Source organism: Cyprinodon tularosa, unplaced genomic scaffold (assembly GCF_016077235.1).
Source record: "Cyprinodon tularosa strain WSP-4 unplaced genomic scaffold, ASM1607723v1 ctg1164, whole genome shotgun sequence".
Classification (NCBI taxonomy): Eukaryota; Metazoa; Chordata; class Actinopteri; order Cyprinodontiformes; family Cyprinodontidae; genus Cyprinodon; species Cyprinodon tularosa.
The window spans coordinates 56,871-122,965 of NW_024037964.1; the positions used below are offsets into that span (position 1 = coordinate 56,871).

Sequence of the window (66,095 nt, forward strand, 5' to 3'; positions counted from 1 at the left end):
TCTGTTTGTTCTTGCAACAGCAATCCACAGCTATATTATGAAGATAGGACAGTATTCTGCTGGGTCTTTACCTCTGTTTTGTGACCCTGGTAATTGTGAGCACAAGCTGTACTGATCTGACACTGATCTGAGGAGCCTACCTGTTCAATTGGCCTGCCTCAAATAGCAAGTGCCTTTGTTAAATATATTTTGCCATACTCATTTGAGGGGCTTGTTGTAATTCTGTTGTGTACACCAGGATTTCTTTGTATTTTGGCCTTTTACACGAAAAATGTTCAGAATATATGTGTAAACGAAGTTGCACAAATAAATGTTTACCTGCTGTTGTTCTAAATGTGGTCATTTGTTAACTGCCCTTCTGTAAATTCTTGCAAAGAACACATTATATTGAGTAGATTCTACATAAAAAATATATGGCAACAAAGTGACAATCAATAACATTAAATAGATTTTAAGTAATGTGGTACCAATTATAAGTTCATTTGAACAATTAAGTTATGTAAAAATAAATAACAATTTCAGTTTAAATGTGTTGAATTAAGTAACATTGTTCCAGGTTATGAGTTGATGTAGCTTATTTTATTTATTTAATCTAAATCATTTGTATCCAGATATTTAGACAGATAGAATCATTTTCACGCATATAATTATTAAATATAAATCAATATTATCCAGATATTTAGTAAATAGAAATCTATTTCATCCACATAATTATTAAATATTATTTAATTCCACATAATAAATTAGTAAATCTAAATCACTTTTTCACAAATATTTGGTATATCTAAATCACTTTCTTTCGGATACATAGTAAATATTAATCAATTTTCCCTGTATAGTTGATTTGGATTTACTCAACATTTGCCATATTATAAGTAAATCCAAAGTATTTCAACCAATGATTTCATTATTTTGTATTTAAAACTTTTGTTTAAATTTGTTTAATTAAATCAATGGTTTTTAATCAAAGTTGAAGTAATTAAAATCTATTCAATTATATTAAGTGTCACTTTGTTGCCTTAATTTTTTTAAGTAGACAATGGTCAAAATTTTCTGAGTGCAGAAGGTGGAGAAAGAGAGCAGAGTTTTGGTTCCCCTCAGTGCTGCTCCTGATGTTAGAAACCTTTAACTGGACTCTGCTCCAGATATCTGAGCAGCTTACTGAGGAATCCAGCTACTATTCTTTGTTTTCTCACTAAATGAGCTCAGAGATTAAAAAGTTTGATTTGAAAAGATTAAAAATAATCAAGGATCCACATTAAACACTGTAAAACATGAAACAGTTACCTCACAGCAAACTAAGGGGTTATTGCTCAGCAAAGTTTGTTGTTGATGATCTAACTTTGATGAATGAAACCCTTTGGCATGAAAACGCCCCTAAACTCAAGAGATGAAGCAAAGATGTTTTGACATTGTGCTCTTTTCTTTGATTTTTCTCCTTCTAAATAACATCAGAGTCATTAAAACATTACAAACTCCCCTTGTAACTATATTCCCATGTGGTTATATTTGCTGTTCATACTACAAACAGCTATAGAGACCTGGTAGACTCAGCCTTATTCTGCTGCAGCCTAAACCTCTGACTCTATTTACCTTCAATGATTAAAGAAGATAGATCCCTGAATATAGAAACACTCACTGCTTACATTTTAACTTGGCTTTTGGGAAATATTTCTTTACATTTGTTTCTATTTACTCATTACTGTATTTTCCTTTATTCTAAAATATTTGTTTTATTACTTAATAGTTCAATATTTTCTTTTTTTATTGTTAAATAACATTGTTTATTTTATTAACTTCATCCGTATCGCTGTGTAAAACACTTTTAGTCAAATTTGGAGAACAAGTTGTGTAACATAGTTTCCCTCTCTGCCTCTCCGTAATGATGGTTAGATGATAATAAATAATCCATCCATGTTTTCCTGCTTATTCTGTCAGGGTCCCGGTGGGGCCGGTGCCTATCTCCAGCAGTCTATGGGCCAAAGGCAGGTTCACCCTGGACAGGTCACTAGTCTGTCACAGGGATAATAAAAAGGATTACCCAAAATATAAACTCAACATAAAGCAAAAGTAGGGTTACTTGGTAAAAAGGAAAATCAATAAGAAAGTTATTAAAAATAGAAATATTACTTAAAATAATAAAAACCTGAATTCAGTAAAGGAATGAGGAAAGTGTTCAGGGATGTTATCAGCAGTAACGGGATTGGTTAGCAACCCTCTGTTTATTGTTCATTTCCTGCCGCCATGTTCTCCCTTCCTTAATCCTCTAGAGGAATTGTGTCCAGTAGGAAGGTCTAGCAGCTGCCATTTACTCTAGAAGATCTTCTGCAGTCCATGGACTTGGCTGTCTGATGGTGTCTGTTGATGCATGCAGGCTGGATCAGACACACAAGGTCTTTGTTTCCGTTGCCTGGCCAGAGAAAGTGCAGCTTGTGTCGATGAGGTCCTGAGGCCTAATCCAGCTGACAGAACTGATGCAGATGTGGAGTAAATACTGTAATGATACACAGTATACTGGACTGTCAGCCATACTGGGCTGTCAGATTATTTCTACTGTAGAAATGTAGAGTCAGGAAAAACAAATTATACTAGTAAGCACTGAGTTTTATATACCTAGAAATGTTAACTTTGTTTTTTTACTTCCTGAAATTCCTTTTCTGCTGAAAAAATGTAATTTAGTACCTCTATTAATACAGTTCCCACTAGGAATTAGATTTTACCAGGAAGAATCATATTTTAGTGATCTAGAAATGGAACAACAGAGGAGAGGGCTTCTAATAAATGTCAAAACGGCCTGCCATATTAGACTTCATATAAACTTATGCAGCAATCTTCTTCTTTGCCATCACCTCTCCTTTGCAGCTCTAGTGCTGTTGCTCTGTCTTTTTTTTATTCCAATTTGCGTTTTTCTTTTCTTCATTAAAATCTCTAGTTCCACTGGGGTGGAATTGGCACTTCCTGTTGTCATGGTGACTTGTCGAATCTGGGCTTCACTGATGTCTTTTGATACATTTTACCACGTGTTCAACTCTGAAAACTCAAGAGTTTCCAACCTTAGGTTACATCAATTCAGGGTTGAGGATTGGAGACTGAGTTTGTTCAACCCGATTATTGAAACAGACCCTGTGACTGACAACACTGAAACAGAACTGAGTGAGGAAGAGGATGAAGATGAACAGAAGTTGGAGGTTGGTCAAAATGAGAAAAAACAGAAAAAGTGAGGATTGTGTTCTCAAAGACCACCTGCTGGAGGAGAAGAGAAAACTGAATGAAGAGCTGTTTGGGAAGAAGATGGAAGAGCAATTTCTAGAAATGATGTGATGGTCAAATATTACACAGATCTTCCATGTTTTCCAGTTCTTATGTGACACTGTGCTGAGCTCTGACCTATATGTGCCCCAGTATTGTTGGAAAAGTCTTATGGCCATTTTGTTTATTCGTTTTACCTGGAAAGCATTGAACCTTGCTTTCCATACATTAATAAATGAACAACGGAAATATTCTTCTGCTTTTCTAATTAGTCTTCAAGTATTACACAGATATGCAGTAGTAATAAAACTGAACATTGAACACAGAGGAATAAATATAAGTGAATACCTATCATTTGGCAGGGGTGCAAAATAAATGCAATCACATGTAAACAAAAACAAGCACTATTGTACAAAACACTGGAGAATGCAGCTCAACTTGAATTTAGTCAAAAAAAGTCAAATGCCACAGTGATTGAAAACAAATCTCATAGAGGTATGTTGTGAATGAGGTAAAATGTGGAGTTGTAACTATAAAAACATGGATTAGAGTAGAGCTGCAACACCTGTGTAGGGCTCAGTGGTACAGCAATGAGCAGACTACGTGGCCAGAAGAAGAGATGATGACCTGTGGTTCAAGCTAAGGTTCATTTAGGGGTCAAGAGTGCAAAACCTAAAACAAAAGAAATTCAAAGTTTATACCAAAACAGACATGACATCCATCAAAGAAAATGGAAAATAAGACAAGTAGAGAAGTTGGTGCTTGTTTAAAATCCACATAGCATAGCGCTCTAGTTGCAGCTCTGAACATGCTATGAAATGATCCTGTAACATTTGCTGCTGTGATCCTAATATATTTTAACACCATGTCCAACTGATGACTGACATTATGATCTAATCATAAATCCAGCAAAGCCTTACAACATAACCTAAAACTGACTGTAGATATTTCATTTTCTTTGTGATTTTGGCATAATATGTGATCTAAGCTGAATGCAGCAGAATAATGGCAATAAAATGTAACCTGAATGTTATGGTTCAGTGAAGCCGAAGGACAATAAGCAACAACCAGAATAAAGTTAATTATTATAATATTTATTGTTTCACGGTTAAGAGGGTTTAACTTTAACTTTATAACATTAACTTATCCATTCTTTGTCAATCCAATACTGTTCAGCCGGAATTTAAACACCACTTCAGGCAGACAAACCCACATAAACCACTTCAATGCTCACTGCAAACTAAAATGCACTCGATTCACTGCAAAATGATCACATGCATCCAAACTCATGATCACACCATCACTGATCAGGTCTCAGATACCTAAGATTTACAGAGATGTAAATATTCAGGAAGTGATCCAAGGACAACAGGACAGAACAAACAAAATAAATGGAAGGTTGTTAGCCCGCCCTCACAAGGACTAAGAGGAGACAAGCAATCCAAACTGGACGGAGTAACAAAACATAAAATCTAACTCTAAAAGGAGAGCAGGAAGCAGTGATAAAACTGTAAAAACAAACAGACTAAAATGACTAAATACTTATTGAATCACTTTAATCATGTCAATCTAAAACACATAAAAAAAACTGCATACCTGCGCCGCATAAATCAGCACTCTAAAGTCAAACTTGATCAAGTAGATCCAGTGCAGCCCTACCAAATAAAAACAATATAAAAAACATACAATTCAATCTGATTAAAAAAGACATGTATTAGCCTACCTGCAGCGTCAAACAACCACACACCCAGGTAATTAACATCAATAATGCTGCCCTGTATAAAAACACCACATCAGCACAGACGCATTTAAGGCGGGCAGACACAGCTGTGCTGTGAATGGACCAGAGCGGGGAAATAATATAGATAACCAGAGTGAGGCAAGCAGGGAAACATCGAGTAGTGAAAGTATGAGTCCAAAAAGAGGAAATGCTTCAGTGAAAGCAGATGTAGGAAAGAGGGGAAGACTGGGGAAAAACTGTGGTGAGTCTGAAGAAGAAATGGAGGAAAAAAAGGGAGTTCAAAGTAATTGTTAGAGTTAACGAGGAAGAGGTGTTGCAAACGATCAGTCCAGTGAGACTATCCACCATCCTGAAGAATCAAGTGGGGGACATCACTAAAGCAAAAGTTTGAAGAGGTGGAAACTTAATGATAAGTTGTAATACAGAAGAGCAAAAAGACAGAGAATATAGGATGGAAGAAATTGGAAAGTATAAAGAGACAAGTGTGAGTCTGGTACAAGAAGGAAGCAAATGGAGGAAGGGAGTGATCTGGGGGATCCCCATTGAGGTCTCAAATGAGGAAATAAAATCAAATCTCAGAGGAGGAAGAATTAAAGATCTAAGAAGGCTTCAGATCTTTAAACATGGAGAGAAAATGGACAGTGAAAGTGTTTTGATAGAGTTTGATGAAGAAAGACTTCCAGAGAGAGTCTATTTGGGATATTTGACCTGCAATGTCAGAGAGTATGTCCCACCACCAATGAGATGCTTTAAATGTCAAAGATTTGGCCATACAGCGCAGACATGTAAAGGAAAGAGAAGATGTGCACGATGAGGAGAGGACCATGGATATGAACAGTACAACAATGCACTTATTTCATGTTTAGGAACGATTATGCAAAGAATGGTAACGGAAAGAATTACATATTATGTAGAAAGTAAAGGACTTTTGTCTTCGTGTCAAAGTGGATTCAGAAAAGGAAGGAATTTGACTGTATGATCTGGTTGAACTGTAAAGTGCCTTGAGATGACATGTGTTGTGAATTTGGTGCTATATAAATAAACTGAATTGAATTGAATTGAGTTCAATGGATCCAGTTGTGTGTTTGGAATCAGATATTAGAACAGCTCACATTAATAGGGAAGTAGTGGTAGCAATATTTTTAATATTGAGAAAGCATATGACATGAAATGGAAGGATGGATAGCTTATGAAATTATATAAAATGGGGATTATAGGAAGGGATTATAATTGGATTAAAGATCTTTTGCTTAATAGAGTTATACAGGTACAGATGGGAGTAACGAGGTCTGATAAATATAAAATTAATAATGGAACTCCACAGGGAAGTATTATCAGTCCTTTATTATTCTCAATCATGATTAATTATGTTTTTACAGAAGTAGATCAGGATGTTATGCAGTCTTTATTTGCTGATTATGGAGCCTTTGTCTTAAAAAGGGAAAAATGTAAGATTAGTGTTTAAGAAAATACAAAATGCTATTAATGCTGTTGAGAATTGGGCTTAAATTCTCAGCAGGTAAAAAAAAGACTGTTGTATTCAGTAGGAAGAAATTTGAGGAAATTGATTTAAAAATCTATGGAGAAAAAATAAAAACATTAAGTAAATTTAGTTTTTAGGAATCATGTTTGATTCCAATCCCTTATGGGGGATCAGGTTAAATATATTGAAGGGAAATGGAAAAAAGTTATAAATATAATGAAGTGTTTAAATAAATTTTAAAAAGATTGATGTTGCCTTGATTAGATCCGTGTTGGATTACGGATGTGTAGTTTATAGGCAGGCTGTGAAAACAGTGATTAGTAAATTAGAGATAATTCAGAATCAAGGTTTGAGATCATGCTGTGGAGCCATGAAGACATCTCCATCTTTGGCAGTGCAGCTGGAAATGGGGGAGATTCCTTTATATTTAAGACAAAAGCAACTAATGTTGAATTATTGGGTGAGTTTGCAGGGACATAAGGAGGAGAATAATCCAGCAGTAAGAATCCTAAAACCTTGCTGGGAGAGTGGAAAAGCTAAAATAGCAGCAGATAAATTCATAAGGGAAATAGGCAGACAGGGAAAGAGATACTCTGCTGCAGTGCCTTATCCAATTACACCATTTTGGTTGTTTCCACATGCAAATGTAGATCTAAAGGTTTATAAAGAAATGCAGATTAATAAAGATAATAACTGGGTAAATTTAGGAAATGACAGAATTAAGAGTAGCTATAAATCCTTCACAATTATTGATATAGATGGTTCAAAAGATTGAGTTTCAAATAAAAGAGGATTTGCTTCTGTTATTCCTGAACTTGGTGTATTTAGAAAACAAAGAACATCTGATCATTTAGCTGTGTATACAGTGGAAATGTTAGCCATACTTCTGGCCTTACAGTGGATAGAGCAAAATAACATTGAAACAGTTCTGATATGTTCAGATTCATTATCATCATTAATGTCTATTTTAAATGTTTCATCTGAAAGCCGTATGGAGTTAGTATATGAAATGTATCAAGTTATATTTAGAATGACCCAAATTCAAATAGAGATTAGGTTTATGTGGATACCTGCTCATAAAGATATAGAAGGGAATGATATGGCAGATCATTTAGCTAAGATGTCTTTAAAACTAAGTAGAATTATGGAAATAGCATATTGTAAATCTGAAATAAAATCAATCATTAAGAGCTAAATTAATTCTGAATGGCAACAATTGTTGGAAGAAGGAACTAAAGGTCGTCATTTATTTCATATACAAAAGAAAGTAGGGAATATGGAAACAATAAGAAAAAATGAGAAAGAACAAGTAGTAATGACAGGATTGCAGCTTGGACATAGTGGATTAAATCAAACGACACTTGAAAGGTAAACATCCAGCCGCTGGTTGTGAGTGTGGTAGGGATGTGGAAACAGTAGAACATGGAAGAATTCATTGTGGAAAGTATACAGTAAGTAGAGAGAAGCTAAAACAAGGAATTAGGAAATATGATATAGACACATTAAAACTGAATAAAATATTAGTTAATCTTAAAATAAATAAAGCAGTTTAAAGAAACAGGATTATTTCTAATAATTTAGATTAAAGGGAGCTACACTGGTCCACACTCCAGCACAGTAGATGGCGATAATACATCTTAACGTTAGATGTCACCCGCCAGTAAAAACCAGAAAGAAGAAGAAGAGGAAGTGACGTCACTAGCAGCTAGCAGCATTAGCTTAGCTTCTGTGTGGAGTCATTGTAGAGAGGCTGATAATCTGGGAGCGTTTGCAGGGAGAATGTCTTCAGTCAAGCTTCAAGGAGAGTTTATCAGCGAGCAGTTAACTCCTGCTGAAGAAACATTCACGGAGTTTAAAGGAAGAGAGAAAAAGTTCAAAGAAGAGAAGATGGAGGATCAACATCTACTGCTGGATTTCACCAGGATCCCCCAGATCATCTCACAGCGGATAGGTAGGAAACACCTGATAGAAACCATTCCCTGATGATGCACACTGTGGATTTTAGCCTCATCTGATTGGAAAACTGATTAGAGGAGATCAAGATGCTAAGCTAAAGCTAACTTCCAGCTGAGAGTGAGACACGTTGTTGTGATAAAAAAGAAAAAGAAAAAAAACCCGTTGAAGATGGATATTCAGCAGACATTTGCTCCGGTTAAACCTCTTGTTCACTCCTGGTACACTGCAATCAGAGAAAGCCGATCCACATTTGAAGTGCACCCGTATTACAGACTTTACAGTAAAGACACCAAGATAAATGGGCTACATCAGGTACGTCTTCCGGTTTTCAAAATAAAAGTGTAGGCCCTAGATCTTTTCATTGGTATTTGTCCTATTTACAAAAAATGAGAAATATTTAGAGACTTCATATGCAAAACTAAAAAGTGTAAAAGTGTAGAGCACTACTGTGATCTATTATAGATGTTGTGTTAATCCACCACAAAACCTGGAAACTATTGAGCAAAATGGCCAATATTTACACATAAATATTATTTCAAAACTATTTCACGGTTCACGGTTTCGTGGTCACGGTTTTTGGTTCGGTTCGCTATATGTTGATTGTTACACCGAAATCCCATAAAAATTAATTAAATTAATAAAAAAAAAAAAATAATGTATTGTAATTATTTTTAATGATCCGCGGAAAACCTGGATCATTTCCACATGTTTTGCTGCTTTGAATTTAATTATCTAGCGCATGCTCTCTACGATCTCCAAGGAACTCAGAGCGGAGCGGACGGGAGCCACAGCGGAGGCTTTGCTTTGAGCAGGCGGTCCAGAGCGCAGCGGGGCTTTGATGGAGTACGTGGGATTTCAGGGTTAGCATGACATGTTGGTCATGTTCCTGTTAGCATAAACAAAACGTGTTGCACAATGCTTGCACACTGTTGCACTTTTATCCACAACTTTCTTTCCGCCGTCATCGTAGGTCACTCTAAATGCAAAGTGGTCCCATACAGCAGACCTATAAAGTGCTGCTGGCGCGTCTTCCAACTCCTGTTCTTTCCCACTCGCCATACCCACACAATTCTCCACAACAACTGATTTTATTCTGCTACACCCGGCTACGCTGCTTCGCTTCTTCTTCTTCTTGTTTACTACTGGTGGTTGGCTTTGGTCGCAGTACCGCCACCTTCTGCTCTGGAGTGTAAACGCTTCGCCTATGAGAAAAAGGAGCAGCGCATTAAACCTAACGCAACACACGCGAACCGAACCGAGACAGACGAACCGAACGGTTCGGACGGTTTTCATAAACCGTTACATCCCTACTTGAAATGCATAAATAAAAAAGTATAACTCATGAAGCCAATGGAGATCTATGATCCAACACTGATTTTGAGTCAATTCCTCACATGTCCTGGAAAGTATCGAGCTATAATGCTGATATTTCCATATAAAAGATTATTTAAAATAATTTGAGATTTTAAATGGAAAAATATAAGGCTTAACTTTAAGATATATATATATATATATATATATATATATATATATATATATATATATATATATATATATATATATCCAATAATTGTAAAACTGTGTTTTTAATCTGCATGGATTGTTGCTCCCCAAATTGTTAAATTGTTCACATCATGTCATCCATATATTTTGTCAAGAGAGGGATAGCTGAGATGCAAGAGAAAGTGGAGGAATCATACAGAAAAACTACTAGAAAACAGGCTGTCACGCCTGTCCGGCCTCGATTGTCCTTGTGCACTAATGGACATCCTTGCCTGAAAATGGTGTTCATTACAGACAATCTGGACTTTTTAACTGCTCGTTGTCTAACTGGTTCCCTGGGGGAATTTAAGCCCCCTGAAATCATTGCCTCTTTTAATTTCAAAAAGAACTGCAATGTACCCGGACAACCACCAGGTGGCACTTGGGAACTTTTTTTTTTCTCCTTAAACCAGGCTGTTTTAAGATGCTGTCTTTAAAGCAGGTTTATTGGGGATCTTGGTGTGATAATGTGCTATTTTATGATGTTTTTGATTAAAATAAAGTTAATGAATTAATTTAACATAGTGACTGCATTATCTTATTTCATGAAAATTGTTGCGTACTGTATGGGCGCAGTTATAGATACACCTCCGATTTTATCTGAGAACTGTTTATTTCTATTTATCTGCATCTCTATTATTTAATGAAAAATGATTATAATTAATCTTTTTGGCAAAACAAATAACTGAATCAATAAAGGTCTGTGGATCATCCGTCCATTCGGTTGCGTGCTCATGGACGCCTATCAGAGTAAGATATTGATGCTGTAGAATGATAATCCCTATGGTCTAATGCAGCGGTCCCCAACCACTGGTACCGGTCCGTGGGTCATTTGGTACCGGGCCGCACAGAAAAAAGTATATATATAATTTATCGACGATCAGAGTCTGAGTGATGTTTTATTTTGAAAAACATAAAAAATTGCGGTATTCTCTCCCAATTACATCAGTCGGTGCATCTGTGCCTCTTGACACAGGTTAATTCAGTTCAAGACTCATCCTATCTATAACATCCTATCTTCGTGAAGCGGGATTTTCTGCGGCATAATAGGGTAGTATTATTATAGGCTACTTATAGCTACAGGATATTTGATGCCATGTTATGCAGAAATAATGCTTCTTATATCTTGATCTAAATTCACCAATCTGTGGTAAACTAAAATGCTTGGATCTTTCTTTCTGTCATTTTGTGTGCATGTGTGGCATCTGCAATCCATTGGGAATCCCAGAGGGAGGGAGGGGGGTTCATGCAACGTCATTCCATCACCGTTTCCTGAAGGGGTTCTTTCTTTCTGTCATTTCATTATAATTTACTTTTTGTTAAATATTCAAATAAATAAGATGGACTTTAAACTAACAGACAGGTTTTACAGCCTAATCAATAGAAAAATAACGCCAAATGGCATGAACTGACTAATCAGGTTTGACTATGAAAATTCGTAGTTGCGGACACCCCGAGCACAAGTATTTCATTTTTGGCTTTGGATTTTTGCCATTTTAAGCAGCAGGCACCATTCCCGCATTTTGTACCGTGCTTTGTTCTATCCACCCCACCCCCTACCCTGTGCTGAACAGTCTTGAAACATCTTGTTGAGGTCAGCAGCTGATCAAGCAGCCTGCGATCCTGGAGTGGAGCAACATTCCTGCATTAAGTGGTTTACTGCAGGCTTTAGAAGAAAAAAAAACGCCACAGAGTAGAGTCAGGATGCAGTGGCTCCATCAGAACAGCAGTGAAATACTGTACTGTGCACGTGAGTCACTATTTGTCCTACTGTACTTTGGACTTTTTTTCATAATCATTTTTCATTTTCTCCCGTTCCAATCCATCACGGCGGGGCGGTGCTGATCCCCGCAATATTAACCCTTCATTTCGTAATCCGTAAAATATATAAATAAGTTAAATAAGTTATTGTACAATTTTTGATATCATAGGCCATCAAGTGATAAAAAAAATAGAAAAACATTTAAGGTAACAATAAAAAACTCAGCCACAGCTGGGACCGAACCCTCAACCTTTTGCATTGCAGACCAGTCACTCTAACAGCTGGGCTAAGGCTATCAGCTCTGAACACATAGCAGCCCTCCAAGTCTGCTACTTGATCTATGTAATCCTGACTCATGGGTCGCCAAAATGGACTCAGACTGCCACCTAGTGGCCATAGTAGTCACATGTTTTTCACGCAATTCGTGAAACACGGAGAGTGTGAGTGAAGTGTCCATTTCCGACCAGGACCCACTGTAGCTAACAAGCTAGCTGTTAGCAGAAGCACAGCTCCCAGTAGCGCACCATGGTAGTGATCTGAAAAGGGGTCCCTATGTCCTCCAGCAGTCTAAGCCTATAGCAGCAGAACTATAGAGATAGATCAGGATAACCTGAGCCACTCTAACTATAAGCTTTATCAAAAAGGAAAGTTTTAAGCCTAGCCTTAAAAGTAGACAGGGTGTCTGCCTCACGGACTAAAACTGGTAGTTGGTTCCACAGGAGAGGAGCCTGAGAACTAAAAGATCTGCCTCCCATTCTACTTTTAGAAATTCTAGGAACCACTAGTAAACCTGCAGATTGAGAGCGAAGTGCTCTGTTAGGAACATAAGGAACAATCAGATCTCTGATATCAGATGGAGCTTGGCCATTTAAGGCTTTATATGTGAGAAGGAGGATTTTAAATTCTATTCTGGATTTAACAGGAAGCCAATGAAGAGAAGCCAGGATAGGAGAGATATGATCTCTCTTTTTCATTTTCATCAGAACTCTGGCTGCAGCATTTTAAATCAGCTGAAGGCTTTTCACTTAATTATGTGGATTTGCTTATAGTAAAAAAATTCAGTTGGACAATGCACATCCTTTGTATATCCCTGTGGCTGATATGTATCTGATACTGGCCAATATACAGGATAGCCAAGCAAGCCAAAAAAAAAATACAGGAGCCAATAAAGAAAATCCCCCTTAGTTTAGAGTAGAACCTGAGATTTTTGCTATTCTAGTACTGATTAAAAAATTAATGCTCCTGACTTTCAGACCATCATTTTTAAAACACATTAAAGTCAAAGTTTAACTACGAATAAAAATAAACTTAAAGTTTGTTCAAACTTCAAAAAGTCTTTAACACTAGAAAACTCACAGGTAAAAGAATTTTCATCAGCCTGCAGTCCCCCACAGTATTTATACACTCATGAATCCCTATTGAGATGTAAATGCCCCATTAGCGCTGTGGCTGGAGAACCATTCCACCCCCTTCATTTTGGGTTTCAGCTCAAGTCTTAGGCCCCGTCCACACGAAGACGAACCCTGGCCTAAACGCACAAATTTTTCACCAAACCAGCCTCTCATCCACACGAAGCCGGCGTTTCGGGGGTCTGTAAACGATCTTTTTTTTATTCACCCTTCAGAGTGGGAAGATTCTGAAACGCCGTATTCGCGTTTCCATCTTTACACCCTAACCGCATTTTTTTTTACACGCATGCGTCATAGCGTCGCCTCTAAACACGCAAGCGCGACACATCACAACAACAATGGCGCCGTTGCTGCTAATGCTACTCACCCTGCTGTCGGGCTGGTCGGGCTTACAACAGAATCTTCTTCTTCTGGAATATCTCCAGGAAGAACAGAGCAATATCGACCACATAGTTCAGCACCTGAATTTGACTTAACCACGAAAATAGACCCGCAGGGCAACCATGTATAAATATTAGTGCGCATGCCCTACATTTCGTCGCTTATTTTTGCTTTGGCACCACAGCGCCACTTACAGGCCTGGCATACATTTTGCAGCGTTTTCATGCATTCGTGTGGACGATCACATTTATTTTACGTCTCCGTCTTTACGGCAAACGTTTTGGAAAATATTAGCGTTTCGTGTTCGTTTTGACTTCGTGTGGACGGGGCCTTACTCTTTGACACTGTTTTACCTGAGAGCAGGGGTGGAAATCATATTTGTAATTAAATATAACTAGGTCTATGTCATCAGTGTCGCCAACACCGCAATGATTTCTGTGGAGCCACCAGCGGAGCGATCAGATGATAACTGATCTGTACAATGAAAGTAGCTGCATGAGCTAGAATGCTGTAGAAAGCATCAATATTTATAAAATGATGACCATTATTTATTTGGGAGGAAATATTGTTGGGATCTGGATCTGTACCACCTTCCTCCAACAGAGTGCGCCGTGGGTCCTCCAGAGTAGAGACTGACATTTTTTCGGGAATCCCATGGGTCACGGGATTCCCGTGGGATTCCCGTGGGATGGGAGTCAGTATTAGTAACGATCACGTGATTGGGACGGTACAGGATTAAACATTAACGGGAGCAGACGGGAGCGGGAGCAAACCGATAGTAACTAAAAAAAACTAGGATTGATGCCAAATAATTAAATAAAATAGAAAGAAAAGAAAAAAATCCAGTACTTGCGCGGCGCCGCCATTTTGTAGTTTTTTTCCTTGAAGCCTACACTATAATGCGAGTCAAAAAAACTACATGACCCAGAAACCATCAGTGCTTCCGCTCTGAGTTCTCTGAACAACAATGGAGGGACCAACAGTTAGTGGCGAACAAGACTTTGAAAAATTGGATTTGCAACGCAAGCTGAGAAATAAGGATGTGTCTGTACAACTCACGGAGCTGACAGGAAAGTCTCAGATATTACCGAACTTCACAAGAGTTCAGTATCACGGTGTTAACACCCAATACGCCGCTTGTAAAACGTGCTTGACCGTAATCAAGTACACTAGTGAGTCCGGGACGAGCGGTCTCAAAAGACACACTTGCACGGGTAATACTGGAAAGAATCAGCCTTTCATTTCTGCGTTTGTCAAGCGTAAGGTACCATCACATGTGAAGACTCAATTGACCAATAAAATTGCTCGCATGTGCAGTCAAGATATAAGACCGTTTGCTACAGTAGAGGGGAAAGGCTTCATCAGCGTTGCGCAGGACCTGCTCGATATTGGAGCCAAGTATGGAGAGGTACAGGTGGAAGACATACTGCCGTGTGCACGCACAGTGTCCCGTCATGTGGAAGAGGAGTATGACAAAGTTAAGCAACTTGTCATGGAAGAGCTCCATCAGGTATGTAACATAGCGTTATTTTGTAAAACAAAAACTTAGTCATTCAGCAGTCTAATCAATAATTATCCTAACACTAGAGTTATTTCCTTTTTTAACTGCTCAATTTCTCAGTATTCTGAGTGAGGCATGTATTATGTTAAATATTTGTGGCCATGTAATAAAATACTTAATTCCTTTTTCTGCAGACTGCAGACCATGCTATAACCACAGACCTTTGGACAGAGGAGAGGACCAGCACACACTACATTACTGTCACAGTTCATTACATTATGGATTGGAAGCTAATGAACCGGATTTTGGCTACAAGGGAGATGGAAGGTGTCAAAACCGGTGACAACATCAGAAGAACTGTGGAGGGAATTCTTCAGGTATCTCTCTCAAATCAGATGGATTTTATTTACATGGCATATAAAATAATACTTATTTGCATGGCATATAAAATTAAAGTTAATTCATAACATGTCTTTAAGACATGTACTTCAAAATAGAACATTGTGCAATAAGAATAGTTCACAAGAGAATGACAAGATGCTGAAAAAGCATATGAGTAAGCAATTATTTTAGTAATATATATAATTAGGGAAATTACATCTGTAAAATACATTATTATTTATCATTCTGTTATATGATGATCTTATGTCTGGGCTTCTATTTACTAAGGTTTTATGTTTTGTCTTTGTAAAAAAATAACTAACAGGAATTTGGCATCCTAAGAAAGGACACAGTCTTTGTGACGGATAATGGCTCCAACGTAACAGCAGCTTTTAAGGATTATATCAGAATCTCCTGTGCTGGTCATAATATCAACTTAATCTTAAAACATGTATTTGACCACTTGGATGAAGACAACCCAGTCCACAGTAGGATCATCAAACTGTTTAGGGACACAAAGACTCTTGTGACACACTTCAAAAGAGCAGGGTAAGATAACATAAAATATTGCCTTGTATCTAATTATGAAATCAAATGAATTTTTTTTCTTTTTTCCCAAAAAGACCCTCTAATTACAATTTGTAATCCCTGTAACCTTGTCACTCCTCTTTTAATTTCAGGTTACAAAAAGAGCTGGACCAGTCATTAAAGCAAGCTGTCGAGACAAGGTGGAATACCAGACTAGCAATGCTCCAGTCTGTTAATGATGCTCTGAGGTCTGTTAAGCTGCATGAGATCCTGCTCCGCAGAAACGAGCTGCGTTATCTAAACAACATAGATTGCGATCTGCTCGAGGACATCATCAAACTCCTGGAACCTTTTGTTGAGGCTACCAGACACCTCTCTACTGAGCAGACACCAACCCTTCACCTCGTTCTCCCGACCAAAGCGACTCTACTGAGGGGTCTGTCGATCGTGGAAGGAGACAGTGTGGTTATGAAAGAGGTAATACAAAACATTAGTGATTTTTGTTGTTAAGGTGGGGGGTGACTGAAGTTGCTGACAGGAACTTGGCCCTATCCAATAACAGACAAATAAACACAAGAAAAGAATTGTGTGTTTGATCTTGTCCAGCATAAAGTGTAGGTTAATTATTAAATACATTCATAACTGTTCCATCAGTAGTATAAAGCACATTTTTTTCTGCCTTAGAACTCATGCTCCATAAAAATGATGTTGTATATATTATCATGATAACAATGCATGTATCATTATGTCTTTTCCCTCCTCCTCCCCTAGCTGAAAGTGAAGTTAGCCCAGGCAGTGGAGTTGAAGTTCAAAATCCACCAGTACCATAAGCTAGCCACAGCTTTCTCATCGAGCTTAAGGAGTTTCTTGAGGAAAACTCTCCTTTGTCAGGAGTATGAGGAGGTCATCAACACCCTGGCAGCACTCACAGAAACATCAGGGACAGAGGAGAGAGAGACAGGCTGTGTGGAGAAATCGGGTGACTAACACTACCATGAACAGAGCATTCAGAGCAGTAGTAAATAGCTAAAGGCCTTCCTTTTATTTTGTGGCATACATTCTCACACACACGGGTGTGTGCAGTATCTAGTAGGTCATGTTTTATTTAGATGAGACCTTTGATAGACAAAGAAATAGGCTATTTGGAAGACAAAGAGCTATATTGCAAATGGCAATGTTCTATAATAATTTATCTTTTTCCTGAAGGTTCATCCCCATCCAGCTCATCCACAAAGACCACAGAGGTGCATAACTTCTTTGCAAGTTGTGTCGTAGAGGGAGGAGGACATTGGCACTATGGAATCAAAGGGTCGCCAGTTGGTCCTTGAGTATATGACTGACTCCAAGTGGACACGCTTTCAGTCTCTTCTTGACTTCTGGAAAGAGAGGTCAGATGGGCTAGTGCCTGTTGCCAAGAGGCTGCTAGCAATCCCAGCAACAAGTACACCTTCTGAACGTAGTTTCAGTGCAGCTGGAAGACTCATTGAGGAGAGACGTTCCAACCTCAGTCCAGACAATGTGGATGCACTTTTGTTCCTGCATAGCAACATATAAGGTTCCTGGACTCATCCAAGAATGTGTTTAACGTTCAATAATTTAGTTCTTATAGTAAGTCGTTTTCTTGCAAATGGGCAAGTCTGGAAGTTTACCATATCCAGCTTTTTGAGCCATTTGTGTGTGTTATCTAAATTGTGAATGTAATGCCTTTATGCACTTTTTGGTCAATTAAGCATAGATTTTAAGTTTCAGCAATTTGAAAATTAAAAGTAACTTCTTTGTTCAAACGAAACAATAAATTTCTAAAAGGCAATATTGTACATTTTGTTTATCAACCTAAGATAAGCATGGTCTGTTTCCTTGTTTGTTACTTTTATTATGTATTTATAATTATTATTCCTTTTACTAAATTTAGATTCAATGTATTGGCAGAAATCTTATTGAAGACAACAAGAATGGGAGTGGTGCGGGAGCGGGAGTCATTCTGAATGGGAGCGGGATGGGAGTGGGAGTAATTTCACCAGGAGTGGGACGGGACAGGATTTAGATTTCTACTCTGGCCCGGGATCGGGACAGGACACATTTTTTTTCTGTGGGAGTGGGACGGGACAGGAGTGAAAATCCACTCCCGTGTCAGTCTCTACTCCAGAGCTGGAACCTTCCAACACACCTGAGGCGCATCTCCTCATCAGAAGTCCAGCCCTATATAACCTGCTTCCAGACCTTGCTTCGACGCCACAGTGTTGACCTAGTTTGGTTAGCGACCTGAGCCTTGTAAACTGAGAATCTAGCTATCTCTTGAAGAGATCAGATCTCATTCTTCCTTGTTTTTTGCCTCACAGGTATCCTGTCTCTACCTGAGGCTCTGGATGAGCTTAACCTGCCAAGCCTGCCCTCGTGAGCCAAACCTGAAGACTCCTCTGTGGATTCCCCTGCAGCTCTTGGCTAAGAGCTGGAAACTCAGATCAAGGTCTACCCTCAAAGTCAGAAGTAAGACGCTGAAGCAATTATTGGACTCTGCTGAACAAACAGTTTCTGGACCCAACAGTTCTCTCTCTCAAAGTGAAACCCGGACTCCTTCAAGGTATTTTTCCGAAATATCAAAGACTCATAACTCCTCAGTTCGTTTGCTAACTGAACTATCATCTCTGCAGACTCCAGTGAACCTGCCCCTGACCAGTTCCAGTTCCTGTGCAATGTTCATGTGCTTGTGATACAATAAACTCTGTTAAACTTTTTATCCAGCCTCCGTGTGTGTTCTTCATATTGGGCTAGCTCTGATACCCATCATGACAAATATAACTCAAGCGATCTCTCCTCTCTCTCTCCTCTGCTGCAGCCGTGCAAACAGCATCGGGAAACTGCAGTAATTTGACTGTATGATCGGGTTGAACTGTAAAGTGCCTTGGGATGACATGTGTTGTGAATTTGGCGCTATATAAATAAACTGAATTGAATTGAATTAAAGTTTGCAATGTATGCACAGATTCTGCTTTTCCGGATTAATAACTCGGCGAATTATTTATTCTACAAAACAGACACATCTCCATAACCAGAGCAAGGTAGACTGAGCTACAATCGTAGTAACCTCAAAATGAGTCTCCTATTGCGCTGGGAGGATTATATTGGACACTATGGGGAGCTCACTGCTCCAAAAAATGTGCAGGAGGAGCGAGCTCTGCAAGTTGCAAAATAATCAGAGAGAAATATTCAAAAGCGTTACCAAGGAGAGGTCGATTATTATCACATGTATTGGATTTCAAAATAATACTTTTCTGAGTAATTTCCAAAAGCCTAAATGATAAATGGTACCTCTATTTTATAATTAGAATAAGTATAAAATGAGCAATGACTGCACTATAGATCATTGTAGTGCCTCCAAACTTGTAAGTTACACAGATAACCTCATCTGGATCAGACTACAATTTTTTACTTTGGGAACTTTATTTTTGGAGATTTATTCTTTGTTATTATAAGCATATAATACTCAATAATTACACTATAGATCATTGTAGTGCCACCAGAGATAGATAACCTCAACTAGTTCCTACTAAAACTCTTACTTTGGGAAAATGTGCTAAACTCTATTTTTTAGATTTTTCATAGTTACTATAAGCATATAAAAGCCAATAGGTACTTATGACTTAGACAGAGTTATTTAGTCATTTTGTAAACACAAGTGTAAATAAAAAGTAATTTCGTTTAGAACAGCTGCAGCCTTGAAAACAATAATAAATACATTCAAAAAATAGTTATATAAACATATGACTGTAAAATTACAGTTCTAACATTCTTTTTTTCTTACTTACGAAAGATAGGCTAAACTGTATTTTTGGAGATTTATTCTGCCTATGATAAGCATATAATAGCCAATAATTACACTATAGATCATTGTAGTACCACAAAACTTGTAGCACACATAGATATCTAGTTCATACTACAACTCTTACTTTGGGAAAATGTGCTAAACTCTATTTTTTTAGATTTTTTCATTGTTATTCTAAGCAGGCCAGGTGTGCATTATCTGCAACAGAAACCATAGCACTGAGTATTGTGTGCACTGTACAAAGTATAAATGTCACACATGCAGGAAGGACTCACCTTGGGTTTGTAAAAACTGCTAAATTGGACAATTGTAGCTTCATATGTAGAGCTTTTCCTTGGTGAAATAAACGTTACTGCTATACTGAAATCAGACTGTTTGTCATTCTCTAAACTGAAATGTTGAATGACATGAAAAGGTGAGACAAGACAAAATGCAATTATTCTCTAAGTTTCTTTCACATAGTGAGCTTTGCAATATAAATGAGTTGTCGAGATTTTATCTAAAGCTCGGACCCACATGCAGTGAAACCAAACAGAGAGACACAGATGAAAAGTTTGACGGATTTTATTGAAGAAGTTAAACTCGGTGCAAAGTTGCTCTGAACTCTGCTCAGCCGGAACTGGAAGATGAGGGGAAGATAGTCTAGTAGTTCAGGCTCAGTGGGAAATTTGATTCGTTGATTTGAAGCAGAGGATCTGGTTGTTGACTCACATTTCCAGAGAAGTGAAGAATCCTTGACTCCAATTTGTGTGTTGGTTTTCTAGAGTCTGTCTGACTCGGTGGAGGGCGGAACAGGGTTTACCCAGAACTCGGACGGTGTAGGGGAATGGAGACGTTGATTGCCACTCAGATGTCCTGCTGTACTTCAATAGGTCGTGGTAGATGATTCCCTTGCTCAGAGAGTAATTTCAACGTCCTCAAAGGAGACTGGATCCAAATCTCCTGTTTGAATCCTCCTGTTGTGGAAGGGAGACAAACACAAAAACAAAGCGCACAGACAGGAGCCCTGACATGAGTCTGTTGGTGAATGGACAATATAAATAGGCTCTGCCTTGCCTTGTTGGAAAGGAATGCTTATGACCTGTTCTCAGCTCAGGAACTAGGACCCGTATGATATCTGGTTGTTCAATAGGTTTGCCTAAATAAAAGATTTAGATATGACTTATCAAAATATTCCTGCAAAAAGGTTTGATGTTGCAGGGGAAGGTCATGAAAAGTGTTTGCAGCATGCTCTTGTTACTATGCCAGTTTGTTTCAGCCTTTATCCAGTCTCCTGTAGAAGGTCTGGTCACATCACAGGTTATTTTCATTACAACAAGGACAGTTAGCAAGGTAGGGTGAATAAACAAACTTGAAGAGGGGAGGGGGCTTGCATGAAAACTGAAATTCTTCGGGACATCTAGTGTTAAGAGACTTGACAGAGACTTGAACCACAGGCTGAGCAACTCTCCGTGATGAATCAGAGCCTCACCTGTGTGGAGGCGGAGCCTGAGGAGAAACAGGTTGGACGGGCAGCAGATGTTTCTTTGGAATTTTTCGGTTAGTTTGTTCTTTCTAATCTAAATGTATCTGTTCTGTTGCTCAGAAACAATGAACCAAACCCAGAAAAACCTGTTTGCAGGATCTGACCCTACATGCTGGTTGTTTTGAGATGTGTCTGACTTTGTCTTTAGATGGTGCTCTAATTGTCCCACTAAGGAGGGATAAATCTGAAAGTTTTACCATCATGTTGGAGGCAGTTTGATGTTGCTCTACTGTAATATTCAAGGTGCATTTAAAATCCACAGACACTAGTTTACCGCCACATAGATTACTGTTGCTTGTTATTCTGGAAATCCCAGAAGATGACAAAATCAATCCGTCCCATTGTCCTCCATCAGGTTAAGAAGCCTCCAAGAGCCCTCAGTGGGCACTCCAAGAGCCCCCAAAGGGTGCTCCAAGCCTCCAGGAGCCCTCAGCAGGAAATCCTCGCCCCCTCTGAGGCTGTTCCTGAGCTTGTCGGCGGCCCCCATGAGGTTGTTCCTGAGCCACAGTCGGCGGCCCCATCCGAGGTTGTTCCTGAGCCGCAGTCGGTGCCCCTGCGAGGTTGTTCCTGAGCCGCAGTCGTAGGCCCCCTCCGAGGTTGTTCCTGAGCTGCAGTCGGCGCCCCCCCAAGGTTGTTCCTGAGGAGGACCAACCCCCTCCTAGGTTGGTCCAGTGCCGCAGTTGGCGGCCCCCTCCGTGGTTATTCCTGAGCCGCAGTCGGCGGTCCCCACTGTGGTAGTTCCTGAGCCACAGTCGGCGGTCCCCTCCGTGGTTGTTCCATTGCCACAGTCGGCGGCCCCCTCTGAGGTTGTTCCTGAGCCGCAGTCGGTGCCCCCGTGAGGTTGTTCCTGAGCCGCAGTCGGTGGCCCCCTCTGAGGTTGTTCCTGAGCCACAGTCGGCGGCCCCATCTGAGGTTGTTCCAGTGCCGCAGTTGGCCGCCCCCTCTGAGGTTGTTCCTGAGCCGCAGTCGGCGCCCCCCCAAGGTTGTTCCTGAGCCGCAGTCGGCGGCCCCCTCCTAGGTTGGTCCAGTGCCACAGTTGGCGGCCCCCTCCGTGGTTATTCCTGAGCCGCAGTCGGCGGTCCCCACTGTGGTAGTTCCTGAGCCACAGTCGGCGGTCCCCTCCGTGGTTGTTCCATTGCCGCAGTCGGTGGTCCCCACCATGGTTGTTCGAGTGTGGCATCAGAGGCGGCATCAGAGATGGTGTCCCCCAAGGCGGCTCTTGCAGCTTCAGAGATGGCGACCACCTCCAATGTCGCATGCTTCAGAGACAGCATCCTCCTCCTAGGCTGCTGTAACAGAGACAGTGTCCTCCTCCTAGGCCGCTGCATCAGAAACGTCGTCCTCCTAGGTCGCTGCATCAGAGACCGTCTCCTCATGAGGTCCGCCTTTGTCGCCGGCCTCCTCCAGAGGCCCTCCTTCAGCCTTCAGAGACTCTGCCTCGCCTCCGGCCCCACGGCCGGCTTCCAGAGACTTTCTTTGGTTTTCGCCCACCATAGGTGGGTTGTTTTCGGGGTTTTTTAAATGGATTTTTGTTTTCTTGCCCTTCTTGCCTGCTTCCCCATCCGCCCAACCTGGGTGGGTTGTTTATTGTTTTTCATTGATATTTTTTCGGGGGTCTGGAATCCGCCCTTGAGTGGGGAGTCCTGTTAGGTTTCTGTTTCTGTGATGTTTTTCTTTTGAGTATCAAGTTTTGCTTTTCTCCTTTTATTATGGTTTAATTTGTTTATTGTGTTCTTTTTTTTCTCAGTTACTGTCCTAGTCTTGGTTCTGTTATATTTTCTTTTTAGTGTTAAGTTTTGTTTAACTCCTTGTTTTTGTTGGGATCCAAGGTTTGCCTCCCAGAGGGCGGTGTGGATCCCATTCTGTTGGCCTTCTATTTCTGTTGAATCCAGAGGTTTGCCCACCAGAGGGCGCCGTGGATCCTCTCCTGGGAGCTGGTTTTCAGCGCACAGCTGTTTCCCATCAGCTCTGCTCATTAACCTCTCCCCATATAAGCTGTGTCGCAGCTTCACTCGGAGCCGGATCGTAGCTTGTGTTACCCACAGCCATAGCTCTCAAGCCTTGTGTTTCCTAGCCATGTTAGCCATGTTTTGCCACGCCTTGCCATGTCCGTTACCTGTGCTACTCTGCCTGTCTGAACCAGCGAACCCGTGAGTCTTCAGTTTAGTTTTTGATCCCTGAGTTTAACCTTTTTCTGTCCTCTCTGCCTTCCAGGGCAGGTAACCTGTGTTCCCAATAAATATTGAACTTTGATCCTGCCTCTGAGTCTGTGGAGTTCTGCATCCTTGGGCTAGCAACCAACCACGTATCATGACAGAACGATCCGGCCACCAGACTAGCCCAGCAGACTCCCAGCACGCTCTCCTGGAGAGGTCCGCTCAGCGCCGTCAGCTGCCTTCCGAATTGGAGGAGCTGCTGCAACTTTACTATAAGGTAGCGGCCGCCTAGGACCCTGAGCCTGCTTCGAGCCCTCCTGAGACCCCTGAGCAGGACTTAAGGGAGGGGATGCACCGGAGTTTTTGGTGGGATGTTCGAGAGTTCGAGATGGAGCTGAGTCGAATTGTTGAGGAGTCAAATCTTCAAGTGCAGGAGACCAGGGGACGTCTAAGGATCCCTGCTCCTGATTCGAAGCCGCAATGGGCGGCCTCCTCAGTCCCTGATTCGGAACCGCGACCGGCAGCCACCTGTCTACCTGTGGAGCCACAATCGATGGTCTCCCCAGCTTCTGGGGTGGAGCCGCAGTCGGCGGTTTACTCTGAGCCTCCTCCTGTGGAACCACAGTCAGTGGTTTCCCCAGCTTCTGATGCGGAGCCGCAATGGGCGGCTTCCTCTGTTCCTGACTGGGTGCCGCAATCGACGGGCTCCCCTGTTCCTGATGTGAAGCCGCAATGGGCGGCCTCTTCTGTTCCTGATCCGGAGCCGCAATCTGCAGCCACCTGGGTTCCTGTGGAGCCACAGTCGGTGGTCTCCCCTGCTCCAGGGGTGGAGCTGCAGTCGGCGGCTTCCCCTGAGCCTCCTCCTGAGCTGCAGTCGACGCTTTCCTCTGAGCCTTCCCCTGAGCCACAGTTGTCGGTTGCTGCGGAGCCTGTTGCTGTGTCGCTGAAGCTGAGACGGCGTCCTACTCGGAGCTTCCTGCAGCAGCAGAAACGGCGTCCTCCCCGGAGTTTACTGCAGCAGAGACGGCGTCCTCCTCGACGCTTCCCGCAGCAGCTGAGTCGGCGTCCACCTCGACGCTCCCCGCAGCAGCTGAGACGGCGTTCCCCTCGTTGCTCCCCGCAGCAGCAGAGACGGCGTCTTCCTCGTCGCTTCCCGCAGCAGCTGAGTCGGCTTCCTCCTCGGCGCTTCCCGCAGCAGCAGAGACGGCGTCCTCCTCGGCGTTTCCCGCAGCAGCTGAGTCGGCTTCCTCCTCGGCGCTTCCCGCAGCAGCAGAGAAGGCGTCCTCCTCCATGGCCCCTGCAGCTTCTGAGACGCCGGCCATACGGTCGGCCACCTGAGACTCTGTCCTGCTGCCGGTCACACGGCCGGCCACCTGAGACTCTGTCCTGCTGCCGGTCACACGGCCGGCCACCTGAGACTCTGTCCTGCTGCCGGTCCCTCGGCCGGCCACCCGAGACTCTATCCTGCTGTCGGTCCCTCGGCCGGCCACCCGAGACTCTATCCTGCTGTCGGTCCCACGGCAGGCCACCTGAGATTTAGCCTTGCTACCCGGCCCCACGGCCGGTCCCCTGAGACTTTCCTGTCCTCGCCCACCCCGGGTGGGTTGTTTTGATTTTTGGGACTCTGATCTGTTTTTTGTGCCTGGCCCTCCGTGCCTGTTTCCCCCTCTGTTCGCCCTAGGTGGGTTGTTTCTGTTTCTGGGTTTTGGTTTTTGGGCGTCTGGTATCCGCCCTTGAGGGGGGGGTACTGTTGGGATCCAAGGTTTGCCCCCCAGAGGGCGGTGTGGATCCCATTCTGTTGGCCTTCTATTTCTGTTGAATCCAGAGGTTTGCCCACCAGAGGGCGCCGTGGATCCTCTCCTGGGAGCTGGTTTTCAGCGCACAGCTGTTTCCCATCAGCTCTGCTCATTAACCTCTCCCCATATAAGCTGTGTCGCAGCTTCACTCGGAGCCGGATCGTAGCTTGTGTTACCCACAGCCATAGCTCTCAAGCCTTGTGTTTCCTAGCCATGTTAGCCATGTTTTGCCATGTCCGTTACCTGTGCTACTCTGCCTGTCTGAACCAGCAAACCCGTGAGTCTTCAGTTTAGTTTTTGATCCCTGAGTTTAACCTTTTTCTGTCCTCTCTGCCTTCCAGGGCAGGTAACCTGTGTTCCCAATAAATATTGAACTTTGATCCTGCCTCTGAGTCTGTGGAGTTCTGCATCCTTGGGCTAGCAACCAACCACGTATTATGACAGTTTTCTAGTTTTAGAGGGTTTATTTTTAACTTGCTGTGTTCTCTGGTTTATTCTTAGTCACTGTTTCAGTCTTGGCTCTATTATGTTTTTTTTTTATTTTTCAGTTTTACTTTGCTCCATGTTTTATATTCTTAGTGGTTTAATTCTTATTTTGTTGTGTCTTCTAGTTATTTTCAGCTTTCTAGGTTTTTTATTTGTTCCCCTCTGCTGCCCTCTTGTGTTCTTCTTTTTCTCTAGCTCTTTTCCTCTCCTGCCCTGTGCTCATCTGTTCCCAATCTGCTCATTAGTCTTTTCTTTGTCCCAGTCTCCTTTAAAAAACCCTCTCTCTTTAGTTCCTCTTTGCTGGGTCCACGTCTAACTTCGTCTTACTTGCTCCAACTTAGTCTCTCTGAGCTTTCCTCCTTGAGTTTTGATTCCCCTGATGTCTCAATGGTTTTCTGGTTCGTTTTCTACTTATTTTTAATTTAGAATTTTTGGACTAGTTTCTTGTTTGTTTTAAACTTTGTTTTCTTTTTTGGGTTTTGGATTCTTGGTTGCCTGTTTGTTTGGACTTTGTTTTATCAACTCTTCATTAAATCAACTATAGATTAACCTCTGCCTGCCTGCCTCTGCTTTTGGATGCTCAGTCCACAAACAAATCCTGTTTATCCAGTGCTATCTCTATAGCTATGCTGCTATAGGCTTCGACTGGTGGAGGACATAGGGACCCCTTTTCATCATTCTGCTTCATTCTACCTCTATTTTCCCTTTCTGCAGTATTTGTTAGTTTAATCTCGAACAATATGCTCTCATAGTAGCTTCATCTGATATTTTCCTGTTTGGCTGTGACTCCATCATGGAGAGAAATATCAGCTGTGCTGATATGCTCTTGTTTGCTGTTTGGCCTGTTTTTCAGTGTATTCCTATTTCTCTCACTGTGACTAACTTTATTACTTTATTTCATCCTTTGCATATCTGTCATTAGACAGTTGTCTATTACAGATTTAGAGTAAGTTACCCATTCATAAAAAGAGTGAACATTGTTTTTTGTGTGCTTGGTGGAATGAGTGTTTTTAGACAAGGTCCTTGTATTACATACAGAGGGTGCCTGTATTACATCAGGAAAAATATTTTTTTTCATGCAAAAACACTTTTTTTTTTAATAGAAACGTCACAGAGAACAGAGGAGGCTGCTGTAATAAGGTAATTCTTTGATGGCTGGTACAGATTTGGACAGTGAGTTTTGTGTTCTGCCCAGTATTTTAGTGGATCCTGTGCTCGGTCCAGAGGAGAAGCAGATAAGTAATGTTGCACCACCACTACAGTGTCTATAAAACCAAGATGAGAGCCTTTTATTACGTTATTCATCTTAACTGTTATGTATTTGGCATTAGTAAGAACTGCAAAATATGATATCAAGAATATTATACTACTGGACGACATAGGTTGTTTGTTTAGGCTTTCTAATATATTATATATATATATATATATATATATATATATATATATATATATATATACACACTCACCGGCCACTTTATTAGGTACACCTGTCCAACTGCTCATTAACACTTAATTTCTAAGCAGCCAATCACATGGCGGCAACTCAGTGCATTTAGGCATGTAGACATGGTCAAGACAATCTCCTGCAGTTCAAAGCGAGCATCAGTATGGGGAAGAAAGGTGATTTGAGTGACTTTGAACGTGGCATGATTGTTACTGCCAGAAGGGCTGGTCTGAGTATTTCAGAAACTGCTGATCTACTGGGATTTTCACGCACAACCATCTCTAGGGTTTACAGAGAATGGTCCGAAAAAGAAAAAAACATCCAGTGAGCTGCAGTTCTGTGGGCGGAAATGCCTTGTTGATGCCAGAGGTCAGAGGAGAATGGCCAGACTGGTTCGAGCTGATAGAAGGGCAACAGTGACTCAAATAACCACCCGTTACAACCAAGGTGGGCAGAAGAGCATCTCTGAACGCACAGTACGTGGAACTTTGAGGCAGATGGGCTACAGCAGCAGAAGACCACACCGGGTGCTACTCCTTTCAGCTAAGAACAGGAAACTGAGGCTACAATTTGCACAAGCTCATCGAAATTGGACAATAGAAGATTGGAAAAACGTTGCCTGGTCTGATGAGTCTCGATTTCTGCTGCGACATTCGGATGGTAGGGTCAGAATTTGGCGTCTGCAACATGAAAGCATTGATCCATCCTGCCTTGTATCAACGGTTCAGGCTGGTGGTGGTGGTGTCATGGTGTGGGGAATATTTTCTTGGCACTCTTTGGGGCCCCTTGGTACCAATTGAGCATCGTTGCAACGCCACAGCCTACCTGAGTATTGTTGCTGACCATGTCCATCCCTTTATGACCACAATGTACCCAACTTCTGATGGCTACTTTCAGCAGGATAATGCGCCATGTCATAAAGCTGGAATCATCTCAGACTGGTTTCTTGAACATGACAATGAGTTCACTGTACTCAAATGGCCTCCACAGTCACCAGATCTCAATCCAATAGAGCATCTTTGGGAGGTGGTGGATCGGGAGATTCGCATCATGGATGTGCAGCTGACAAATCTGCGGCAACTGTGTGATGCCATCATGTCAATATGGGCCAAACTCCCTGAGGAATGCTTCCAGCACCTTGTTGAATCTATGCCACGAAGAATTGAGGCAGTTCTGAAGGCAAAAGGGGGTCCAACCCGTTACTAGCATGGGATACCTAATAAAGTGGCTGGTGAGTGTATGTTACCAATTATTTTGCTTATCGATTAATCCTTTGATTATTTTTACAAGTAATAATCTGATAGTGGAGCAGTGGCGGCCGGCCCATAGGGGGCGCTTGGGCACCGCCCTCCCTGATAAGAAGAGAGAAACGTAAAATATATTTTTAGAAATTAACTCATAAATGTCAGTTTTCCTCTCTAGAGCAGGGCCGTGCAGAGACCACTAAAGGGGCAGGTGCTCAAAAAAAAAAAAAAAGGGCACATCTTATCGGATTTTAGGACAGAATATTAACAAAGTCACATAGCTTTCAGAGTTTAATGAACAATGATAAATTACAAAATTGTGAGACATACAATCAAAGTTAAGGGAAATCTCTACATAGAACATAGAACTATGCATATGTAACATATTTTATTAGTAATTTCGTTCTGCAGGTCTATTTTGTTATAGGAAGGTATTACAATATTCAAACCTGCAATTTAGCCAAAGATGTAAATCAGAGCTGGACCACCAGACATATTTTGTCTTTACAGAATTAAACTGTTAAAAATGCATACAAGTTCAGAATGCAACCTTTTAGTGTACTGTAATCTATAAAAAGAATGTCTGCCTGGTTTGCTGTACTGACAGTGGAGATGGAGACGGTCCATTCAGAAAAGCAGAGCTGCTGCATCAAACTTTAACTAGAACTGCAGAAAAAAAAGAACAAAACAAACATTTTATTAATGCATGTCACCATGAGAAAAGCCTACTCTGTTTGTGTCTTAGTGTATTTTGTAAGTACCTATATACATTTTCTTCAATCTTTCCTCTTTTCAGTTTCTCTTTTCTTTTTTTCCTCATTGTCTCATCTTTTCTGTGTTGAGTGAAGGTCAATGTCTTATTTATTTCAGTCTCTTGCCTTTCTTTTCCCCCCAAACTAAATCCAAGATTATGATCCAAAAACTTATTTTCCATCATGGTGATTTTACTGTTTAAAAACAAATTTCCAACTTTTAAGTATTTTTGCTATTTTTGTTCTCTTTTGTTCAAAGCAGCAGTTTTCTGTTAGCCATGTCTTTAAAAATGTTAATGACCTCACTGTGAATGATTGGCACATCCTTCTGGATTGCCAACAAAAGAAGGTCTGACAACCGATCCTCCTTGCATAAGCCGCACAGTTTTGTTTTCAACAGCTTCATACATTATATCTATCATATATCTATCATGGTAGTTCTGGATGAGTTCTCCTTCAAGATACATTTACCTAACGCTAGAATAAATGAAATGTACATCATGCAGCAAAGGAAATTAGAAAATCAGACATATATCCATTATGGAGATGATAGGTTTTTGATGGGCGATGTGCCCCTACTGCATAAGTAATACTGAAGAATGTCCTATTATCATTAACGACACAGGGAAGCTTTTTAGTTATCTTGCTTTGCTAGCAAAGTCATTAGCTAGCAGCTAGCTCATAGCACAAGAACAACAGCCTAATGTCTGTATGATAAAAATACTGAATCGCAGGCACGTGCAGAGGGGGGGGCTAAGTGGGCTTGAGCACCTGCCCCTTTTGCTCCATGATCCCAATGTGCCCTTTTGGTCCCTTTTTTTTTTTTAATTTTTTTTTTTTTTTTAATTTTTTTATTTGACACATGTACTGAAATTATTATTATTATTTTTGGCAAGAAAAACAATACAATAAGCCCTCCGGTCACATTGTTACCTTTGACCTTTTGCCGGTGACGACGCACTTGCCTCTCGCACAGTCAGATAAGGCGGCTAACTGCGGAGCTAAAGGTAGCGAATATTCCACATTACACTGTGGCCGCCGCTCATTTGGCCCTAAGCAAGATCAGCCATGATCGGACGGATGGCTATGTCTTCAGTCTGCACCGCCTCTCCAATGTCAACCTGAATAGACATGTAAGTGAAACCAAATGAGCCCCATGGATGATGCAGTATTGTTTGAACCAAAACACGGCATACTCTGTGCTTTTAGTCTTTTACATTGAAAATTATGTTTTTTAATTCACAAAAAACTGTTCTGTAATGATTACAGAACAGTTTTTTTGTGAATTAAAAAACATTATTTTTGGTGAAAATACTGGAGTAGGCTTCCTACTTGTCAGACAATGGAAAACTTTGAACGTTGTATAATTTCTCTACTTTAGCAAAGAGTAGGGGTTTAAACGGAGGAAAGTATAGGACGCGGCGCGCCTTTCTCTGAAGAACTACTGAGCGGGAGGAGACAGCCAGGGGAGGAAAAGCTGTTCCTGTCTTTCGATTCAGTATTTTTATCATACAGACATTAGGCCGTTGTTCTTGTGTTTCCCTTAGCGTTGATTGTATGTCTCACAATTTTGTAATTTATCATTGTTCATTAAACTCTGAAAGCTATGTGACTTTGTTAACATTCTGTCCTAAAATGCGATAAGATGTGCCCTTTTTTTTTTTTTTTTGAGCACCTGCCCCTTTAGTGGTCTCTGCACGGCCCTGCTGAATCGATAAGAACAGCTTTTCCTCACCTGGCTGTCTCCTCCCGCTCAGTAGTTCTTCAGAGAAAGGGCGCGCCGCGTCCTATACTTTCCTCCGTTTAAACCGCTACTCTTTGCTAAAGTAGAGAAATTATACAACGTTCAAAGTTTTCCGTTGTCTGACAAGTAGGAAGCCTACTCCAGTATTTTCACCAAAAATTATGTTTTTTAATTCACAAAAAAACTGTTCTGTAATCATTACAGAACAGGTTTTTGTGAATTAAAAAACATAATTTTCAATGTAAAAGACTAAAAGCACAGAGCAAACAGTGTTTTAGATCAAACAATACTGCATCATCCATGGGGCTCATTTGGTTTCACTTACATCTCTATTCAGGTTGACATTGGAGAGGCGGTGCAGACTGAAGACATAGCCATCCTTCCGATCATGGCTGATCTTGCTTAGGGCCAAATGAGCAGCGGCCACAGTGTAATGTGGAATATTCGCTACCTTTAGCTCCGCAGTTAGCCGCCTTATCTGACTGTGCGAGAGGCAAGTGCGTCGTCACCGGCAAAAGGTCAAAGGTAACAATGTGACCGGAGGGCTTATTGTATTGTTTTTCTTGCCAAAAAAAAAAAAAAGATAATAATAATAATTTCAGTACATGTGTCAAAAAAAAAAAAAAAAAGGGGCCAAAAGGGCACATTGGGATCATGGAGAGAAAGGGGGCAGGTGCTCAAGCCCCCTTAGCCCCCCCCCCCCCCCCCCCCCCCCCCCCCCTGAACGTGCCTGCTCTAGACTGTGTACCTATAAGCAAAACAAATTATATAAACTACATTTCCCTACCTACTGTCATTCATTTGTGGATTTCCACAGACAGACTCCTACCGTCTCTTTTCTCGGGGCGCTGATCAGACTGCCCCACATTTGCAGAGAATCTGCCAATCATTTAGTATTGCTAGGTGAATTTAATGGCCAATCAGCGTCTCAGAATTTTATGGTCTTGGGGCGCTGAAAATACTGCGCTTTTACAGGCTTCTGCACCCAAGCGCAGGTGCAGACAATTAGAGGGAAGATGGCGAATGTAACGAGCGAGATGCAGCTTCCACCAAATTCGGTGAGATCCTTATTTATCTACCCGTTTGCCAGAAGAACATCCCTGTTGTAGGATATGAACATTTCATGTCATGGTTATTGTGACTGTGACGAATCCACCTCGTCGCTTAAAACAACCTCTCTAACTTTGCGCGCCACACACACATTCCTGTTATACTGTGCTTGTGAGGACCAATACACTCGCGCTGAGCCCAGTAGCTCCATTAACTTAAAACACACAAGCTGTTCCTGGTTACCTGCTGGTGTATTGAGGGTGCACACTTAATATTTCAGTGGGGTTAGCCATGTGTGTGTGTGTGTATGTGTATGTGTGTGTGTGTGTATGTGTTTATGCTACGGGGAATTGTCATCTTCAGTCTGGTGGTGTCTTTGCTGGGTTCAAACCCGAGGCAACGCTCAGTAAGCGGTTAAAACGCCAGAGTTGTTGGAATGCGGAAGTGACGTCACCAACACGTGACTCGCTAAATGTTTGTCAGATTTTATATGTTTTATATTTTATGTTTAAAAGTTGGTGTAATTGAATAAGTCAATCAATCTGTGTAAAGGAATTAAGTTGTAAAAATTATTTGTTTTTGTATATCAATTGTTTGTGGAGGTAATAGATGGACAAAACTGATTTTATGAGAAGAAATCAGAAATAAGAGAGCCTGAGGGGAGGGGCTTAAACTATTTAATGAGGGCTGGGGGAAGTTTATATAGTTTATATCATTTGTTTTGCTTATATGTACACACTCTAGAGAGTAAAACTGACATTTATGAGTTAATTTCTAAAAATATATTTTACATTTCTCTCTTCTTATCAGGGAGGGCGGTGCCCCAGCGCCCCCTATGGGCCGGCCGCCACTGGGCCATTTTTGTTTTCTGTTTCTTTGTTACATTGCTGGTAACTGGAGGGAGGCTGAGGCCCAGAGTATCTTGTATATGTTTAGTTTCTTTTGCACCCTGTTTTGAGTTTTTGAGCACAATAAATCACCAACAACGGTAACCCGACTGAGCCTGGATTCTTGGAGGCCAAAGAACCCCGTCACAGTGACCCAAATCATCATTGTTACTGTTATTATATAGTAAATTAAATCATTACTGTTAAATTGTATTTCATTTCCAATTGTTGATTTGAATTCTTATTCCGGATTAGTTGGAGACATACACTAGGCTATATCAGCCCCACCAAAAATATTTTTCACCAGCCGCCACTGTAGTGAAGGGTTTGTTACCACAGCTCAAACTAAAACTTTTCGACTTGTGGAGTTTAGGATAGAACATACTGACGGAAGAACTTTTTTGTATATCTTTAATGCAACATATATATATATATATATACTGTATATATATATATATATATATATATATATATATATATATATATATATATATTACAATTTTGGTATATTTACTTCTAGTAAGTCATTCTTTCAGCTAAAGGCATGTATTAGAGTCATGTTTTCGATCACTTAAGTAGTTGATTATTATTTCATTGATCGATTAATCACGGTTAATCAGCCCTAATGTACATAAATATATATCAGTTTTCATAGTATTCTAAAACTACACTGTACATAAAGATGCGAAATGATGGAACAATATGTCTATTCCTCCTCCCTGGAACAAGCTATTTCTCCAGAAATCATACAAATGAAGCCACACTTTAGCGTCTCTCATTCCACACCACTTTTAAAATAACTATCTGTCATTGTGCCACACCTTTGCACACCACATGTCAATCATCTGTTTATGAGAAAGCTGTCTGACTTCCATTACAGCAAAGAACAGTAAAATGGAAAATCCCAAATTCCATTTCTTTTGAAGGTGTTCAGGAAACAGAGCATAAATATGTTGCAATAAACTGAAGGATACAGTGATATAAAAAAAGTTTGGGTACCCCTATTAATCTTAATTATTTTTATTTCTAAATATTTGCTATTTCAGTTTGATATATATAATAACTTCTGGACACAGTAACATTTCAGCATTGAATTTAGGTTTATTGGACTAACAGAAAAAGTGCAGTACGCATTAAAACAAAATTTGACAGGTGCAAAAATATGGGCATCTCAGCAAATAATAGACATTAATATTTAGTGGATCCTCTTTTTGCAAAGAAAAACAGCCTCTAGTCGCTTCCTTGAGCTTTTAACAAGTTCCTGCAAAAAAAAACAAAAAAACTCCAGTTCAGTTACGTTTGATTGAAATAATGTATTTCAGGTGGCAGTACCTGTATGTCCTGTAACGTAACTCCTAGTTATGGAAAGGTATGCTTAACTGGATTTTTTGAGACAAAAAACTAACGCAACTTCTTGAGAAGCGTTTTGCCTCAGGGGCTCATTTATATTTTATTCATTTATATTTTTCGATCTAATGCACACAAAAATATGTTTAAAGAAAAACAGGCACTGCTTTTCAGCATAAGCTCCTCACACTAAAAATCTGGGCTTGTTTTGCAGCCATAGAACATGGACACCATGCATTCACTGAGTTGATAGCAAAGTGCAATGAGTACTAATGTATTCTGGGGTCATATTAAGCCTTCTGCCTCACAGTGGATGTTTAGATGGGTTATACAAGCAATGAGCCAAGTGCTTTATAAAGAGTAGGCAGAAAATCTTCAAAAACAATGTGAGAGATTGAAAACAGCTTATTTGATGTTTTGTCAGCTTAAGGAATAAGTAAAATTTTAAAGAGAAGTAAAAGTTTAATACACAATGGAGTGCCTATCCCATAATATAGGAATAAACTAGACAAAATTGCCAGAAAAATGAGCATGGAAGAGAAATAGACTAGAAAACAACTGACAAAATAGCAGCCAAACCTAATTAATATGGCAAACATCTAACACAAAAATAACAGATTATGACAAGACCCTAATGGAAAAAGAAATTCTTAAGGCAAAATCAAAGCATAAAACAGAGCAGCAGGACATTAGTTCTTCAAGCTCCTAAAAACAAGTTATTTCCTGCAATACAATGTAAGGAATTTGTAGTAGGAGTGTTTGAAGGGTGTGGTTAGAGTGTATCTACATAAGAAGATGCAGAATCCACAACACCATCATTGCACAGAGTTCCTCCGACTCCAACGAACAAAAGGTAAGAGCCTGTTTTCCTCTCATCCATTTAAATTATTTTTATAAAAGTCTTTCAAAGGAAGTGTAGACTAGATATTAATCTACATAAATTTCTCCACATTCCGAGATAAGATATAATTTATGTGAATTCTTAGAAATGCAGTATAATTCCCCTTGGTGTAAGGTTTTCTTTTTGTCTTACTTCAGCTCCCTTTGTTAAATGTCTCCCCTGCTCAGCTTCCCTGACTTTTTTTTTTCAGATTAAGAGGTTCTACATTTCCTATTATAACACTCTCACTCAGTTCCTGGGTCTTTACAACAGCAGATATGAATACACTTTTTATATTTAATCACTTTTGTGCATGGGAGAGGAATGAGTGATGGCCATAAAATAAAATCAATGACTATGAATATGTACCAGAATATGATTCTACAAGGCCAAGAGGCCCAGTTAAGTTAGACAACTGAACAAAATGTGCCAGCTTTCACTCACATGCTTCAAATTGTTCACAGTGAAATGCCAACATTACTGCTAAACATAAATCACTCTCATATGCACCGATAAACTCTCAGAATTAGTGATGGGTCAAGCAACACCAATATGCCGGCGCATATGATGAGTTCTAACAGCAAAACACTGTGTCGTGCGCATATTGTTTCATGTGACCAATACAGGAGCCGTTTCAGACTCACTAAACTGGGTTTATAAGCGCTTCTGTTAACACAACAAATCTGCAAAAAATAAAAAATCTGATCTTTTGCGGTTTATCATCAAATTTATTCAAGAACAATGGATCATCCTCAAAGGAAAATAGGTTTTACCCAAGTGGGACCTTTCTGCTCTGATAAATGATTTAATTTTCCTATTGCGTCATCATGTTACTCTCAGTTATTACTCAACTTATCTGAATTCAAATTGACTCTTAGTTTGCTTTTTCTTGTGTAGTCTTGTATAAAGAAATTAATCCTAATCCCACATGCTCACTGAAATGCTTCTGTTATCTGTTTAAATTTATGGATTGTCTAAAAATCTATCAGAAAATATGAAATATATTTTCAGTTTAAATTAACCTTTTGTTAACCTTTCCTGAATTAATGTTTTTCTTTTTTGATATAGAACACATACACAAAAAAAATATCACACAGACTCCTTCACAGTGACTTGGCACAAATCAACCTTACCCACCAAAGAGAGCAAATTTAACATGCAACATAAATAGACCCATTAACTCTTCAACATATTTTTCTTTTTTTATATACAAACAACTGAACACTGAAAATTTTAGAGTACCACTTTCCCCTTTCTTTTCACGTTCGCAATTTCAACCAACATTGCAGGACCCAGAGCAACTTAAAGCTTGAACTACGTGTCTGATCCCACTTGGAAGTACATGGTGTTGAAATAGTTCACTTGATCCACTCGCCATACTGGTCTGGTGCCCTACACTGCCGTTTCACCTGATAGCCTTGGCGGTCCCAAAGGTGTGGCTCCCCTACTACCTCTTTGTTGCAGTTAGCTGTCAGAGGAGGTGGCACTAAAGAGAGCCTGATTGATGGCACCAGCGTGGGGTGCAGATGGGTCATGCACTTTACAGGAACAGGACTGGGGACAAGGCCATCTAGATAAGCTGTCAGCATTAGTCTGCTCTCGGCCTCGACGATGGATGATTTAAAGTTGTATTCAGTCAGCTATTCAAGACTTTGAGCCAACTGTCCCTGTGGCTCCTTCATCTTGATCAGCCAGCACAGATTGCTGTGGTCTGTACGTACTTTGAAAGGCGGACTGAAAAGATACTGCTGAAAATGGGATGTTATGAGTTATGATGCATTACTGGATGAGGCTGGTTAACCCCAGGTCATCAGACCCTTTGGAAAACACATGCCCATAGGTACAAAGCAAACATGTAAGTTGGAGTTGCTCAGAGTCATTCAGGTCTCCAGCGTTTTGGGCATTAAGCTGAGGAAGGTGCAACGTAACCACAAGTGTAGTGACCTGCAGGTGTGTAGCCAAGGAGACAGAACAAACCTCCACATCACAGAGGTACATGCAAATAGTCATTTCTTGATTACAGCCGTTAAGGTAGAACACTGCAGACTCCTGTCTCTCACAGGAAGTGTGATTAAAGTTTGCAGATTTGCTGGCTTTGTGAGGGGGAAGTGCTTCTGAATGTGACACCAACCTTGGCAGTTATGGCAACAAACTCCACCCCTTTGTAAAAATTTTACGACCACTGGGTGCAGATGGTGTGCTGTTTGCTGTACAGATTGGCGAAGTGACATTGGGAATGAACCTTTGGGGTGAAACACTAGTTGAAAGTGGGTGATTGGAAACACTTTTGTTCTTTTCATGCTCTCTGACCACAGCAGCTCTGGGCTGACTTTCAGCTAAACTCCAGGCCCCTGACTGCATGGCGCTGGTGACATAAGTCGCTGCTCTCTTTGTAGTTTCATAAATACCAGCTGTTTCATATGCATGGGCTAGTGTTGCTGGTGACTGTTCTAACAGCTTCTGGACTGCATCACCGAGTGTCATGTTGGGATCTAGGCATCTAACCCACATGCAGAAATCACTCTTTGAGGCAGAGAAAAAGTTAAATGATTTATTTAACAATGTTCACAAGTAAATGGGTACACAGGTTCTTGGTTCGTCAGACTGGTCAGGGGAGGGAAGCCACTGAGGAGGACAGAGCAGTTAGAGTTGACCCAGGAAACTTGCAGTTTACAGATGACTGGGATAAATACCTGCTCAGAGAGGAATCTGATCAGCAGGGGGGAAACCTTGAGGGTCCAGAGGCTAGTCGGCAGGCTGAGGGCAGAGGCAGAGACTGAGACGGAGGGCAGGCAGGCAGGTTCCAGACAGTGGTTATTTTCTCCAGGATGACAGGTTTCCAGATAAGTCAGGATCTGTGAGGCAGAAGAACACAGGATCAGATTGGTTCACAAAATCAGGGTTTCAGATCAGAGAAGCTGGCTCAGGTTTTGCTATACCAATACTGGCAAACACTCTGGCAGGAAAGTGTCAGCCTCCTCCTCCTTAAGTAGGGCCTCCTGATGAGCAGATGGCAAACAGGTGTCGCAGTTAGCTCATGCCCTTAGGAGAGATCTTGTGCGCCCTCTGGTGGAGAAAGTAGACAAGCCTCCAGATCCCAACAGTATCCCCCCCTCAACGACGGCCACCTGGCGGTCCAAAAGAGCAGGAAGGAAGAGAAGCATGGTAATCGCTAATGAGAGAAGGGTCCAGGATGAACGAACCCGGAACCCACGTCCGGTCCAGAGGACCGTAGCCCTCCCAGTCGGTGTAGGCAGGATGCCCATCAATGTCACAGGGGGGAGGAGGGGAGTCAGAAGGAGGGCAAAGAGGACTGGTCAGGACGGGTTTGATCTGTGAGACATTGAAGGTGGGATGGATGCGGAGAAAAGAAGGGAGATGCAGGCGGACAGCAGAGGGACTGATGACAGACTCGATCCTATATGGGCCAATGAAGCGAGGAGACAACTTTCTGGACATGGATTTAAGTGGAATGTCTCTGGTGGAAAGCCAAACCTGCTGCCCTGGCGAATAGGTGGGAGCTGGACGTCTTCTCCGGTCTGCAAATCGGCGGTTCTGTTCAGAGGAACGGTTCAGAGCGGCAACAGTGTTGCTCCTGATAGTGCGGCATCGGCGGATGTGGTGTCGGACTGAAGGGACTGAGATTTCCTTCTCATCAGCAGGAAATAGCGGAGGCTGGTTTCATAATGAGATTTCAAAGAGACAGAGACTGGTAGCAGATGAGACATGAGCGTTATGTGCATACTCCACCCAATGCAGGAACTGACTCCAGTCAGCGGGGTTGGTGGACGTGAAGCACCTGAGGGTGGACTCCAGCTCCTGGTTCATTCATTCGGTTTGACCGTTATACTGGGGATGGTAACCAGAGGTTAAAGAGATTTTGGCTTCGAGGGCAGAACAAAAATGTTTCCATACCTGGGCTGTAAATTGCGGTCCTCTGTCTGACAGAATCTCCTGTGGGATGCCGTGTAACCTGAAGACGTGCTTAATCAGAAGTAGAGCTGTCTGAAAAGCGGTAGGAAGTTTTCTCAGAGGAATGAGATGGCAGGCCTTGGAGAATCTATCGATGTTTTTGAAAATGGTGGTGACCATGTGCATTTAGGAACAGGCAGGGGATGAAGGAGACCAGAGGGAGACAGCTGAGATGGTTTATTCCGGGCACAAACTGGACAGGCTAGAACAAACTCTTTTACGTCCTTGTGTTGAGAGGGCCACCAAAACCGACGCGAAATCAGGGCAACGGTTCTACTGACCCCATGATGAGCTGATAACTTGGTTGTATGCATACAATGAATCAATCTAGACCTTACTGAAGAGGGAATGTACGTTTTGTTAGGCGGACCAGTGCCGGGATCTGGTTCAGAAGTTTGAGCTTGTTTAATCAGGTCAGATATTTCCCAGGAGACTGTGGCGACAGTACAGCTAGCCGATAAAATACTAGCTGGGGTTTCCAGTTCATCAGGAGCATAAAGGTGGGACAGAGCGTCAGGTTTAGTGTTTTTAGAGAGATGATCAGGGTTAACCGAGAGAAAAACAGGGACTAACGGGACTCACGGGGATTAGATCTTTTGGCAGATTGAATGTATGAAAGATTTTTATGGTCTGTCCATACCAAAATGGGATGCTCTGCGCCCTCCAGCCAATGCCGCCATTCTTCCAAGGCCAGTTTAATGGCGAGGAGTTCTCTGTCACCGACGTCGCAATTTCGTTCAGCAGGGGTGAGTCTGCGGGAGAAAAATGCACAAGGATGAGTTCTCTGGTCAGATTCAGAACTTTGGGACAGAACAGCCCCCACCCCTGAGTCAGATGCATCCACCTCCAAAATGAACTGTTTGGAGGGGTCCGGTTGAATGAGGATGGGTGCATTGGAAAACAGAGCTTTATGTTTCTTGAAGGCAGCCTCAGCCTCAGTGGACCAGTGAAAAGTTCTTTTGGCTGAGGTTAAGGCTGTTAGTGGTTGGGCTGTTTGGCTGTAGTTTCTGATGAACCTACGATAAAAATTGGTGAATCCCAGAAACCTTTGAAGTTGTTTCCTGTTTTCAGCAGTGGGCCAGTCCAGAACCGCCTTGATCTTATCCTCCGATGGCCTCACCTGCCCGCCCTCGAGCACAAAACCTAGAAAGGTAACAGATGGGCTATGAAACTCCCATTTTTCAACCTTCACAAACAATTTGTTTTCCCAAAGTCTTTGTAGGACCAACCAAACATGTTTCCGATGTTGGGAGATGGTTCTGGAGTAGATCAAGATGTCATCTAGGTAGACAAACACAAAAACATTTTAAAAATCTCTCAAAATGTCGTTCACTAATGCCTGGAAACAAGCTGGGGCATTAGGCAGACCGAAAGGCATTACCAGATACTCGAAATGTCCCAGAGGTGTTTTGAAGGTTGTTTTCCATTCGTCTCCTTCACAGATTCTGAGAAGGTGATAAGCGTTTCTCAGGTCTAGCTTGGTGAACACAGTGGCACCCTGAACCGGTTCAAAGGCAGTCTAACAGAGGCAACGGATATTTGTTCTTGAAGATTATTTGGTTTAACCCACGGTAATCAATACATGGTCACAGAGATCTGTCTTTCTTGCTGACGAAGAAAAACCCGGCTCCGAGTGGAGAAGAAGATGGTCGGATTTTTCAAGCTGCTAGTGACTCATTGATATATTTCTCCATGGTCTCCCTCTCAGGTTTGGAGATGTTATAAAGCCGACTGTTAGGGAGAGGGGCCCCAGGGAGAAGATCGATGGCGCAGTCATAAGGACGGTGCGGAGGGAGAGAAAGGGCTCTTGCCTTACTGAACACCGGAGCCAAATCATGATAATAAGGAGGAAGGGCAGAGAGATCGGGCAGGTCAACCTCCTGACGGTTTGCCGGCGACTGAGTCGGAGGGGCGGCGGAACAGAGGCAGGAACAATTACAGGGGATAGACCAGGACTCCACATGTCTCTTAGACCAGTTAATATGTGGGTTGTGGAGTTGCAGCCAATCAAAACCCAGAACTATAGATGAGCTTGCAGATGGAAAAACATAAAAAGATATGTTTTCCCTATGGTTTCCGGAGATTAGTAGTTCTAAAGGTTTGGTCTGATGAGTAATTTGGGGTAGTTGTTTTCCATCTAAAGCAGAGACTCTCAGGGGTTTAGTCAAAGGAGTGGTCTCAAGACTTAGTTGTTTGACCAAACTAGAGTCGATTAGATTTCTTAGCACTTTGAGATTTTTTTTTTAAATGTAAAGTGCAATACAAATAAAAATTTTTATTATTATTATTATTCTTTCACAGCTTGAATCAATCATGGCCGACAAAGTAAGGGACTGATCTTTAAAAAAAAGAGTAGCAGGTAACAGAAGTCGAGGAGATTTTTCAGTTTGAAGATGGTCCGCCAGACTCCTCATTTCCTCTGGCGGACCCTGGCTTTTACCTTAGCGGGACAGGCTGAAACAAAATGTAGAGGTTCTCCACAGTATAAGCAGAGGTTTTGTTTGTATCTCCTTTGTCTTTCTTCTGATGAGAGTCTGGTGTGACCGATCTGCATGGGCTCGGCTTCTGTGTACAGTGTGGGAGAGGAAACTTCATTAGCTCTTTCAATAGACCTTTCAGGAAGTGTAGTGACTGGGAAAATACGGCTCTTGGATCTGGCTACGGATCTGGCTCGCAGCCTGTTATCTAAGCGGATAGTCAGTCTTATCAGATCCTCCAAAGTATCTGGTTCAACTAGAGTTGCCAACTCGTCTTTAATTGATTCATCTAGGGAGTGAAAATAAGCGCTCTTAAGCGCAGTTTCTCCCCAACCCGAAGCGGCCGCTTTAATCCGGAAGTCAATTGAAAAATCAGACACTGTTCTGTTCCCTTGCTTTATTTCTAGCAACCTACGAGATTTAGTGGTCTTATCTGTATCTTGGTTGAAAGCTTGCTTAAATTCTTTTATGAATTCATCATAAGTACAACGATACTCAATCTTGGAAGAGAATTTGGCTTCCGCCCACTCCAAGGCTTTACCAGACAGATGAGACAAAATAAAAGAAATCCTTCTTCCATCTTGAGAAAAGCTCTGAGGTGAATGATTAAAAATTATCGAACATTGGAACAGAAATCCTTGGACTTACTTGGTTCACCAGAAAATCTTTCGGGGACAGATGGGCGGAATTCAGGAAATGATGGGTGGATTTCTGACCTGAGAGGTGGATTGGAATCCTGAACCGGAAGCAGAACTGCTTCAGCCGAAGGTGTAGTGGCCTGTGAGCCTGTTATTTCATGCAGGGTGCGGTTAGCTTCAGCTTGGCGTTCACTTAGCTCTTGTAGGGCGGAGTCATGGCTCTGAATGAGGACATGCTGTTGCTCCAAGGTCCTTTTGAGTGATTCCGCGGGGCTAGTTTGTAGGCCAGAGTGTTCTGTCATGTTGGGGTCTAGGCGTCTAACCCACATGCAGAAATCACTCTGAGACAGAGAAAAAGTTAAATTATTTATTTAACAAAGTTCACAAGTAAAATGGTGCACTGGTTCTGGGTTTGTCAGACTGGTCACGGGAGGGAAGCCACTGAGGAGGACAGAGACGTTAGAGTGGAAACCAGGAAACTTGCAGTTTACAGATGACGGGGATAAATACCTGCTCAGAGAGGAATCTGATCAGCAGGGTGGGAACCTTGTGGGTCCAGAGGCTAGTCGGCAGGCTGAGGGCAGAGGCAGAGACTGAGGCAAAGGGCAGGCAGGCAGGTTCCAGATAGTGGTTATTTTCTCCAGGATGACAGGTTTCCAGATAAGTCAGGATCTGTGAAGCAGAAGAACACAGGATCGGATTGGTTCACAAAAACAGGGTTACAGATCAGAGAGTTGGCTCAGGTTTTGCTGTACCAATACTGGCAAACACTCTGGCAGGGAAGTGTCAGCCTCCTCCTCCTTAAATAGGGCTCCTGATGAGCAGATGGGAAACAGGTTAGCTCATGCCCTCAGGAGAGATCTTGTGTGCCCTCTGGTGGAGAAAGTAGACAAGCCTCAAGATCCTAACACCGAGGCCATTTATGAAGACCTCAACAGCTATATATCAATTGCCAAAGAATAAAGCATCCCTGACAAAGAACAGCCTTGCCTCACCCCTCTTAAAACATTGAAAGGAGCACTTAAGCCTCCATTTGTTTTAACAACACCCGCAATTCAATTCAATTCAGTTTTTTTCTATAGCGCCAATTCACAACACAAGTCATCTCAAGGCACTTCAACCAAATCATACAGTCAAAATGATTAAAAGTTTTCTATCTAAGGAAAACCAGCTGATTGCATCGACTCATTGACTCTTCAGCAATCCCTCACACTAAGCATGCTTGTAGCGACAGTGGAGAGGAAAAACTCCCTTTTAAAAGGAAGAAACCTCCAGCAGAACCAGGCTCAGTGTGAGCGGCCATCTGCTGAGGCCGACTGGGGTTCAAGGAGACAGAAGCAGATATAGAAAAAGAAGCATAGATACAAAAGGCAACTGTCAACCAGCTCCACAGGCAATTAGATCGAATTTGGTATTGATGACGTGAAAAATAATAACGGTAACTCCATTGAAATGATTCAAAACTAAAGTAACGAGACAATTTCTTAAAATGTAAGGAGTAGAAAGTACAGATATTTGTGTAAAAATGTAAGGAGTAGAAGTAAAAAGTCGCCATAAAAATAAGTAGTAAAGTAAAGTAAAAAATATCAGAAAAATCTACTTGAGTACAGTAACGAAGTATTTGTACTTCGTTACTTCCCATCTCTGCTGCTAGAATGTCAAAAATAGAATTGGAGGCAGATCTTTTAGTTATCAGGCTCATCTCCTGTGGAACCAACTACCAGTTTTAGTCAGTGAAGCAACAACTAGTAAACCTGCAGATTGAGAGCGAAGTGCTCTGTTAGGAACATAAGGAACAATCAGATCTCTGATATCAGATGGAGCTTGGCCATTTAAGGCTTTATATGTGAGAAGGATAGGAGAGATATGATCTCTCTTTTTCATTTTCATCAGAACTCTGGCTGCAGCATTTTGGATCAGTTGAAGGCTTTTAACTACAGTTTGTGGACTTCCTGATAGTAAAGAATTACAATAGTCCAGCCTTGAAGTAACAAATGCATGGACTAGTTTCTCAGCATCACCCCTGGACAGGAGATTTCTCATTTTTGCAATATTCATCAGATGAAAGAAGGAAATTCTAGAAACCTCTTTGATCTGGGATTTAAATGACAGGTCCTGATCAAAAACAACACCAAGATTTTTTACTTTATTATCTGAAATCAGTTTAATCCCATCCAAATGAAGTGACTGACTAATCAGCTTCTTTTTCAAAGACTCTGGTCCAAAGACTGTAACTTCTGTTTTGTCTGCATTCAGAAGCAGAAAGTTAAGAGTCATCCAGGTTTTTATGTCTTCAGACATGCCTGTAATCTATGTAATGGGTTAGCTTCATCTGGATTATAGACAGATATAGCTGGGTATCATCAGCATAACAGTGGAAATTAATCCCATGCTGTCTAATAACTCTACCGATTGGGAGCATTTATAAAGTAAAGAGAATTGGTCCTAGCACTGATCCCTGTGGTACTCCACAGGTAACCTTTGAGCATGTTGAAGATCTATCATTAACGTGAAGAAACTGAAATCGATCAGATAGATCATATTTAAACCAGTCTAGAGCTGTTCCTTTAATTCCAACATAATATTCAAGTGTTTCTAAAAGAATATTATGATCAACTGGATCAAATGCAGCACTGAGATCCAACAGGACGAGCACAGATACAAGTCCATTATCTGAGGCCATGAGAATATCATTAGTGACTTTCACCAGAGCTGTTTCAGTGCTATGATGAGCTCTAAAGCAATGTCATAATGTAAAACCTGGATCATAGCTATGAAACCAGTGCTGAAACCATAAACAGCCAAAGTTTGCCTCAAATACTGGTGTTCAACCTGGTCAAAGCTTTTTCTTGATCTATAGAAATCAGACCAATATCTATGCCCAATGAGCTGGAGATTTCCAAAATATCTCTGATTAAAGTGACATTATCACTTATCAGCATGCCAGGCACACAATTCATCTGGTCTCTGTGAATAACTGAAGACATAACTTCTTTAAGTCTGGTAGCCAAGACTTTGGAAAAAAATCTTGGAGTCCGTAGAGAGTAAAGAGACTGGTGGCCAGTTCCTTAGATCCTGTAAATCTTCTTTCTTTGGAATCAGAGTAATGACTGCCCGTCTGCAGCTCAGAGGCAGCCAACCTCTCTATCTGTGATCACGTCCAAGAAGTCCTAGCCAACCACAGACCAGAAAGACTTGTAGAATTCAACAGGAAGACCTGTAGAAATCAACAGGGAGACCATCCATGCCAGGCGATCTACCACTCGTTAGGCTCATCAAGACAGCAAGCAATTCATGCAGTGTGAACCTCCAGTTTTCGAATAGCTTCAGCATCCACCTGAGGAAATCCTTTGTAGGAACTATTGCTCACACCAGATTCACCAAATGTTCACTCTTAAAACGGTCTTTATAGAAACTGGAAGCAAACTTCCTGATCTCAAAAGAACCTGAGGTAAAACTACAGTCGGTCTTTAGTGAACAATCTTTCTTTGTCCATTCTTTTTTTCTAGTCCAAAGAAAAAATGAGACGGTGCACCCATCTCTGTTACACTTAGGAAATGTGATCTTACCAGGGCCCCTTTGGCTATTGTGCCCAACAGGTTGGCCAGAACGGCCTTTTTAGCTTTGAGGGAATGTAAAATCCCTTGATTTCCTGTAGATGCTGCCAAACCCTGCAGCTCTACCATCTGAGTCTCGAAGTCTTTCAAAGATGTGGTTATGTCTTTAGTGACATTGTGAGTGAGCTTTTGACACAACTGTTTAATTTGACATTAACCATAATCCCACCATTGTTGGACAAAAAAAAGTGATTTTGATTGTTTATCAATGATCCAAAAACATTCAAAGATTCAAGATTATCTTTAGAATGACACCATTTATACTGTCTCGGATTCTGTTGAGAGCTCTCCACACATCTGAAAGATCAGAGGCTGCAGTTAGCTGCCTGAGCCTCCGAGAGGATTCAGCATGAAGCTCTAAGTGGTTCTCCTCCAAAAGCTAAGGCTGCCTCCTCTACTGAACAGTTCACTGACAGCATGACGACATGTCAACTTTTTAAGCTCTGCACCACCCTCCACAATGGGTGTTATGCCAAAACGCCAAACCGAGCCAGTAGCAAAAGCTACCGGATCAGTATGGAAAAACCAAAAGATCAACTTTAGATCAAATAAACAGTATGAAGAAGAAAGTGTTTAAAAAAAAAAAAAAAACTTACAGAAATGGTAGAAAGAACACTCAAGAAACCACTCACTCTGACACTCCTGTCTCAAGCTCCAAGCTCCGCCATTCACTCAGAGAGAGAGAGAGAGAGAGAGAGAGAGAGACAGTGAGAGAATCTGGTTTGATTGGAGCTGGAATATTGCTAAATAAATTCAACAACATTGTTAATTTTTGTTACTCATGTTTATTTCAGTTCAGCAAGACACAAGCCAGAAAAGTGTTCTTTATAAGGTATTAAAAAGATATATATATATCATATACATACAAGTTATTATATACAGAGGAGACGCATCACATTCTCAGGATTTCATGTGGTGCAACTGTGATACACCAATGTGAAATCACATTAAATATTTTGTTGTTTAACAAGAGAGGAAAGAGACAGAACAGGCCATTTTGGGAAAAGTTGTATTTAATCCTCCATACCACAAGGTGATGTTTGGCACTTCGAGACAATTTCCCCATTTACACTACCAGGCTCAGACTGGGAGCGATTTTTTTGGCCCTGGCATTTTTCTATCTACCCCCACCCCCCAAGCATCACATGACAACCATCACCAAGACTTCTATAATGCGATTTTACTGGCTTTGGTTATTAACATAAACACGACAGTGACTGCTGCTGCTGCGTAACATCCCCACTCACCACATCAGCAGTTGTCAGATGTTACTGACTCACCTTTTCCAGCCAACAATGCACATAAAATGGGAAATGTTAGTCTTTAGATGCAAAACCCATCATACACCACAACATCTTTTTACAAAGTATTCTAACATAAATTCGCCAAATATAAGAGGAACATTGTAGTTTGTTTTAAAGAAAGCATTTTAGTATTATTGTAATTTAGTTTGTTGCAAGGATTTTTACAGTTTGAAGAAATAGGATTTTTGAAGAAATAAAAAATTACACCATATGCCAATATATATATGATATAATGCATGCATCATTTAGGTAAGTAACATTGTATTACTTCATGAGCTCCTTGAGTTATTTACGGTCAGACAGAAATCCAGGCAATACCCCATAAGATTGGAGAAAATACAGGAGCTTCACATTTCTACAAACCCTTTTGAAGTATGCAGGTGCCTAAACTCGGTGGGCTTAAAGCATGTTGGGATAGGGATCTAGGCCATGAGATTCCAGGAAATGATTGGAAAAAATTATGTTTATCATTGCACTTGTCATAACTGGTTTTGGTGATCTGAGCCACATGCAGAGAACCACTCAGAAACCAAGTGCAAAAGTTTAACAGGTTTATTGAATGTAGAAAAACACTGAAGAAGAAGCAGGAACTCAGCGGACTGTGAACCGGAAAGGCTGAAGTTGAGATCACAGTGATCAGTTCAGGGGCTGTAGGGGCACATTTTAGATGTGATTAATCTATCTCTGTTACAGGGATATGTACCAAAGGCCTATAAGGTTGCAGTAATTAAACCTCTTGACCCAGATGACTTGGTCAATTATAGACCTATATCCAATCTTCCTTTCTGATCTGAAGTTCTTGAGAAAATAGTTGCCAAACAAATGTGCTATCACTTTCACCATAATGAACTTTTTGAAGAGTTTCAGTCTGGCTTTAGAGCTCATCATAGCACTGAAACAGCTCTGGTGAAAGTCACTAATGATATTCTCATGGCCTCAGATAATGGACTTGTATCTGTGCTCGTCCTGTTGGATCTCAGTGCTGCATTTGATCCAGTTGATCATAATATTCTTTTAGAAATACTTGAATATTTTGTTGGAATTAAAGGAACAGCACTAGACTTTGGCCAAATAATGTTTTATTAAATTATTTGCTTAATCAAGAACCAATAACCTTTAGTTAAATGATTCTTTAACCTCCTTGAAATAGCTAGCAGCGAATAGACATCAGGTTTCCACTAAATGACTCTTGGTCAGACTTGCTAATGGAAATGTAACGAGCATCTGAGGAACACATGAACACTAATGTTATATCAGTGTTTAACCCTTAGTGAACAAAACTTGTCCAAGCTTCAGCAACAGCTCAACACATGTTTCTGTAGCATAGCGTAGCATGCAGTCCATTCTTTAGCGTCAATTATTGTCTTTACTCAGCAGTAAAAACACGATATGATTAGCATCCTCAAAAGACATGTTGTTTGTTCTGTCCCTAATCATACCAGACCTGCAAACCTTTTTCCATGTCCATTTGGAAAGCCTGAGTTTCATCCATTTGCAGCTCAGCAGTCAGGGCACAGCAGGGGTTCTTCGTCTCAGTCTCACACAGCATGGGTAGACCTTTACTCTAGTTTGGCTATATAATTCCTGAAACTCAAGAGAAATGTGTTGTAAAAGGTCTGTCTTGCAGTATTTTGGTTCTGAAAGGCTACCACAATGACCCATCCTTGATGGTTCTGGAGAGCTGGTTCCCTTGGGCCTTGGTTCTCCACCACAGTGGAGGTCCGGGCCGAAGCCCGGCTTCAGGGGTGAGGGAGAGCAGGCAAAGAGCATGAGCCAAAGAAATCAGGAGCAAAGGAGAGTGAATTCTGTGTGCTCTGTGATTTTGTGTGTCCTCGCACAGAGGGGGGTGGTGGTTGGTCTGTGACTTGCCATGTGACTTGCCTGTGTAGGCCTTGGTTGAAACGGGAGTTGTTGCAGAGATTCCACAGCTGATTCCACATCATCATGTCAAGATAAATATGGACATTAGTTCCCAATGTCCAAAAAGTATGATCATGGCATATGGCATAACACTAGGCTTCATTTTTGATAAAGCTTGCAGGTAGAGTGGCTCAGGTTATCCTGAGCTATCTCTATAATTATGCTGCTATAGGCTTAGACTGCTGGAGGACATAGGGACCCCCATTTCATAATTCTACTTCATTCTATCTCTATTCTCCCACTCTGCAGAATCAGTTAGTTTAATTCTCTAATGTTCTGCTCTCTCTGCTTTTTCTCATAGTAGCTTCATCTGGTCTGTTCCTGTTTGGCTGTGACTCCATCCTGGAGAGAAATATCAGCTATGCTGCTGCCATCAACACCCTTGTTTATATGTGCTGGACATCCGCCTGTTTTTCTAGTGTAGTCCTGTTTCTCTTACCGTGACTGGCTCGATGTGCTCTCTTCATCCTCTGACATGGGAGCTGGCTCAGAGCTCGTCTGCCTGGCTGTGTGTTTCCTGGACGGGGCCGCCTTTTACAGCTGCTTTTTGTATCTCTGCTTGTGTCTTCTGAACTCCAGTTGGCCTCAGCAGATGGCCGCTCACACTGAGCCTGGTTCTGCTGGAGGTTTCTCCCTGTTAAAAGGGAGTTTTTCCTCTCCACTGTTGCTACAAGCATGCTTAGTGTGAGGGATTGCAATGAGTCAATGAATCGATGCAATCAACTGGTTTTCCTTAGAAAACTTTGAATCAATTTGACTGGATGATCTGGTTGAATTGCAAAGAGCGTTGCGATGAGGTGTTGTCAATTGGCGCTATATAAAAGAAAAATGACTGAGGCTTGAATATGCTGGAGAGAAACTCACGTTTGGGGTTAGTAAGCTCTTGAATCCAGTTTGTGGGGGTTTAATCCAGAGAAGAGGGAACTCGTTGGAGAGCGGACAGGCAGACACATGTTGGATCCAGAGGAGTAAAGGAGCGGACTGTAACTTGGTTTTCCAGATGAGGACTTCAACAGATCATGTGGAGATTGTCCCGTTCAGTGTGAATTCAGTAAATCCTTCCAGGGGGAAAAGGTCCAGGCTATGCAGTTTCACAGGAAGGCTTCCTGTCAAAGAGCAAGACAAAAAAAGATCAGACTCAGAGAAACAATGCTAAGATTTAGAGTCTGCAAATCATGCTCGGCTAGAGTACCCAAAACTGGCAAACACTCTGGCGTCGAGGTAGTGACAGTCCGCTGCTCAAGTACTCCTCCGTTAATGACATAATGAGCCGCAGGTGTGCAGGGAGGCCCAACGAGGAGAGGGCACCACCTGGTGGTGGAGAGAGGAAAACACAAAAACAACCCACACAAACTGGAATCCAAACAGCACTGTTATAAGCACGAAGCACAATCTCAACTAATTTTCTGTAAGATATTAAATAGATCCTACTGGACCTATTCCAAACTGGCAAGACTAAAACACTAAACGGTGACTTATGTTGGAGTTGAAATGGAAAGGTTGGAACAAACGTTTGTTTGTGAATAAGATGTTGGGCACACATTTGGTCAAAAACCCTTCATTGTGTTTGTAAGGATTACTTCCAGATAACATTAAAATGTAAAAAAAATCAGAAATCTTGGTGCTGTTTAGCTATAACAACAGGGTGCGAGATAACTTTACGCTACTGGAAATCTCTCACTCAGTCCACGTTTAAAGCAATCCTGTTCCTGTATCTAATAAAATATAAGTAGAAGGAGACATCCTTACATGTCTAGCAATTAAGCTAAGAATGGTCCCCACACCTCATTGAATATGTCTTCCCTCCCAGCCACCCTATAACTGGCCTGTTCATAGCTGGCCATTGAACTTAGAACCTGTATCCACTCCTTAACCTCTTAACATCCAGAATTTCTAGTGTGTTTTAGTGTTGTCTGATTCTGTAATTTATGTTATATGCTGTAGGTCTGGGTTGTTATTAACATTGTGGCTGGACTGCTTTTTTTAATGGTTATTTGTGTAGGGAGACAAAAAAATGAAAAGGACAAGACTATTTTTCTGATCCATGTTACTGTAACAAGATAATGGCTGCTTTTCTGTATGTTTGACAAAAAAGAAGAATAAAAAAAGAAAAAAGAAAAGCAGACTTTGGAAGAAGTTAAGAGAGAGAATAAATGCCCTCAATTAACAAGATAGTTTCTGGGCATTTAAATGCAATGGGAAGCATTGTGTTGCAAGTTGTTAAAAATGAACCACAACATGGAAGTGGTTTATGAAGCTGTTAATTTACATTTTAGGTGTCTGTTACACCAAGACAGAATTAGTATTTATTTTTTACCTTTCACAGTTCAAACTTCCCATTTTCTTGTTGACATAATTTAAGTTGACATAATATAAGCTTTGATTTCAAGTAATTTGGTTATGCTGATGACAAAATCAAGTGATTTCTGATCTCTGAGTGTTGTAGAAATGAACTGAATACACAGGGGGATTCAGGAGCATTTTTTTGATGCAGTTGATGTGGATAAAATGCCAGGAGGAGAAGGAAGGGGGAGAAGGGGAAGAGACTGATGTGGAGGGACAGGATTCGATGTATATGTACTGGAATGGCAATACATCTCTGCATGGCATTATTTTAATATTTTGAGATCTAAGGATTTTAATCCAACCCTAGACTTTTTGACATGTAAAAATGCGTGAAAGTGATTCTTTCATGGCTAGTTTGCATATCCTATAGCTTTGTTGTTTGTTTCTAAATAATTTGCTATTATTTTTTAATTAGCAACTTGGGTGATAAAGTTCAATTAACTAATCATAGTTTTTGTTTCTCCTATTAAATACATAAACACGTATATTTGATTGTTTAAAAACGTTTTTTATACAAAAAATAAAGTTTTCATATTTGAAGTATGGTTACACTTGAATGTCATGCAGCATAAGCAGCAAAAATAAAGAAATAATAGTTGCATGTAAAGCGCACTGGATAGGATCTTAGATATCTGATATCAAATCATAGACATTCAGCTAATTTGACTATCAGAGCCAATATATGATCCAGGTATCAGATTTGCTCATCTCTAGTCAAATTGAAGGCGTCTTCAGACCAAAATCCTGGGTTTAATTTCAACCCAAGCCCACCCATGAATGGTACCAAAAGTGGCCCTTTAACCTAGATTGGACTTGCTACCACAATATCATTTTGTTGCCTTTCCATTTTTTATTTATTTTTCCACAGAAACCTACTTCCACATGTCCTGCTTTTTTAAAGTTTGCTTATATCCATTGTACTGCTCTGTAGATTTGGTATATGTGAGGGAAACATATGGATGAATTTGATGGTGGGTTAAATTTTTAACCACCCATTTGCATCATGATTCAAAATGTCTTTATTCATGTAGATAACATGGACACTGGTGCTATTACGGTTGCTGCTCTTGGTAGACCTTTTACCATAGGCATGCTCTATGATGCCAACGAAGATCGTCTCCTTCCAGGTAAGATTAAATAGCTACTTTATTTCCGTTACAGTTATGCATTTTTATATCAATACATAGAGGACACTGACATCTTATTTTTTAGGTCTGTTATTAAAAGGTATTAATTTAAACAATAATCCAAAGCCTATATTTATAGAACTGGGGGTTGAGGAGAGAAGTCTGCTTATTGAAAGATCTGTCTCTCATTCTAGTTTTGGAACCATCAATGAACGTGGTGTCTCAGAGTATTGTGGTTTGCAAATATTTGGTCCAGTTAGTACGGTGGCTAGGAAGTGCAAATCAATAATACAAAATCTGAAACACTTTTACAAATCTTGAAACAACTTTACATTTGAGAAAACAAATTTACAACAAACAAAACACTTTTACAAATCATAAAACAAATTTACATTTCAGAAAACAAAATTACAACAAACGAAACACTTTTACAAATCATAAAACAAATTTACATTTCAGAAAACAAAATTACAACAAACGAAACACTTTTACAAATCATAAAACAAATTTACATTTCAGAAAACAAAATTACAACAAACGAAACACTTTTACAAATCATAAAACAAATTTACATTTCAGAAAACAAAATTACAACAAACGAAACACTTTTACAAATCATAAAACAAATTTACATTTCAGAAAACAAAATTACAACAAACGAAACACTTACAAATCATAAAACAAATTTACATTTCAGAAAACACTTTTACAACTGACAAAATCTGACGGAAAGGGAGGGACTGTCTTCGAAGCTTACCCGGAAGTGATAAACGGAGAGTTTATGCAGGATGGAAGCTAATCGAGTTGCGCTTTGCCCGTTCTGTGGCACTCATATGAGCAGTTTAACGCAGTTTTGTTTTTCCTGTGGTCGGTCCTTGGAGAAGGAAATATTTTTTTCCTGGTTGAAATTTAGTACTTAAATCTATATTTGTGTTTTATGTTAACTTACAATTTATCTATGTTGTACTATCCTTAATAAACAGTTTGTGTTCTAACATCAGCCGTTTTATTTCATCCCATATTGCCAGAATTGAAATAAAACCTGCTGTAATCTGTTCCCCTGTCTATAACAGACAAAAAAGGTCCCAGTTTTTCAATTTTTTGCTTATAAGCATCTTTTATGATGACAATTCATTCCTGAAACTTTAAATGTGATGGACTTTTATTTCTTAAAGTTATAAGGGGGGAACATATTTATATCAGGCCAGCTGCTATAATCTGTTCCCCCTGTCTAAATCAGACAAAAAAGGTCCCAGTTTTTCCATTTTTTGCTTATAAACATCTTTTTTAATGACAACTAACCCCTGAAACTTTGGAGGTGATAGACCTTTATTTCTTAAAGTTATAAGGGGGGAACAAATTATAGCAGGCCAGGGTGGAAACTGGCTGATAGCTGGGCACACACATTAGAATTTCTGGTTAATCCCCTTCTAATGTAAAATATGAATGTTACTGGATAAGGACATTTCTAGTATAATATATCATACATCTCAATTTTAGAGAAATTGGAAACAGTTGCTCTTTATTTCCCAAAGATCGGGGAGGAGGAGAGGCGAGAATTAATGTTTCAGTTGACTGAAATAATCTGTTCCCCTCCATAACATGGGAAGAAGTAAATGTACCTGCAGTTCTTTAACTGTGCTTATTCCTCTCACCATCAACAACAAATCCTGTGGATTTGGTCATATTTACTATTTATTGGCAAAAATCAAAGGGGGGACCAGATTATTTCAGTATTTTACATTAGAAGGGGACTAACCAGAAATTCTAATGTGTGTTCCCTGCTATCAGCCAGTTTCCATCCTCTTATATCAGCAATGAAAAATAGAAAATACACTACGTGTTGGAAATCTGTTTGGTGACTGACGTTTTTTTTTCTGTCAGGCTGAAGGGACAAAAGTTGGAGAAATGCCGATTCTCTTGGCGTTTAAAAAAACCCAACACAAAACAGCTTAAGAAGACCTCATTAATGTATTTATTTTACAAATTTGTAAAAAGAGTAAACGATTAAACTGTATGTTACAAAGTTGACATTATTATATGAGCTGTTTTCACTGAAAAATGATCAGGAGCGCCTTGAAAATGGTCAGATCCGCCTCTCTGGCTGCAATGAGCGCTCCCGAAACAGGGGGAACAGATTTTCACAGGGAAACAGAATCTCGCACAAGACCGGCATAATTCAGTTTGCTTTTCAGAGACCTCAAGCTGATGTGTACACCATGTAAACATGGCATCATGTCTACGATTACAACGTACGAGTGACACTCATTAAAATAATATATGCGCAGCTGCAGCATATCTGGTTCTACCGTCTGTTCTGTACCATTTAAAAACTCCAAGGACCGACCACAGGAAAAACAAAACCGCGTTAAACTGCTCATATGAGTGCCGCAGAACGGGCAAAACGCAACTCGATTAGCTTCCATCCTGCATAACCTCCCGGTTATCACTTCCGGGTAAGCTTCGAAGACAGTCCCTCCCTTTCCGTCAGATTTTGTCAGTTGTAAAAGTGTTTTCTGAAATGTAAATTTGTTTTATGATTTGTAAAAGTGTTTTGTTTGTTGTAATTTTGTTTTCTTAAATGTAAATTTGTTTTTTGATTTGTAAAAGTGTTTCGTTTGTTGTAATTTTGCTTTCTGAAATGTAAATTTGTTTTATGATTTGTAAGTGTTTCGCTTGTTTTAATTTTGTTTTCTGAAATGTACATTTGTTTTATGATTTGTAAAAGTGTTTCGCTTGTTTTAATTTTGTTTTCTGAAATGTACATTTGTTTTATGATTTGTAAAAGTGTTTCGCTTGTTTTAATTTTGTTTTCTGAAATGTACATTTGTTTTATGATTTGTAAAAGTGTTTCGCTTGTTTTAATTTTGTTTTCTGAAATGTACATTTGTTTTATGATTTGTAAAAGTGTTTCGTTTGTTTTAAATTTGTTTTCTCAAATGTAGAGTTGTTTCAAAATTTGTAAAAGTGTTTCAGATTTTGTATTGTTGATTTGCACTTCCCAGCCACCGTAAGTTAGTCCCAAGTTCTGGATTAACCGGAAGCTGATGAAGACAAACTCTCCTTTCTTTGGAACCAGTGCTGCACATTTTTAAAGTGAAATATTGAATAACAGATACAAGCACTAGTTTTTCTTTATTGTAAAGTGACAGATTACTCCAGATAGACATTTGGGACTTCTGGCAAAATACTCCCAATGGAGGAGTTAAATGCATTTCATAAATATAAAGTGCAGTTACCAGTTTGACCCAATAAAAACAAGAAATAGAAGACAAAATATACTAAAAAAAAGGAAAATAAAGAACCTAAGACTATGAGGAAGCTGTACGTAAATTAGTTTATTAAATGTCTTTTAAATCAATACATGTATAATTACACAGACAGAGGCTTGTGATAACAAAATCAACAAAAAGACAAGACAGTATAACTTCATGTCCAAATATAAACAACTTCCTGAGACATCAAAGTAACACTCTCCTGTTCTGCTATTATTGTGCATGAGAATGTGGATATTTATTGTTCCATAAATACTTTAACTCTGCTTTTTTACTATTTAACTTTACACTTTATGTTTTAAAGGCTTCACCCTGTGGGATGAGAAGACTCTAAAGGGGATGATTAAAGTGGATGAAAAAAGAACAAGTGATTCAAATTACATTTTTTCTGATTCCTTAGAGGAGAAGTGTAAAGTGATGGATATTGGTGCCTCTCTGAAGGCCAGTATAATGGCTGGCATGTTTGAAGTTAAAGGATCTGCAAAGTATCTCAACAATCAGAAAAAATCCCGGAATCAACTACAACTAACCTTTCAGTACAAAACCACCACCAACTTCAAACAACTGAATCTGGGTCCTGATCAACTAAAAACAAAGGAGATAGATGAGGATATAAAGCGCTCGGCCACTCATGTTGTCACCGGTATTGAATATGGTACAAATTTTTTCTTTGTGTTTGATTTAGAGAACTCAAGCACAGAAACCATTCAGGAAACTGAGGCCCATTTTAAAGCTGTCATGACCAAGTTTCCTCATTACAAGATTGGGTTAGGAGCTGACTTCCAACTGTCTGAAAAGGAAAAAAAAGTGATTGAAAATGTTTCCTGCTCGTTTTATGGAGACATGATACTTGAAAAAAACTCCAGGAACTTTGAAGAAGCACTATTGGCATACTCAACACTTCCAGAACTACTGGGCAAAAATAAAGAGTACGGTGTTCCAATGAAGGTCTGGATGATGCCACTGAAAACATTTGATCCATCAGCTTCAGAGAAGAAGATGGAAATCAGTGTGAAACTTTTAAAAAAGGCTGAGAATGTGCTGCAAGAGTTGAATGACCTGATTATTAGATGCAATGATTGCTTGAAAGGGAGCTATCAGCTCCCACTGATTACTGAAGCTTTGTCAAATTTCAAGCAATATTGTGTTAGCTATAGACAGAAACTTATATGTATGTTTGCAGAGAAGTTTCCCAAAATTAGGGCAGGAAAAGAAGATGAGAATGATTTGCTGAAAATCTTGGATGACAAAGAAATGTCTCCTTTGAGTTCATTTAATTTAGGGAAATGGATGAAAAGTACTGAAAGAGAAGTTAATGTTATCAAAAGCTGTGTTGAGGCAATGGAGTCAGTAAAGGTCCTCAGTAAAGACAACGAGTTTGATAAGGAGCTTCTTTCCACTGAAGTAGAGGAAGTTCTCAACTTTGTTTTCACCTCATTGAAAAGTGTGGATCCCTATCTTCAGAAAATGGAAGATTACATTTGCACAATGACCTGCAATGCCACAGGGAAGGTCAGTCCATGCAAAGATGACCCGTGGTACTACTCAATCCCAGTGATACAAGACATGCAAAAAAAAGCTTTGGTGATGGGTAGACTTGCAAAGGCCCTGAAGAATGAAAAAAAATACAGATTTTTTATATCAGCCACCAGAAATGACGAAGTTAAAGGAGCAACCATCTATCACTATAGTCATAAACAATTGATCACAAAGGATTTTCAACAACCTCACTTGCCAGCTCCAGAAAAGATAAAAGAAAGAAGAGACGTGCTATGGTGTAAGTCCCTTTTCATCATTTCTACTGTTAGTTCACTCATAATAAGCTGTAAGTATACTTTTATTTCATGAAAATATCTATTTTTAAGTATAATTCATACCATTTTCCAGAAAAGATCAGATACAGGTTGCATTGTCATGATTCCTGACACTAGAGCTGATCTGATTCATCATTCAACACACCTGTCAGCTCTGCCCCGTTTCTAATCAGCCTCCATCAGATTCACCTGCTTAATTGGGAACACCATTTTTTGTTTACATTGATCCCTTGATTTTCCGTTATTCCATCATGTTCTACTCACCCATATGAGTTCAGTGTCATTTGGAGCCGTTCTGAAGATATTCCGTTAGGTTATATCCAAGTAACGTCTTCCTATGGGCAACGACTTGAAGGCATAAAACTCAACTGTTCATAATTTATTCTTTATGGTACGACAGCATTCAGAACATGGAGGCCAATCACTGTCCCTCAAACATCTGCAGTTATATTTTTTATACTTATATTTTTTAAAACAAAGCAGCACGTGCATGACGTCATCCGTGCGTGCTGGCTACCATTCATTCATAGTGTCTGCTGAACTGCTGCTAGTTTTACTTACATGCCCACACTCAACCCATTTTAACCTAATAGATAATTTACTAGATTTATCATGTCTCCTTCTGCAAGCTCGCTGATTGCACTTAGCTGTGATTCACCTACATGTTACAAATGCTGGCGTACCATAAATAATAAATATGGGTGAGTAGATCATGTTGTAATAATGTAAAATTAAGAGCCCAATGTAAAAAAAAAACGGTGTTCCCCTTTAACTGACTTTATAACCAGCTCTCAGACCAGTGACTAGCACCAGCTTATTAGAAGAAATCTGTGAACAGAGCTACTTGTAGCTTATTTGCAGCTACAGATGTTTTTTTTTTAACCCTGCCATTTAAAACTCCTTTTGGCATTTTCCCAGCCTTAAGTCATCCTTATATTAGGGACTGTGTGTATCTAATAGGCATTTCTAAAAGATTCATGGATAAATGTAAACAGTAATTTTATACATGTGGTTAGGAACAGTACAAAATGAAATGCCCTACAAGCATTCGGCCTATACACATCACATACAGCTGTACTAGACCAAAATGATCTGACTTGTTAAAAATATATATAATTAGAAAGATCATAATAATGGCATTTGTAAAGTAAAAATTTGATAGCTGGTTATTAGATATACACATTAAAAGATTCCCAAGAAAAGCATATGTATGTAGAGATTGTCTGGGAACAAGTGAATGAGCAGTAAACTTAAACATTAGAGAAATGGTATGCTGTTCCGGCCCTTACCATTTATGAAGTGTTCTTCATGATTTTCTCATGTTCTGTTCTTTTCTATCTCAGATGCCAGTGAGGTCACCCTGGATCCAGATACAGCACACCCAAACCTCAAAGTTTCTTCTGATCATAAGAAAGTGGAACACGGAGACCAGCAATGGTATAAAGATAATCATCAGAGATTTATTGAGCAACCTCTGATTATGTGCAAAGAAAAGCTATCAGGCCACTGCCACTACTGGGAGATGGAAGTGAACAGTAACACCAGTGTAGATATTGGTGTCTGCTATGGATCCCTAGATAGGAAAGGATTAATCGGGTTTAGTTCAAGCTGGTCATTAGGATGGAGAGGAAATACATTCTATATACAGCATGACAACAAGAGTCAAAGAAAACCCTGTCCCAGCATTGGCTTCTCCCGTATTGGGGTGTTTCTGAATTGCAGCTGTGGGTGTTTGACCTACTACATAGTCAGAGATACTAAACTGGATCACATTCACACATTTCGCAATACGTTCTCAGAACCCGTCTTCCCATGTATGAAACTGGGTACAAAAGGTAGCTGGTTGTCCCTGTGTATGTGATGAGTTTCATTTTCAAAACAAACAACCAAAAAAAGGCCTACACAAAGGCAGGAGATATGAAAGTCAGAGGTAATTAATTGAACAATCAAGTTACTGGTATTTTTCTTCTCTCTACGTGCAATTTACCTTATCATTACATAAACATAGTAGATAACATTAGTCAGCATGTTATTGGCCTGTCCTCTGAGGGTTTTTTCAATGTTGTTTGATTGTCCAAGTTTAAAAATGCCACAATCTGGCTAAAAGCTAAAAAAAGGCAGTTATGGACAGAGAAATCATCCTGAGGAGGAAAAACTGTTGCACACAGGTCTAGAATTTTACTCCTAAATGATTTATTATCCATGCCAATAAAAGAGCAATACTCAAAACAAAGTTGGGACTACAGTTAATGTCAGGATATTAACATTACACTTTTTTGTGTGCTTACTTTTTGCAGTTTAGGTCAACCAATCAATCAATCAATCAATATTTATTGTCAACTACAATTTGCATTGTAGTCGAGATTGCATTTTCAGTTAAAGCGGTCATCAAATACATCACAAAAATGGGGGGGTAGGGAGTTTTCTTGGGGTGCCGCCATTATTTTTGTGGAAAAATAGGAGCCATATTGTGAGGGGAGAGGCAAAAAAAGCAGTACTAGTAATACCCAATTATTAATTTTTTATTGTTTTACCAATAAATATGTTATTTTATTATTTTTGAAATGCATAGTAGCTGTAGATAATATAGTTCTGATATTATTACATTTATTCAATTGTTCTAATGTTTGGGAAATAAAATCAAAATAGGGGTAAAAAACTGATCTCTTAACATTTTTCGCAATTCATATTTTTCAATTTTAATTTTGTTTGTATTTCCTTTGGGTTTTGGGTTTAATTTTAATTTTACATTTCTTTATGTTGCTGTTTTGTATTTTACTTTTCATATTTTTTGTGTTGGAGATTAATAGTCTTTTGGACCTTCAATCATGTTAGGATTGAATACAAGTTCTAATCTTTTTAATTGTTTCTAATAAATTCATGTTTTTGATTATTTCCGAATTACATAACTGCAAATAACAACTTATTTCTAATAATAGTATGTAATTGTAATTCTCCTTGAAAAATCATTGACAATACAGTTGCTTTTAATTATATTCCAAACTAGAAAAACCTGAGTAATTACCTGGATAATATGTTGCCATGACAGTATCTATAACTCAAACGTCAAAAAATACATCCTTATTCCATATTTCATTCTAACCTAACAAATTCCCAAGAATTATTGCATATGCATCTGTTTAAGAAATGTACATTAAAACCAATGAAATACACCAAAAGGAAAAGTCTCTATTTATTTTGACCCAGGGATGTGATCAATGACATCAATCAATTATAATCTCATAATTTAATGAGTTGATAAATATGGAAATTATGTCCACCTGAAGGTGGCTGCACCTCGGAACTTTCCTTCGGGTTCTTTTCCTGGGAGCAAGTTATTTACTACTCTTAAATCAAACCGGGTAAAACCATATAAAAAGGACTATAAAGCAGGAGTAAAAATGTAACAGACTTTGTTCCAGCTAAGGTCATTACAGGACAAAGAAATTGCTTGGAGTTGACACAGATGTGGGCTCAAAATACATCACCGAGCATCTGGCAAAGACTGAGCCCTGAACAAGGTCATCTCCCTGGCAAAGACTGAGCCCTGAACAAGGTCATCTCCTTCTTATACCTCATGAATCTATGTGTTGGATCAGGAGGATGCTTAGCTATCCATATCAGAAACATTCATGCCATCCATGTCCTGACCTTCATGCATCTTGCCTCTATGCCGCAGAAGTACAGATAGCTCTCCTTTATCAGTCAAGCTCCAAGATGTTCCCATATCCTGTGTATTTCTGAAGACACGAAGGCTGTCCTGATTAGAGGACCTCCGTACACACAGTGACATCCAAAATGTGAAGGAAGGCCTTCTACTCCGTCTAATCTGGCTAACAGAATAACAATGCACATGATGTGTAAAGAATAAACCTAACAGATGTTGTTGAAGCTTGGACATCTCTGCCCTGCGGGTAGGACCCGAGGTCAGGTAGGTAGAGGGAAAGAAAGTTAATAGGTAAGAAAACTTTAATGGTTAAAGTCGTGTCAAGGTGGAATATCCTGGTAAGTGTTAGGGTTAGGGGTTAGGTGCAGGAATAGTATCACAATGACATCCCCCTAAATCAGTCCATTGACCAAAAAAGGTATGGTTCCGGGAGTCAAAGGCAAGGCACTGGCCGACGCATGTCACTCAAGAGCTCATCTCCTTTTGTTTGGCCCAGGTAGAAAGTACACAGTAAAGACATTCTAAAAAAATAAAAATTGTTGTATGGAGTTTCAGAATAGGATAGAATAGAGGCCCTTTAACAGGTCCCAATACCATCCAAATTCCTCCATAAGATTACCGTCAGAGTACATGGTAAAGGTAAGCGTTGATCATTTAGTAGAGGTAGAAAGGATACTACAAAATATTCTAAACTAAATAGAAGGAATTTTTGGAACACATCATCAGTAGTGGACCTCAAGATCATTGGGTGTTTCGGCCATTATCACTAGACACCCTCACTCGAGGACGGCCCAGACAGGGATGATCAGTCCCTGCTGTGTGTCCAATAGCCAATTAGGTTTAAAGAAATCTAAAACTAAGTCAATCACAGCATAAAAGAAGAAAAAACTATGAAAGGTCAAGGTCCTGTTTGGGACCCATTACCTTAATGAAAAAATATACGATCAAAGGTCAAGGTCCGGCTTAGGACCCATTAACTTAATGTAAAATTATAAGGCAAGGTCAATATGACCATCAAGATGAGACCATCAAGATCAATACCCGATTGGGCATTGTAAAAGAACCTAGGTCCCGTTGCATCCACAGCCTAGTCACCTAAGTTGGACCAGGGGATGTAAAATCCTTTTTGGAAAAAATGACAATTTAAAAGAGTCCAATTGTAGTTAAAAGGGGAATAAAAACCAAATTAAACGTGTGTGGCGGATGTGGGCTGTGCGTTGCCGGGGCTAACCCCCATAGAAGACTGGGCTGCGATTACGGTCCTAAGCTCTGGACCGCCACACCTTGCGTGCATTGTTCCAATAGGGGAACTCAAGGGGGCCACATACTAACCTCCTTACCCAGTACCCTTCGGTAAACAGGTCGGTTGTTGACACCGTTAGGTTACTCCGACCTGCCCAGGTAAGGCTGAAGATCTGGGTCCTGTGTCGTCCGCGTCAGGGGGGGGGGAGGGGGGGAGGGGGGACCTGATCCTATGCTCCATACACCGCACAGCTCTAGGGTCAAGGATGTCATGCCCAAGTCACACACAAAGAGTGTGAGACCAAGGCATGACATAAAGGCTAATCTAAATTGGGGCTGGGGTTATCTATCGGTATTACTGCTTCACTCATGGTTTTGTTTTAGGTCATGAGAAAAGTCACTTGAAAATAAGTTATATGGGAACTACAGTAGGGGAATTGGTAGATAGCATTAATTAAAACTATAAAAAATTAAAGGGTTAGGGTTAGGGTTAGGGTTAGGATATAGGATGAAAACCAGAAAATCCGATCGGGCACTCTCAATAACTCAAAAAGTAAAAGAGGTATGGGGCCCATACTTGGGTCAGAGGGACCCATGGTGGGGACCCACATTCTATTAGAGTTTGGTGGGCGTGGCCCCTTTCCTTGACATAGCTGCCATTGACTCCCATACAACCGAAATAATCGGGCACTCTCTGTAAGTCAAAAAGTATAAGTGCCAATCTCACCAAACTTGGTGTGTATACTCCCCCTGGGCCGTCCCAACTTTCCACCAAGTTTGGTGGTCCTAGCCCCTCCCCTTCCTATAGCTGCCATAGACTCCCATTCATTTTTCAAGTTTCGCTAGGAGCATCGTAGAGACATGGGAGTTGGTTTTTCGTGCTCAGGGCGTCCCCACGAGTCCGGGGATATGCGGTTCATTAGGGTTCATTGAGGTTCATTGAAGGTCAAAATTTTGAAAAAATGCTCTAAGTGTCATACTTGGGCGTTACTATGGGAACCTTACTAGAGTGCGTTTTAGAGTCCCCTGATGCCATAGGAATGGGTCCCATGTGAAGTACATGGTGAAACTTTACTTTTGCTAGGAGCATCGTAGAGACATGGGTTAGGGTTAGGGTTTGGGTTAGGGTGAGGGTTAGGGTGAGGGTTATGGGGCAAGGGAACCAAGAACTGGATCCCCCACCCCCCCCACACCCCTCCTCGGTGCACGGGCACGCATCCGACCACAGGTGTGTTCCCCAGGGCCGTTCCTCCATCTGTCCATGAGGCCATGGCCCACCAGCATCTGCAGTCCGGAGATCCAGATGTGTTCCCTTCTCTGCGCTGTGGACCACACTAGGTTTCATCATCATCCTCCTCTATACATAAAAAAATATATAAACAATGTAGAACAACATCACCCCGTGTCCCTGTCATCCTCCCCTCCCAGGAGAGGTCTAATGGGGTCCCCTGCTGGGTTCAGCAGGATCGGGTGTCATGGGTGGAGGAGAATAGGGCTTAAAGCGAAAAGTGGAGGCTGGAAAATAGGGCTTAAACCGGAAGCCAGCATCCGAAGGAGGCCTGGTGGAAGCAGGAGCTTTGATGGCTGCAGCAGGGGCTGAGTGAGGATCTGAGGGCCCCAGGCTCTGTGTGGTCTCCCTCATCCTGCTGGGCTGAGCAGGCTTGGATCTGGTGGGTGCAGTGGCCTTGGTGGCTGCAGCAGGGGCTGAGTGAGGATCTGAGGGCCCCGGGCTCTGTGTGGTCTCCCTCATCCTGCTGGGCTGAGCAGGCTTGGATCTGGTGGATGCAGTGGCTTTGGTGGCTGCAGCAGGGGCTGAGTGAGGATCCGAGGGCCCCGGGCTCTGTGTGGTCTCCCTCATCCTGCTGGGCTGAGCAGGCTTGGATCTGGTGGATGCAGTGGCTTTAGTGGCTGCAGCAGGGGCTGAGTGAGGATCCGAGGGCCCCGGGCTCTGTGTGGTCTCCCCCATCCTGCTGGGCTGAGCAGGCTTGGATCTGGTGGATGCAGTGGCTTTGGTGGCTGCAGCAGGGGCTGAGTGAGGATCCGAGGGCCCCGGGCTCTGTGTGGTCTCCCCCATCCTGCTGGGCTGAGCAGGCTTGGATCTGATGGATGCAGTGGCTTTGGTGGCTGCAGCAGGGGCTGAGTGAGGATCCGAGGGCCCCGGGCTCTGTGTGGTCTCCCTCATCCTGCTGGGCTGAGCAGGCTTGGATCTGGTGGATGCAGTGGCTTTGGTGGCTGCAGCAGGGGCTGAGTGAGGATCCGAGGGCCCCGGGCTCTGTGTGGTCTCCCTCATCCTGCTGGGCTGAGCAGGCTTGGATCTGGTGGATGCAGTGGCTTTGGTGGCTGCAGCAGGGGCTGAGTGAGGATCCGAGGGCCCCGGGCTCTGTGTGGTCTCCCCCATCCTGCTGGGCTGAGCAGGCTTGGATCCTGTGGGAGCAGGGGCTATTGTGGCTGCAGCAGGAGCCTCATGAGGAGCTGGGGGCCATAGGCTCTGTGTAGTGTCCCTCATTAGGCCCAGTGCCTCTCTGCTGTGCTCTAATGTCTCTTCCCTGAGCCGTCTTCCCAGATTTCTCCGGGCCCATTTAGTGGCTATGATAAATGAGGCCCCTAGGTTGCCTCCAAAGGTGCAGAGTGTGTGTTTGAAGCAGGTGATGCTGTCCTGATAATGTTTTTTCAGAGTCTGGATTGTGTTAAAAGCCCACTGTATAGCATTGTCCTCAATAATAGTCCTGGTGTTCTCATTATTGCTAGCTGGTTTGATCACATCTGTTAAATGAGTTTTAATTTTAAGCAGGGCCGGTGGAAGTTCATATTTTGTCATGTTTTCTAGGTGATGTTGTGCTTTAATCAGCTTAAACCATGTTCTGACCTTCTGCTTAAAAAGCGGGTCCCCAGATTCTGCTTGGTTCTGCTCCGGTTCTGTTGGGTTCTGTGGGCCCTGTGTTGCTGCGGGTGGTTCTGGTGGTCGGTGGTGGGCGCTGGGTCTGTATGTGCCGCGCTGATGGTTCTGCTGGGCCGGTTGGGCTCTGTGTTTCCGCCCTGCATGCGTGGGTCCTACCCGGTTTTGCTTCTGGTTCCGGTCCGGTAGGATTCCTGCTTGGTTCCGCCGCGGTTCTGCTCGGTTCGGGTTAGGGTTAGGGTTAGGGTTAGGGTTAGGGTTAGGGTTAGGATGAAAACCAGAAAATCACTTGGTTCATTCTTTATAAGTCAAAAAGTGAATGAGCTAGGGGGCTGATACTTGGCACAGACACGCCCCCTGAGGGGACCCACAACCTATTAGAGTTTGGTGGGTGTGGCTTATTTCCTTAAGGTAGCTGCCATAGACTCCCATTCATTTGGAAAAACGGTTCATTGTTAATAACTCAAAGAATTTAAGGGTTCGTTGGCTGATACTTGGTCCCCAAGAGTCCCCCCCCCGCCCCCCACCTGCCCACCGAGTTTGGTGGTCCTAGCCCCTCCCCTTCCTATAGCTGCCATAGACTCCCATTCATTTTTGGTGATGTCATATCTCAGGCTAGGAGCGTCATAGCGAGGTAGGTGGAGTGGTACCTTTCGTGCCAGGGCGTCCCCCCGAGTCCGGGGGTATGCGGTTCTTGGGGTTCATTAGGGGTTTATTGAAGGTCAAAATTTTT

The 66,095-nt window shown here is 41.0% G+C and overlaps 1 protein-coding gene across 1 annotated transcript; it reads left to right on the forward strand.

The window, feature by feature from the left end:
- The first annotated feature begins 40,120 nt into the window (after positions 1–40,120).
- On the forward strand, positions 40,121–60,728 carry LOC119798162 (stonustoxin subunit alpha-like). Its single transcript, XM_038307526.1, has 4 exons — positions 40,121–40,190; positions 52,373–52,468; positions 56,048–57,520; positions 58,901–60,728. Exons 2-4 carry the CDS (start codon positions 52,378–52,380, stop codon positions 59,416–59,418), a joined length of 2,082 nt encoding a protein of 693 aa, XP_038163454.1. The 5' UTR covers positions 40,121–40,190; positions 52,373–52,377; the 3' UTR covers positions 59,419–60,728.
- The last annotated feature ends 5,367 nt before the right edge of the window (positions 60,729–66,095 follow it).

What these genes read in the sequence shown, in the direction of transcription:
- LOC119798162 (XM_038307526.1), top strand. Translation starts at nt 52,378, where the DNA reads ATGGACACTGGTGCTATTACGGTTGCTGCTCTTGGTAGACCTTTTACC. An exon ending in CGAAGATCGTCTCCTTCCAG is followed by an intron (nt 52,469 to 56,047) that starts GTAAGATTAAAT and finishes TATGTTTTAAAG; the next exon opens with GCTTCACCCTGTGGGATGAG. An exon ending in AAGAAGAGACGTGCTATGGT is followed by an intron (nt 57,521 to 58,900) that starts GTAAGTCCCTTT and finishes TTTCTATCTCAG; the next exon opens with ATGCCAGTGAGGTCACCCTG.